The sequence below is a fragment of the Taudactylus pleione genome, unplaced genomic scaffold (genome assembly GCF_031769625.1).
Source record: "Taudactylus pleione unplaced genomic scaffold, aTauple2 ptg000114l, whole genome shotgun sequence".
NCBI lineage: Eukaryota > Metazoa > Chordata > Amphibia > Anura > Myobatrachidae > Taudactylus > Taudactylus pleione.
This window is the reverse complement of record NW_028284516.1, coordinates 1709502-1781590: the sequence shown is the minus strand read 5'-3', so window position 1 is coordinate 1781590 and position 72089 is coordinate 1709502. Positions and strand designations below refer to the sequence as shown.

Genomic DNA, 72089 nt, shown 5'->3' with positions numbered 1-72089 from the left:
GTCAAATGCTTCAGAACTCAGTGGATGGTGCTTCACAGTGCAGATGGACAATGACCCGAAGCATACTGCAAAAGCAACCAAAGAGTTTTTTAAGGCTAAAAAGTGGAATGTTATGCAATGGCCAAGTCAATCCCCTGACCTGAATCCGATTGAGCATGCATTTCACTTGATGAAGACAAAACTGAAGGGAACAAGCAGGAACTGAAGACATTTGCAGTAGAGGCCTGGCAGAGGATCACCAGGGATGAAACCCAGCGTCTGGTGATGTCTATGCGTTCCAGACTTCAGGCTGTAATTGTTGCCTGCAAAGGATTTGCAACAAAGTATTAAAAAGTGAAAGTTAGATTTAGGATTGTTTAGTTTGTCCCATTACTTTTGGCCCCTTAAAAAGTGGGAGGCACATATAGAAACCATTGTAATTCCTACACCGTTCACCTGATTTGGATGTAATTACCCTCAAATTAAATCTTAAAGTCTGCAGTTAAAGCACATCTTGTTTGTTTAATTTCAAAGCCATTGTGGTGGTGAGTAGAGGACAAAATTTTAAAATTCTGTCAATGTCCCAATATTTATGGACCTGACTGTATATACACACACATTTTAATGAACAGAAGACCACTCTAAATCAAATCAATATTTGCTGTGACCACCCTTTCCTTCATAAGAGCATCAATTTTTCTAGGTACACGCACACAGTTTTTGAAGGAGCTCGGCAGGGAGGTTGTTCCAAACATCTTGGAGAACTAACCACAGATCTTCTGTGGATGTAGGCTTGCTCACATCCTTCTTTCTCTTTATGCAATCCCAGACAGACTCAATGATGTTGAGATCAGGGCTCTGTGAGGGCAATATCATACACAGTAGTGTGTATGTGTATATATATATATATATATATATATATATATAAAATGTATATTCCCTCCAGCACCCTGCAGCAGTAATAAGTATAGATGTGTAAAGATAAATCAATAAGTGTTAATATAATGAGAAAGAGTTAAAATGACATAAATAATAGACAAACAAATGGAAAGGTGATGAAAAAATATCTGTGAATTAAGTGGTGATGCCCTGAAAAAGGACCAGCCAGAGCAACTCCGGGGGCCCCACGCCCAAACGCTCACCCCAAAATAATTGTTGCTACCTAATAGTAGCACCCACTCTGGGTCATATAATTACAAATTAATGTACTGCATAATAACAGCACATGTATTAGCCGAGAGCTGACTCACCTAGGAGGTACCCCAGAAACCTCCAACTATATGGACCAGCACATCCTCCTAATGCTGGCTCCCTTCATGCCTCACAGTACTGCAAACAAAAAGTATGGTGGTCGCTCACATCAGTTTAATGACATTGCAAAGGTGCTTGTAAAGGGTGGGGTTTACACTGAACTACAGGAAAAAAGGGATTTCCCCCCCAGCATACTGCAGCAATATCAACAAAAATACTTGAATCCTACATAATAATAGAAATTCAGAGGTATTAGTTACATACATTTGCAAATATATGAATAAGCGCCGAGCCAACGTCAATGCTCCTCTATACCGGCGTACCTAACATTATGGGGTTCACGTCCGAGGTGCAGGGAACCCCAAAAGAATCCAGCCAAGGACCATCCCCAGGGCATCACACGAAAACAGGAAAAAAGGTGATAGTGAAGTGTAAAGTATAGATGTGTAAAGATAAATCAATAAGTGTTAATATAATGAGAAAGAGTTAAAATTACATGAAATTACATAAATAATAGACAAACAAATAGAAAGGTGATGAAAAAATATCTATGTGCATTAAGTGGTGATGCCCTTTTTCAGGGCATCACCACTTAATTCATATAGATATTTTTTCATCACCGTTCTAATTGTTTGTCTATTATTTATGTAATTTTAACTCTTTCTCATTATATTAACACTTATTGATTTATCTTTACACATCTATACTTTACACTTCAATATCACCTTTTTTTTACTTTTTCATGTGATGCCCTGGGGATGGTTCTTGGCTGGATTCTTTTGGGGTTCCCTGCGCCTCGGACGTGAAGCCCATAATGTTAGGTACGCTGGTATAGAGGAGCCTTGACGTTGGCTCGGCGCTTAGTCATATATTTGCAAATGTATGTAACCAATACTTCTGAATTTCTATTACTAAGTAGGATTCAAGTATTTTTGTTGATATTGCAGCTGTGTGCTGGAGGGAAAATCCCTTTTTTTCTGTAGTTCAGTGTAAACCCCGCCCTTTACAAGCGCCTGTGCAATGTCATTAAGCTGATGCGAGTGACCACCATACTTTTTGTTTGCATATATATTCCGTGGAGGAAATATCCTGGACCAGGTTTATACGAACTTTAAACTTGGATATGAGACTGTCGTTTGTGCCCATATAGGGAAATCTGATCATGCGTCAGTTTTTTGGTCTGTATGTATGTTCCTATTGTAAGGCGTGCTAGACCGGCTAGAAAAAGTGTTCATGTGTGGCCTGATATGGCTATTGAGCACCTGAGGGATAATTTAGAATGGACGAACTGGGATCTTTTTTTAGAGGAATCTACGGTAAATGGTTCAGTTGATCTGGATCTACTGACCCCTATAGTTATAGGCTACATAAGTTGCTGTGTGGCGAGTGTAACGATTAAAAAGAGTTTTAAGGTGTTTGCAAATGAAAAACCTTGGTTAAACGGAGAAGTCTGTTCCCTTTTAAGGGCACGAGATAGGTATTTTAGGGCTGGGGATAAGGTTGGGTATTGTGCCGCTAGGACAGATCAACGTAGGGGTACTAACCGGGCTAAAGTGGCCTATGCGGCTAAAATAGAAGAAAATATTAACCTGAGTGGTGACCCCAGGAGCTTGTGGCAATGTCTGCAGAGGCTCACTGACTATAAAGCTAAGGCATTAGAGATTGGGAGTGGGGATAGTTATTTAGCAGAGGATTTAAATGAGTTTTATTCTCGAATTGACGGTTGTAGTAACGTTGATGTTCCAGTATTGGATCAAAGGGTAGGGGAGTCGCCCTTGGTGTTGCATGAGCCGGCTGTTCGTCAATGTCTGCATGCTGTAGACCCCAGGAAGGCGGCGGGTCCGGATGGCATCCTGGGTAAAGTCCTGGGGAATGTTCAGCGCTCGCTCTGAATGAGGGTGGCATAAACATCGACCCGGTTGCGAGCGCTCAGCGCTTGCGGCCGGGTCTGAATGAGGACCACTGTGTGCTGTCAAACTGAATGACAGCCAAGTAGCAGACTCTGAGCCAGAGTCTGGGTACTGAGAGACTGGCCATGGCTTGCGGCTCTGTGCTGAAGCTGCTGAACACCTGGCATAACATCTGGCTGTCAAAAGTTTTGCCAGGTGTTAAGCAGCTTCAGCACAGAGCCGCACGTCACAAACTCTGCCTCCTCTCTCCCTTCTCCTAGGCACCAGGAGCAGCTTAGGCAGAGCATGTAGCACAGCGACAGCATCGCTCTGCCCCTCGGTTCCTCCTGCTCGTCTCAGCTCGGCTCCTCTTGCAGCATGTTGGGTGGCCAATCAGCAGCCTCCCACTACCGGATGCTGATTGGCTGTCTGAGAAGCCAATGCTAAAGTGATGCCTCCGCCTGCTCTGAAAGAATAAAAAAAAAAATTCAGTGCTTTAAAGAAGTGCCGGTATGTCATACCATTGCATACCGGCACACTTCGAGCACTGCTTATGCTGATATGCATCTTAAAATACTCCATAGAGCATATTACACACCTAAACTAAAGCACCTTATGGGTGCCGCTCCTGGTACAAACATATTTCATTGTTTATGGCTTATGGTACTGCCCTAGATTGGAATCCTTTTGGGACAAACTCCAACACTATATCACTGAATCTATTTATCATAACTAAAGAATGGGCCTTTTGGAATATTTACACAGACTCTGCCTGGCAGAGACTACTCACAAAATTAGTGACAACAATAGAGAAATAACAATACTCTCCCACTGAATATTCCCTGGGTCCCCCCAAATAAAGTTTTATTGTTCCCCAGGTTCTATTTTCTCTTTATAATGTATTGGACTGTGACCGTGGTGAATAAGAAAGGCCTGGCAGAAAACTTCTTTAATACCTATATCCACACCATCAAAGATTCTCTGCAGAATGGTTTCCACCTGACTCCTCGTATAACTCAGATGTATACAGTATATCATTTTATCCTACACTTTGTCACTTCTCTTTGTAGCTGAACATTCTCAGCGGTCTTCCTTCCCCTCCCTCCTACTTTCCGGGGCAAAGGGTCCCATTTTTCGCACCCTCTTTTCAGCTTGATTGGATGCGGTAATAAACCAGTTCCTGAACATAATGTAAGAGATATTTTTTATGTATGTTATCTTTCCTGATTGTATGATTATTACTGTTATTACACTGTATATACAACTGCTGATAATTTTTTCTTAACCTCTGACCTACTTTTGACTATTAATTTGTGTTGTTCTCTCTTATGTCCTTTTCTCTTTTTATCCCTCTTACTCGCATACCTTGGAAATATTTTTCAAATGTGCTCTATGTGTATGAGTATCTTTCAATAAAATACTTACCAAAAGATGAAACTATTACTTGTTACTAAAATGTTGATCTCCTGCAAATTCACCACTGACATTGCCTGGTGCAGGCAGGCAGCGGCCCCATTTGTCTTCAGTGGAGCTTGCAATGCTCGGCCCTATCAGTCGTGTATCTGACAGCTGTCACTGGGTGAATGAATGAATAACCTCTTCCAGATTACGGACTGCGGACTTCACATAAAACCATTACACCTATCCTTCACTCCCTCTGCTCCTCTTCCCTCCCAAACGGGAGTTTGGAGTATAGTCTGAAGTGACCCACTTCATTGAGCAACACAAAGGACGGTGCTGGGGCGGAGTGGGGTCAGCCTGGCCGGCTGTGGAGGCAGCAGTCTGAAGGGACCTGGCATAAACCGAGTACGGGATGCCGGCCAGGGCTGCCATCAGTAATTATGGGGCCCAGTACTGACAAAATAGGTAGGCCCCCCCCCTCCGCCCCGAAGGTATGCGAGAGAGGTGGGTGGAGCTGTGAATAATGTGAGTGGAGCTATTTTGGGGGTGGGGCATCAATTGGTGCATAAACCAGTTGAACAATTCTCAAAGTTTGGGCTGTGGGGGCAGTTGTTAGGGAAGGCTGGTTGGACTAGGGGGGGCAAAGGGTAGGGGAATCCAGCTGGAGTGGGCGAGGGGCAGGCAGGCTGGCCTTGGGCAAGGAAGACAGGTAGGGCTGGTTGTACTGGGGGGGGGTGCAGATTGAAGGCTGGCTGAACTGGGGCAGGCCAGGGAAGACAGGCTGGCTGGACTGGGGGGGTGCAGGGAAGGCTGGCTGGACTGGGGCAGGGAAGATAGGCTGGCAGGATTAGGACAAGGCGCAGGGAAGGCAAGTTTGCTGTACTAGAAGGTTTGCTGGACTGGGGGGGTTACAGGCAGGAGAAGGCTGGCTGGACTAGCGGCAGGGCGCAGGGAAGGCTGGCTGGACTAGGGGCAGGGCGCAGGGAAGGCTGGCTGGACTGGGGCAGGGCACATGGAAAGCAGACTTGATGTACTAGAAGGCTTGCTGGACTGGTGGGTTGAGGGCAGGAGAAGGCTGGCTGGTGGGGGCGCATGAAAGGCTAGCTGGACTAGAGAGGGGGGCACAGGGCAGGGTCAGCATACCTGTTTTATCTTAAAAACACATGCCCTAGCATTTTCTGAGAGGGAGCACGGATGGCAGGGAGAAGGAGCATCGGCGCAACATGGCAGCGGCATTTGAAATATGGAGCTGGCTGTGAGCCAATCACAGCTCACGGAATGGCAGCCGCTCCTGATTGTCTGCCATTCCCGTGAGCTGTGATTGGCTCGCGGCCGGCTCCATATTTCTAATGCTGCTGCGCCGCTGCTCCTTCTCCCTGCCAGTGCCTGCTGTGTATTCATCGCCGCTGCCACCCAGGCCCCCCTCTCTGTCAGGGCCCGGGACTGAACTCCCGGCTGATGGCGGCCCTAATGCCAGCACTCAGGATCCCGACTGGGTTAGGATACCAACATCTGCAGATAAGTATCCTAACCGTACTCCTAAACTTAACCATTCCCTTAGAAGGCTAATCCTATCCCGTCACCACCCCCAAATGCTGACGTCCCATCCCTCCATCTGCGATGGCTTTGTATTTGCGTAAGTGATCGCAGGTACAATTGCAATGCTAACTCACGCGCGCTGTGGTGCATGTGCATTATAAACCATCTGCCAATCTGCGTATGCTGTCGCAGTTGCATTCCGTAATTAATGAGGCCCAGTGTCTCCATAAAACGTCAGATGGTAGCAGAAAGGTATGGCTGGGAGGTATGTAAAAGCTTCAGCATGAGTTCTATGTGTTTTAACCAACCACAATTTGTCTTTGAATGCTATAGTATTGTGTATTGTCAATTTCATTCAAGTATATTGATGTATTGCTCAGTGCATTACTGCTTTTGGTGTAACCCACGTTGCCACACTCTTGTAATGGCCTCCTTGTGTGTGCTTGCGAAAAGGGACATGGCCATGCCCTGTTGAATGGCATTTGGGGGCGTGACTGCATGTCTCACTAGACACAGTGTGGCTGATGCACTCACCTGTGACCGCTGCTTGGTGATACCAAAATAGCAGAGCAGCACCCCCCTAGTGATGCCACTGCTATTACTGTACATTTGTGGGTAACACTGTGTCTAATGATGAACCATTCACAGTGGATATGTATTGTTACTGAATGCAGTAGCTACGTAATTTATCCGGTCCTCTAACTCTGATAGCTGTAAGATATTAAACCATATGGTACTGTGCTTTTCTCTAGCAGAGGACTGGGCAAGTTGACAAAGTTCATTTGTCTTCGGATGGCTATGTACTGTATTAGCAGGGGCGCCGAGAGGGAGTGGGGCAGGTACTAAATACCTGGGCCTGCTTGAGTCCCGGGTCCGACACCACCCCTTCCCTCTTCCCTGTCAGCAGTCCAGCAGTGTGGGAGCAGGGAGACTCTCCTCTACCTGTGGGTGGAGCGATCACACTGATCACCCCCCTCCCCTGGATTTGCACTGTGCTGAAGGGCTCACAGCACCCCTCTCCCTGCAAATAGTATTTTTTTTCCCCTTAGGGGACGTGGACACACTCCCATGATTACCCAGCCCTGTGGGCAGCTCTTGACATCCCTGTGTATTAGCACAGTATACTTTAATAGTTCCATCCACCCAGACACTGTGAGTTGGGTTTTGCACATTTTCCATAGAGGTGGTATGTGAATGGTTGTGGATGTGACGTTAAAGATCCTTTTATAGGAGTCTTACTTGCCTCTATACCGTGTGTTGGGGTACACCTAGCACCACACTCTTAAGGAGGAGTTTGAAGAAAACCTTTTGTGTATTACATCACAGATATAAAGAGTGAGTGTGGTACGCCCTCCTGATTGACGTGCCAGCTAGAGCAAAAAAACCTTTATATTTATATATAACCACTGTGACCTAGTGTGAGCAGGGTACACTTGTTCAGGCATATATATATACACACACACGTATATGGGAGATACGCACAGCATATGTACAACAGACACCATACATACACATAGCATACTTACATACCTCCCAACATTTAGGAATCTTGGGGACGGACAGGTCGCACGACAGAAAAGGGGGCGGGTTTCTGTAAAAGGAGGTGTAGCTTATGGAAAACAGGGTGGAGCCTCACTGCTTTCCCTGCACTCCCCTGGCATGCTATTAACCCCTGGGATGCTGGAACAGATCCATAGTGCAGCAGCCCGCTGTTCCTGGTGATCTAGTGTACAGCGCAGGATCAGTACCTGGCTCCACACGCAGCCTATCTCAGGGAGCCCCCTGCCTGAGACAATGACTGTGAATCGGCGGGTGCCCACCGCTTACCTGAATCCGGCCACAGTCAAGGATAGTCCGGGATCACCACTAGCTGGCACCCCAGACACCCACCAGCACCCCCAGATCAGTACTGAAGGAGTGGCAGCAGACGTCTTGAAGACTGTCTATGCTGGCCAGCTCATCTTGTGCAGCAAAGCTGCCTTGAAATAACTTCAGGGGCTGTCCACAGCCCCCCTCTGAAAAATGGTGATCAGACTCCGAGCCGGGCACCTACAAAACTGAGATGCCTTGGCTAGGGGGCGGGCTATAGAAGAGGGACCCCAGTGCATCCTGGGAGGCTGAAATTTAACTGAGGTGCCCGATGTCTGCCGCCATCGCCATCCTGTGGATACTCTATGGGGTCCATCGCCATCCTGTGGATACCCTATGGACCCTGAAGTAGAAAATTCTTTTACTTGTGATTCTGTGAGACCTGAAAAACATGCAGTTTGGGGTCCTGAGGACCGAGTTTGAGAACCTGTGCCCTAAAGGTGCGTACACACTACACGATATGCTCCCTGAGCGATATCGTGTAGTGTGTCCCCGGCAGGCTGTGCTCAATGTCGTTCATGTCATTGAGCACAGCCACTGAACGATATCATTAACGATATCGTTCAGCGCCGGGCTCTCTCCCCCATTCCCTGACATGCAGCAACCTGACGAGATCGTCAGGTTGTGCTGCATGTTCAGGCGATGGACAATGTCGGAAACGACCAGCGGGAATGCGCATCGCTGGTCGTTTCCGACATAAGAGTGCACGATTACTGAGCGATTGCACGTTTACGATGTCGTAGTCGTGCAGTAATAACTCCTGTGTGTACCCATTAGAGATACCTAGACCAGCTCCAACATGATATATCTTCCCATGTTTGGAAAAAGAAAGCCCACAATACTACCCACACACTTCCTATGCAGAGCGGAAGTCTAACTCTGCTCCACCTACTATATTACCATGAAACTTGTTTTCTGACCCAAAATAGAGCGTAGTTGTTGACATCGGGCTGTAAACCTTGGGTCGATTTAGAATCATCTTCCCTCTCACAGACTTGGTGTAGGCCACCTATAGCGCATATGCTCAAGTGTTTCCCAAACTCAGGGCCTGATTCAGAGCCGCTCCGAGCGATGTTCGCACATCTGCGCATGCGAATGGCTTGTAATGCGCATGCGCCAGTCAGTGCGGCCGGAAATCGTGTGCTCGCAAAATAGCGAATGCCTGCTAATTTGATTGACAGGATGAGGCGTTTGTGGGTGGTAACAGGGGATGGTGCTTGAAAACGGGGAGTTGAGATCCGAACGCAGGCGTGCCAAACGGTCAAAACGGGCGTTTTAAGGGTGTGCATAATTAACAAAGCAGCGTCATCGACGTCAGTTGGTTGTCTTTTAGCCTGAACTGCTCGCATGATTGCAGTAGGAAAATGCTACCACAAGAATAGCGAGCAGTTCATACACCTTTCGATGTACTCGATTAATCTAATAAATAGCTATTTTGTAAAGACGCCCGTTGGCCGCTCGCATCATGCGAGCGGCCAACGGGCGTCTTTACAAAATAGCGAGCGCATGTTTCGAACGCTTGCTCAGACATAAAGACAACAGACTGCAAAGAGCGAGCGCACAATTTAAATAGCCAGCCCCTTTTTCTGAACGAGCGTCCGGCTCTGAATCAGGCCCTCAGTCCTCAGGGAGCACTAACAAAGCATGTTTTCAAAGTCTTCTCTCAAGTGAAATAGTTAGCTCCACCTATGGATGTTTTAAAATGTGTCAGTCAGTAATGAAACACCTGTGCACCAACTAGGAAAAATATAAATCATACACTGTTAGTGCCCCGAGGCATGAGTTAGGTTAACTAAGGCATGAGTTAGGTTAACTAAGGACTTCATGACTGACCACTGTCCTAGACCACTAAGGTGTCATGGGTAGAGTAGAGCAGTGTTTCTCTATCTGTTGAAAACCCTAAGACACGCCCACACATTCACCTTACACCCTTTGGAAAATATTTGTGAAGTTTACTCTCTACACCAAGCACAATTTTTAAAATATCATAAAGTCCATCAGTGCTATACAGAATAGACTAGGATGCATGTTACTGTTAAGGTGCCCACACATAGCGAAACTCTCCCCGGCAGCTCTGCACACATTTGGTGTCCAATCTTCATACGATCTCTCCTGCATCCAGACTTTTTACAGTGCATCGAATCATAATTATTAGATCTGCCCTACTGCACGGCAGTACAGACGTTGCGATGTGCAACCAGCGGGGACGCGCATCGCATTGTGAGTGGGGACTCACGATTTACTCAAGATTTGGCCATATTTTACACGATTTATCCTTCCAATGTGTCAGAATTGGCCAGATCGGGTAAAATAACACTATGTGTGTGGGCAGCTTTAGGATATTACAGACTCAGATTATGATGATGTTTCAGCTACCCAAGGCCTCTGGTAGGGGTGTTATTAACTTATTGGTAATCATTGCTCCTTTTCCTGGCCATGTTTCCCGAACATGACAGATAAATCCTAGGTCATATCTTTTGCAGCACATGATGCTCTAGCTCAGAGGCTCCCAAACAGCTCAGGTTTTAGAGATAGCCATGGTTGAGCAAAGGTGTTAAATCAACTTGACAGACGTACTAATTAATACACCTTTTACACCGAAGCTAAAATCCGGGATTTTGAAGGGTTTACCCGGGCAGCTCCCTGGTGTAAAAGGGGAGAGGGTTGGGTCGAGTGACCCGGCAATCCAACCCAGGTAACTAGCAGGGTTTAACACGGGCTTAGCCCGTGAAACCCTGCTGTGAGAACAGCGCACTGTGTGTCACGATGACCTGGAGTGCTCTGCTAGCCGGCCGATTGGTCCGGCTTCAGTGGCGCTTGGAGATGACGTCATCTCCAAGCGACCACTTTCACTCCAGAAAAGCCGGGTCTATGCAGACTGGGGAACATCCCGAGTCGGCGCCGGCAAAGTTCCAGGTCTGATCCGGATAGGAACTTTGTTCCAACTCCGGGTCAGACCCAGAATTTAGGTGGAAAAGGGGTATAAGTCACCTGTGCACAGCCATGGAGATGTCTAAAACCTGAACTGTGGGGGAGCCTTGAGGACCGCATTTGGGAACCTCTGCTAGCTCAAAAAGGCTGATGCACTTCCGCTTCAAAACGGAAACTTCTGGGGTTCCATATTCCTCCTCTCTTGTGAAAGTAGAGAGCTGGCAAGACAGCGAGGGCTATTCTATCATCCATGACAGGGCATTTGCTCCTATGCTATTTAACCTCAACGACAGCCCGAGGATTGAGTTTTGGAATATTTTGTATATACTATAGCTCTAGTAATATCTTTGTTTTGTGCTATCCTTGTTTTTTTTGTTCTTTTACCCTTTTCTTCTGTCCATAACCCATAAATGTTAATTTCTTTTTATATTTATGAAAAAAGGAAGAAAATTATTTTTAATTTTGAAAGTCAGCATTTGGTATTGAACATTTAGTAAACACCTCAGAAGTACTTTATGTGAGATAGGACTGTTGGCGTGGTGAAAGGATGACAGACTGGTGTTTGCAATATGCATGGTAGATGTAACTTTGAATTTTTCTTGTATTCAATAAAATGTGTACTATAAACATATTTACTGATTTTTCATTAGGGGAAAAAAAAGCTGCATACCTGAATTGTGACGGTTGTTTTGAAGCATTTGCATGTGCAGTAAGTAATCTCTCTGGAGTTAATTTGTTTGCTAATAATGTACTTACCCACACACAAGCATGCTGCTTTATTATTGCTCCTCCATATTTGATTGTAGGCTTTTCTGTGTGCTCATTGTGTACCACACAGAGTAATATTCTAGGATTTTTAAAAGTCCACAACATTCCTTGGTGTGTTAAACTTCAATACCGCACTACAGATTTCTGTAATGCTTTACATACATTATTGTTATAGAATTTTTTTTTTATTTAAAAAAAAAAAATGATGTAATGTAAGACAAAGCCTATGAAACTGGTGTTTGCTGCAATATTAGTTCATTTAGAACAGGCCACAGTCTACAATGATCTCAGACAAGTGATTAACAAGGCTTATTATTACAATTTCCAATAGATGGCTGTGTACCAAATACCAAGGTAAGGCTAATCAAGCTAAGAAGCTACAAATACATTGTACCCCACTGTCTATGCTCTCCAGTGACCCCTAGTGGATGAAGGAGAAATAAACCATTAAAAGTTGCAGCAAGATAAAATCTCAATAATTATCAATTTGACGTTAAAGAAAAGTGGCAGGTTAATTTTGCACAATAAACCTTTATTATTGCTGGTGATTTCTGTAGAAACAATCCAAGTAGATCATTTTAGAGGCTTTATCTTTTAACGTTCCTTATTTGCAGAAAATTGATAGCCAGAATATTGGTTCATCTCACAAAATGGATGCCTTCATCATGTGTAGTTGACAGATCCACTTTAAAGGGGTTTTCTTCCAAAAGCTAAAAATGATCTACACAGTAAAATAATAGTACGTGCGTGCGTGCGTGTGTGTGTCCCCCCGCTACCACTGGTCTCACAGACGATGGTGTCTATCATGGGCCTACTAGCACCAGTGTTCTCTATGTACCTCAATGTGAGCAACACTGATGGGACCTTTCTGCACCACAAATAAATTTTATATATATATACATGCATGCTCCCACACATGGAGAGGGACAAGACAGATCTTAGCAGCAGACCAATGTTAAACTCGGACAGAGTATTGAACTGAACTGTGTGTGGAAAGTGGTATTTAGCTGTTAGCAGTGGAATGGAGAAATCAATTTTGAGATTAAACCAGATTTTTCATACCTTGTGTTTAAAAATAAAAAGTGTGTCGCTATTATAATGAGATATGGTAAGAACTTAACCTTTGTTATCTCTATTTCTACGAAGTCCATAGGGTTCCACAGGATACCTTGGGGTATAGGTGATGACGTCAGGCATCGGGCACCATAGAGTTAAGTTTGCAGCCTCCCAGGATGCACCAGGGTCCCCCTCCTATACCCCGTCCCCGAGCCAAGGCATCTCAGTTACGTACCAAGCCATAGGCCGGAGGAGAAGGAAGAGAGGCAAGATCTGGACACACACAAGAATCACATTCTCACCAGAGGGAGACGGAAAAAAAATGGTGACCAGAGTAAAACCCATCTGCAGCACAGGTGCGACAGGGCGGGAGTCCTGTGGAACCCTATGGACTTCGTAGAAATAGAGATAACAAAGGTAAGTTCTTACCATATCTCATTTTCTACATCAGGGTCCATGGGGTATCCACATGATACCTTGGGGATGTCCCAAAGCAGTATCCTTTAAGGGTGGGGACGCTCCTGTGCTGAAAGGAGAATCCGCTGCCTGAAGGAAGCATCCTGAGAGGCAAAGGTGTGAAACGTGTAATACCTCACAAAGTTATGGACAGAGGACCACGTGGCAGCCTTGCAGATCTGGGCTGCCGAGGCACCACGTCGAATTGCCCACGAAGGACCCACAGACCTAGTGGAATGAGCTCTCACAGAGGATGGAACCGGAAGGCCTTCATGAAGATAAGCTTCTGAAATTGCCATACGAATCGAACCTGCTAAAGTTTGCTTTGAAGCAGGCCAACCTTTTTTACGGAAGCCATAGAGGACAAACAAGGCGTCCGACTTCCTAAACGAAGAAGTGCGGTCAGCATAAATCCTTAAGGGCCGCACAACGTCCAAAGTGGCCTCACCCACTGAAAGATCAGGTGAGTTAAAAGCCGACAACGATTTCCTCGTTTATGTGGAAACTTGAAACAACTTTCGGAAGGAATCCAGGACGAGTGCGCAGCACCGCCCTGTTCCTATGAAAAATCAGAAAAGGGGGTCTACAGGAGAGAGCCCCTAAGTCAGAAACTCGTCTGGCAGAAGCAATGGCCAGAAGGAATAGTTTTATCCGTAAGCCATTTAAGGTCCACTGAGCCCAGTGGTTCAAACAGTGGTCCCTGGAGAGCTCTCAGGACCACAGCCAAATCCCAAGGAGCCACCGGTGGAACAAAAGGTGGCTGAATGCGAAGAACACCTTGCATCAGGGAGCGCAGCAATCCTACGATGGAACTAGACTGACAGGGCAGACACCTGCACTTTCAGAGAAGCAAGGCAAAGCCCATGGTCTAGCCCCGCCTGTAGGAAAGCCAACACTCCAGACAGACGGAACTCCCGAGGGGCATAACCTCTCGGTCGACACCACTGGAAGAATGTATGCCACACACGATTGTATATCCTTGCAGAGGATGGCTTCCGAGCTCTTAGCATGGTTTGCACCACAGAGCTGGAAAACCCCCTGGACCTTAACATGGCCGTCTCAACAGCCACGGCGTCAAAGACAGCCGAGCCAGGTCCGGGTGAAGACAAGGGCCCTGTGATAGCAGGTCCGGACGTAGCGGCAACCGCAGAGGAATGTCCACGGACAGACTCTAAAGGTCCGAGAACCAGTGCCGCCTGGGCCACTCGGGAGCTATCAACAGGAGTGTACCCCCTTCCTGTTTGAATTTCCGGATTACCCGCGGAAGGGAAAACGGAGGAAAGAGATAAGCAAACTGGAACGTCCACTGGACGGACAGAGCATCCACCAGAGACGCCTTTTCGTCTCTTGTTCGAGACCCGTACACCGGCAACTTGTTGTTGTGCCGGGACGCCATGAGGTCCATCTCTGGAAGACCCCACCTGTCCACCAGAAGTTGAAAGACATCCTGGTGCAAGGACCATTCTCCAGGATGTACGTCCTGCCGACTGAGAAAATCAACCTCACAGTTGAGGACTCCCGGGATGAATACTGCCGATATGGCTGGGAGATGGCGCTCCGCCCAGACCAGGATGCGGGACACCTCTGCGAGTGCCGCCCGACTTCGGGTTCCTCCTTGTCGGTTTATGTAGGCCACGGTGGTGGCGTTGTCAGACTGGATCTGCATGGGGTGACCGTGGAGAACCAGATGTGCCTGCAGGAGAGCATTGAAAACCGCACGGAGTTCCAAGATGTTTATTGGAAGCTCCTTTTCTGCCTGAGTCCACCTGCCCTGGAACAAGATTGAACCCGTGACAGCTTCCCAGTCCCGAAGACTGGCGTCCGTTGTTAACAGGACCCAGTTTGCCATCCAAAATGGGCGACCCCTGTTGAGGTGGGTCGTCTGCAACCACCAGGCTAGAGCCAGGCGAACCTTCGGAGTGAGCACCACCGTCTGGGACTTTAGACTCTGAGGCAGTCCATTCCATTTGGACAGGATCAATTGCTGCAGAGGTCTGGAGTGAAACTGGGCATACTCCACCATGTCGAATACCGACACCATGGAGCCCAGCAACCTCATCGCCGAGTGCAGAGACACTCAGCGACACTGTAGACAACTGCGCACCCTCAACTGCAAAGCAGAGATCTTTTCCGCCGTCACAAAGATCCTCTGCTGCCTGGAGTCCAACAAGGTTCCGAGGTGTAGAATCCTCCGAGACGGGATCAGGGTTGACTTTTGCCAGTTGATCAACCAGCTGTGACGTTGCAGCACTGCAATCGTCATGTCCAAATGGCGTAGAAGGAGCTCTGGAGATCCTGCCACCAACAGGTCGTCCAGATACGGTAACATGCGGACTCCCTGCATCCGCAGGTGAGCCGCCATGACCTAGGTGAACACCCGTGGTGCTGTCGCCAGGCCAAAAGGTAGCACCCGGAACTGGAAGTGATCGTTGCGGATTGCAAACCTGAGGAACTGCTGATGGCGCCAAAGAATAGGGACATGCAGGTAAGCGTCCTGGATGTCCAATGACACCATGTAATCCCCAGGTTCCAGCGCCAGAATGATGGACCGTAGGGTCTCCATCCGAAACCGAGGCACCCTCAAGGACTTGTTGAGGGTCTTGAGGTTGAGTATAGGACGGTACGACCCATTGGGTTTCTGCACCAAAAATAGATTGGAATAGAAACCCTGGCCCCTCTGGGAGAATGGAACAGGCACTATAACTCCAGCCTGGAGCATAGTGTGCAAAACCTTCCGCAGTTCCAAGGCTTTGTTCTGGTCTAATGGAAGGCCTGTGGTGAAGAACCAGGATGGGGGCCTGTGCCGAAAGGAGAGGGCATACCCGTGAGAAACCACCTCGTGAACCCAATTGTCTGTCGTGGTTATCAACCAACACTGGGCGAACTGGAGCAGGCGGCCTCCCACTCTGGGATCCCCCAAAGGGAGGCCCGGACCATCAGGCCGCAGGTTTGTCATCTGACTTAGGGGCCGGACGTGTGGTACTCCAGGCCTGTTTCCTGGGCTTGGCCGATTTCTTGGGCCCAGCCTGATGGGGAAAAGACTGTGCTTTAGGCCTACCCTGGGCCCTGCAAGGCAGACGTGCCAGAACTTGAAGGGACCGCAGCAGACGGGAGACATGCAGATTTGGCTGCTGCCAATGTAGCTACAATTTTGTCCAGATCCAGACCAAATAGGACTTCTCCATTAAAAGGCAAAGCTTCTAAGCCCTTTTTGGAATCAGCGTCCGCCTTCCAAGATCGCTACCATAAGGTGCGACGAGCAGCAACAGCTGCAGCAGAAATCCTAGATGTGAGGATACTGATATCCAAGGCCGCTTCATTGATGTAAGTGGCCGAATCCTGGAGATTTCCTACCAACTCGGCCTGTTCAGTCAAACAGTCGGAATCCAAAGACGCCTCCAAACTATCAGCCCAGCGCTCCATAGCTCTGGCTACCCAACATACGGCCATAGCCGGTCTGGATGCCCCTCCCGCAAGGGAATAAATGGACTTAAGGCAGATCTCCACCTTGCGGTCCGTAGCATCCTTCAAGGAGGACATGGAGGGCATGGGCAAGGTGGCACTTCGGACTAGGCGTGTCACATGAGAATCCACCTGTGGAGGGGATTCCCACTTTGAAAAATAATTGTCCGCAAACGGATAAGCCACGGCTAAGCGCCTCTGAGGCTGATACCGTTTACCAGGGTGTTTCCACACCTCCTCTAAATGGTCTACTAACTGACCCGAAAAAGGAAACACTGTGGCGTCACCCTTAATATCCTTGAAAAAGGCATATTTGGCCTTGGACACCGGAGGATCGTCATCCTCAATAACTAAAGCCATGCGGACTGCCTGAATAAGGCCAGGAATATAAACCTTGGACTTAGCGTCCGACTCTTTAGTACGGAGAGGTTCTTGGTCAGATAGATCCAGAATCTCCCCATCATTGGACGTCACGTCGTCATCCTCATAAGGAGCAGACAGACGCCACAGGCCGTAACAGACTCCCCTTGTAACACGTCCGACAAATGCTGTACCGAATTTGTCAGTGAATTAACCCACGAAGGCTCCTGTGAAACCTGGGGAGGGGAAATAGGGAGACTGTGGGGTACCATCAGTTGTCTCGGGAACCCCTGCATGGGTGACGACACCACTGACTGCTGGGACAATCCTATCTGGGATAATGCAGGTGGCAGAGCTAACTGGCCCACTAGGGTTGTAAGCGCCTTAGCAAAACAAGCCCAGGGATGTTCCTGTACCGGAGCCGTGACAGTAATTGGCCGCGCCAATAAATAACACTGTCGACATAGCCCCTCCGCTATTGGTACATTGCACTTAGTACACATAAGCTGGAGAGGAAATTCACTCTCAGACATGATTGTAAGTATGTGACCCCTCTCACTGATACTCGTTAGTATAGTGGGAGCACCACCCTGCAATCACCGCACCGCAAGGGCTTTAGCAGAAGAAGAGCAGGGACAGTAAAATGGCTGACAGTAGAAAGTGAAAGTACAGGCAGCAGACGCTAGCAGGTCACATACAATGCAGAAGAAATCAATCCCTGCACTATCAGCACTGTTTTTCAACTACAGAGAGTCTGGTAGGACACAGCGCTGCATACACAGACCTGTAGTCAACGGAGAGGTATGCCGGGGGACCCAGACCGCGATGCCACCGATCAGCAGCGTTCACCATACAAAGATGGCCACCGAGTAGCAGAGAGGAGTTTTGAATGAATGATTGTTTAATTGTATTGTACTACAGGGTTGTTTAAAAATATTTTTAAACAGTAATGTATTTATTATTTTACAGCTATATAAATGGTGTTTTCATCATCAAATAAAGGCAGAGCTATTGTTTAAAATTAATTGTGAGATCAAATGGATAACATGTAGATGTGTAATTATTTGTTCTCAACAATTGGTGAAATAACCTATTTGTTTTTATTTTGTTTTCACTCACCAAATCCATCATTAAGATTACTTACCAACAGAACCAAAATGCCTCCAGTTGAGAGACCTCTAACAATGCCAGAAAAACTTCATCACATGACCATTTTACAAAGCATCATGTTACACAAGATAAAAAAAACTTGCTGTACTCTTAACAACAACAAAAAAAAAAAAAAATTCTATGCAGGATTGTAGCTTTAACTTGCAAGGTTGTCCTTCTGTTCAAGGTAGAGTCTACAGACTTTTATTACATTATTTCAATCAGGAGACATACAGTAGTGCTTTGCTTTCCTTTATGTAATTCTTATATCTGCTCTTCTGTCTCATTGACTACTGCATATAATTAACCCTTATTATATATTTAGAGTTCCCGCTAGGCCAGTGGTTCCCAAACTTTTTTGAATCACGGCACCCTAGAGTGTCAGCACTGTTTTCACAGCACCCTTAAGCCAAAAGTTTCTTATTGAGAAATTCAGAAAACAATTTAGTAAATTGTCCTTACCGGTTATCCTTATGTTCAGTTATGTGGTGGTGGACAGGTTTGGAACCACTGTGCTAGGCTGATTTAGTGGGGCGCCGCACCCTGCCTCATTTCAAAAGGGCAAAATGCACCCTGCCCTTATGGAGGTGCCTCGCTAAAACAACCAGCCGGGTGCCTTCCGGCGGAAAAGGGGGTCCAGTGAAAAGATGCCGTCTATTTACAGTGAGGGGAGAGCCCAGCACATCAGTAAGTCATTAAAGACACGTCCCCTTCTCTGGCGCGCGCGAGAGTGCCCTTTATGCGCCCTGCCCAACACCGGACCTAGAACGATCATTAAATATTTATGCAGAATTTTTTTGTAGCTCAAAACTCAGTAAGACATTCCTTACTGGGATACAAAATACAAAAACGCCATTAAGTTTTTTTTTTTTTTAATTTGAAAAAAAATATGATTATTTTGGAATGGTTTTCAATCGAACACTCCTTTTATATAACCAATTATTTTACATCCTGCAACCAAGATGGTACAAAATGTAGATATTCTGAAGCTGGAAAGCACTGCTCTAGGGGGCCACAGGTGACATACTGTCCAGATACACTAACTTATCATATTAATAAATGTATTGTCCATCTTAACAGATTCTGAACATTGTATTCCTGTACAGGAGTTTTATTATCTCAATTTTAAACGAGTAAAGCTCTTTTGTGTAAAAAAAAATGTAAAAAAAATAATAGTGATTACTTAAAGTGGAGAACAGCCTATACAGAGTGACCATTTTACCAAGAACCATTGTCTCCTGTTAAGTTGTTTTGTGGTAGCCAGAGAAGTCTGAATATGTCAGTGCAGGTGCATAGAGATCGGTGCGGAGATACTAGCCCATGTTTACTCCACCGTATCCCAATGTAGTTCGAATTATCTGGTGATTAAACTCTTCTCCAAAGAGCTTCTTCCATCTCATCCCATAAATGATTGAATGGATTAATCTCTGGTCACTAGAGGCCATTGGCTTGAACTAGTTACTTTCATGTTCTTGGAATCAAATATAGGACTTTCCGAACCTTGTGAAAAAGAGCATTAAATTCACTAAACAATTCTTTTTGCCAGTCCAGTATAGATGGTGGCATTCAAACATGCTCTACTCATGTCAAGGAAATTGAAGTATGCCCCAAGCACCACACCATCGTCCTAAGTGATTGCACTTCAAGAACCATCCTGCATTGTTGGGACCTGATACAGTATTTCCATACAGCCTTTGATATATACCCATTGACATGAAACAGCACAAACCAGGATTCATCAGATCAGACAATGATGTTCCAAGCACACAGATTATGTTCCATCGTGTAACATCTTGCTTTAAGTTGGGGTGCCTGCCACCACATCTAGCTGCATGTAATTATATGACTCTATTGCATCATACTCAGCTGCTAGTGACCACCTCAGTCATTTTCTTTCCTCATCGTTCTGTTAGCTGGACATTACTGGTGTGCTGGCATATTCTTGATACAGCCATGACAATGTTGATTTCTCTTATACACTCATTAGCCAGTTTGGTCATCGGTACCTTCAAATTCACTAAGTTCTTTTGCCTTGGTGATGGATCACTCTGAAGTGCGCGCACACAATTTCTACTTGTTTTAGCTATGGTTGTGTGCACTTAAGATGTCTCATTGCTTTAGCAGACAAATACATGGGAAGGGCATATGTACTCAACAACCTCGCTTTACTGTAACACCAAAAGTACCATCCATTATTGGTTTCTCAATGAATCCAAAAATGTCCTCTTCACACCATAAATAACAATTTCCTTAGGCAAATGAGACAAAGGGTAATTCATGACGTGAGTAGAAATATTCTTAAATCGGGGTCTGGGACAATTTTTGATGTCAAGCAGCTAGAAATTAAATAAAATTTTAAATATCTAAAATCTCTTTTTGTGATTTATAGTAAAAGGAAAAAAAAAAAGAGCATATTCATACCCCCATCTAAAAGGCTGTTATGAGAGAAGGTGAAAAAAAATAAAATAAAAACACCACGTTCACACATTCTTTAGAACTTACCATAATGAGATCAGATTGTACCAGTTAAACAGTATCAACTTTCCAACTGCCAAGAAAAGGTTACTAAATATCCAAAATGATAGGCAATGAAACCAATAAAGGACCTAAACGTGAAGACAATGTAGCTATAATCTGCCATATTAGATACAACATTTCCTTGCCATGTGTAACCAGGGTTGCTCCAAATTGTAATGGACAGTTTCAGCCTCTGTACCTTTAGAAAACCTCTGCCTTCAGCATTTAATTAGATTTGCTCCTGTGTCTTCCATAGACACCCATCCTTTGTTTTTCCTCTCACAATGTACTACAACCGTTCTCCAGCACTCCAGGTGACCAGAACGCCTGTTTTTACAGCCATTCAACTGTCCATCAGTTTAAAAATTTAATCACAGAACACAACACACAAAGTTGATAAAATAAATCAACTTCATGTTTTTCACCAGTGAGCCTATCAAACCGAAGGCCAACTAATGCAAGATTTGCCAAGAATTATTTAATACAAACATGAAAACCTACAGCAACACAATAGCCACTGAAAAACAAATAGTTAGGACTTCACTATTCAAAAATAGCAATTTTATTTGGGTGGGGGTGGGGCAGGGACTGAAGTGTTAGGAAAATATATTGTCTCATAGTACACATTCCTTACACAGTTTCAGACTTGTACATTAAGTTGCACTAATGTGCTGCTACTACAGCGAGAGAAATACAACAAAAAAATAAAATTGTAGTGTCCTAAAAGTCAATAACAAATCTGCAGTACACAAGTCTATAACATGATCTAGGAACAAAGTATCCAAACATAATCATGTTAACCATTTCCTATGCAAACAGATGTTACATATACCCTAAATAAGTGGATCCCAGTCATCTTGGAACACCACAAAGTTTAAAAAGACCTCGCCTGACTTCAGAGGAGACTTCACAGGAAGAACCATGGCTAGAAGCATATTACAAATAGGCATTGCTTAGAATATCCAAAAACCAGATAAATCATTGGAAAATGCCACAATTCAAAATATTTCGTAGTCCTCCAAGTCCAGTGCTACAAGAAAAAAAAATAAAAATAAAAGGGATCCAGTCAAGATTTTAGGAAGAGTCTGAGGAATTCAGATACCAAAGTATAATCACACAAAACAAAACTACCAGCCAAGCCAGTATCGCAGAATAAAACATGGCTATGTTGGAAGGATAGATGTAGGCCACAAGTTGTGTGAAATTTCTTGCATACGAGTTATAAGATTATATATTTATCTGTTTTTGCCTAAGTAAATCTCAAGACGTATATATGGATATATGAAAACATTTTAATCCAAACATGAACTGTACACACCTAAAGGACAATGTACATCACTATATTTATAAGTATTACTGAATGCAAAATAAGGAATGTGTTGAGTGACAAATCAATTGCTAGTTACTCCCAAGTCCAACTGTGAAAATCTTGTAAAAACTCCGTATTTGGGAGATCAATTGTAAAATAAAAATTGCCGTGTATAACTAAAACATGCAGCACAGTGGTACGAAGGAGTTAGGACATCAAATATATTTGCTTCTAGAGTCTTGATAAGTTCAAAATAATTTTCCGCGATCCAATGGGCCTTTCATTAAGCTCGTTAACGGCAGCCATTGCCTCATTGTAATTCTCGAGGCAAACTGTGGCAAGTCCTGTGGCCATTCCTTTTTTGTTAAATTTGAAATTAATGGATTTTGGAATTATATTATAACCATAGAAAAAATCTAAAATTTCTTCAACAGTAGCAGTGTATGGCAGATTCTTCATGTGTATCATAGCGCCAGGTGATCCGCTTTTAAAGTTTTGATGAACTGGTAAAGAACGTTGGTATTCAACAGCTTCCTTTAGCATATCAAACCTGCCAAAAGAATCATCTGGACCAAACTCCATTGGGTAGGGATCCCTTACTCTTTCTGGGGAGTGTCTAAAATCACCACGACCATATGCAAAGTCACCTGGTCCAACTAAAGACCTTTCAAGCGCTTCACGTCGGCTAGGTTCGACAATTTCATCTCTATATACTTGCGAATGTGACAGAATACTTTCAACTGGATCATCAATGAAAGCACCAAACTCTTTCATTTGTTCATCAGAAATAACTCTCACAAAAACTTCAGTTCCCAAGAACTGTTGTCGATTCAAGCTTTCGGCAAGCATAGCCTGGTGTTCAGATGGGAACCTCACCAATGCTTCTCCTAGTCCAACTCCTTTGTTGTCAAATAGCAAAAATATATCATCTTCATGCACAGCAAATCCAGCAAGAAACTTCTGAACTTCAGCTTTACTAACATCAAAGGGAAAGTTCCTTAAATATAGACATCTTTTTAGGCTAGACTGACCCCTCCTTGGATAATCCTCAACGGACCTATCCCGTTTTGGTGGAGTTTGTCTTTCATAAGACTCTATTAACTCCAACATTGCTTTACGAGGAATTGGAAATATGAAAACTGGCCGACCAGTTAAGTTGCTTTTGTGTAACGCAAGGCATTTCTCATATTGCCTCTCGCTTTTTAACATCACAAAGCCTTCTCTTGTTCGATTATCATGCTTATCAAGCAGGAACTTTATCTGTGTGTCTGTCATGTCAGGAATGCCCAAACAATTCTTAATATCGTATTTCGCCACTCCGTAAGATAAGTTTTTCAGGTGTATATAAAAAGTTTGGTTTTGTGGCGATCTTGACCTTGTTCTTTGTCTCCTGGGTTGTTTGAGGGGTTGGCCACCACCAGCAACCCAAAGCTCCTCAGTTGCCTTCTTTAGAGATATAAACCTATGGCCTATGTATTCGTTGTTACGTTCCAGTGCTGCAGCAGCATCCTTAGCAGTTCCAAATTTTACATAGCCATTTCCATTCCTATAACCATTGGGACGCAATAGGAAAATTATGTCAACCACTTCTAGGCCGTCGAAAAATTTGATGACGTCGTCTTCTGTTGCAGTGTAGGGAAGTCCAAACATAAACACATAGACATCAGCAGGGTCTTCGAAAGTACTTGAGTCTTCCTGGTCATGTTTTGACCCAGAATTCTCTAAACCAGCTTCATAATTATTTTTTTCAAACTTACTTTGGTTCATTCCTTTCTTCACAACCGACACTAGTTTATTTATATCTCCTGAAGGTGGTATTGCTGGATGCTTTGGATTCTTGTTATTTTTACGCCTCATTTCCAGAGTATTCTGCATTTCTGACTTGCTGCTCAGTAAAAGCTGGACTTGCGAGGTCATAATAAGCCCGCCAGATCGACTCATGGCACGCCTGGCATCTTCATCTGTTGCAAATATAATGAAGGCCTCACCAAGTTTTCCACCAATAATATGCACACCTCCATCAGGAATATGCAGTCCAGAGAAGAAATGCCGAATATCACCAGATCCAGCAACAGCAGGAAGCCCCTGTAAACGGATCACTACTGCCATTCTTAGGCTCTGATAGAAATTTCACCTGAAAACAGAGTACACAATAGCGATGAATTAAAAAAAAAATAAAAAAAAATACTAATATCTAAACCAGGAGGTGATTAAAATTAACATTTTGGTTGAGGCTCTATAGAAAATGGAATTCTTACTAATAAAGCAAATATTTAAAAAAACATCTCAGAAAATGATACAAGCAGCGTTCTCACTAGGCTGTTTTAGCGGGGCTCTGCGCCCTGCCCTCCGTCTGGAGGGCAAAAAGCACCCTGCCCTCACCGCACAGCGCCCTGCTAAGACAGCCTGCGGGTGCAGTCTTCACCCACGGGGCGCAGTATCCTGCAGGTGGGGAAATGTGCGGTGGCCCAGTCACCGCCTGTGATTAGACGATGGGCGCATGCGCCTAGCATCTATTCTGTCAGCAGCGCTTGGGGGCTGCCCGGCGTGTCCGTAAGTGTGGGTACGCCCCCCCCCCAAGAATGACGAAAAGGGGACGTCTTATAGACACGCCCCCTTTTCACCCTTTTTGGGTGCGCGCGCGGAAGTGCCCTCTCTAGCTCCGGTGCCCTGTCTGGAGCGAGAGTGAACACTATACAAGCATAAGACAAGTGCTTACAAATCCAAACTTTGATTCCGAAATATACTGTACTACCCCAACTAATTAAGCAAATGTAGTGTAAAGAGTTGTGTTACTAATGCTGGACATAAACCATCAGATAAAACATCTGTCAGACCAACATACACTGTTCAATTATCAGCCCGATCGGATGATTATCGGCCATCAGGACGATAATTGGACAGCAGGCCCAGCATAAACAAAACAACTTTATACATAGAAGCATGTATTCAACAGACATTATTTCTTCTTTATTGAGACAAATCAGCACCAGTTTTAACTTCATGTCCTGCTGATAGATCTTACCTCTTTAATTCTTGAAGATCTTTAACAACTTAACTGTAAAAAGAAAACAAAATAAATTACGCTTCGTTAATACGCTTTACGTAGGTGCCCCAGTCTATTATTCACAGATTTTTTTTCTTTACATAAAAAGTATAAAACTACACAATAAAAGCACAAACCATTGGAGATAATTTTAGCATTCCCACAAGGCCATTTTAGCAGGACAAAGAACAGCACCCTGCCTAAATTATAAACTGCATAAATGGGCCCTGTCCTTATGGATGCCCCCCCCCCCCTTAGCACGACCGTGGAGCCCCACCTCTCTGGACTTCTTCCCTCCTCGCTCTGTCTGTTCCGAGCTGCTGTACTCCCCGTCCGCACTGTAGTCCACCTGCGCCTGGATGCTTTTTCGGCACGTGCCCGGCACTTACGGACAACCCAGGTTGCCCCCAAGTGCTTCTTCATGAATAGATACCAGACGCATGCGCACAGCATCCATTCACCGGTGGTGACCGCTGCACCGCTATTTTGTCCACCCGCGGGTGGGGACAGAACCCGCAGGCTGTTTTAGCGAGCCGCCGCTAAGAGGGGCGGGGCGCATTCTACCCTTTAGAAATCAGGCAGGGCGCAGCACCACGCTAAAATAGCCTAGCGGGAACGCTAGGCATCCATATTTGAAGGTAAGCAGTCTGCTTTTTTTTAAATTTATGTATCCCACTAGTAGCTTTTGACTGGTGATTATTTGTGATTTGATTTGTCTGTTTAATCATTAGTGGGGGTGTCCTAGAAGTCCCAACATTTTTACCTTAAAATAGGGATTTTCCTCAACTTTTCATCTGCTTAGGGGGTCAAACAAAAAAATGCATCAACTCCTATGGAGAGTTAGGCCGTATTCAATTTGAAGCGAAAAATGTCCGGATCGCCGATACTTTTTCGCCGATTACGTCATTTTCGCCTGTTTTGAGTTTCCTCTGTATTCAATTTGGAAGACTTTCGCCTAGGTGGAAAGTCAATGCAATGTAGTAGGCGAAAAAGTTTCGCCTATGAATAGCAGGCGGAAAAATATGAGATATGGTAAGAACTTACCCTTGTTATCTCTATTTCTACGAAGTCCATAGGGTTCCACAGGATACCTTGGGGGTATAGGTGTGACATCAGTCGCAGGGCACCAAAGAGTTAAGCTTTCAGCCTCCCAGGATGCACTAGGTCCCCCTCCTATACCCCGCCCCCGAGCCAAGGCACCTCAGTTAGTTACCAAGCCATAGGCCGGAGGAGGAGAAGGAAGAGAGAGAACAAAGATCTGGACACATACAAGAATCACATTCTCACCAGAGGGAGACGGAAAACCGGTGACCAGAGCAAAGCCCATCTGCAGCACAGGTGCGACAGGGCGGGAGTCCTGTGGAACCCTATGGACTTCGTAGAAATAGAGATAACAAGGGTAAGTTCTTACCATATCTCATATTTTCTACTTCAGGGTCCATAGGGTATCCACAGGATACCTTGGGGATGTCCCAAAGCAGTATCCTTTAAGGGTGGGGACGCTCCTGTGCAGAAAGGAGAATCCGCCGCCCGAAGGAAGCATCCTGAGAGGCGAAGGTGTCAAACCTGTAATACCTCACGAAGGTATGGACAGAAGACCACGTAGCAGCCTTGCAGATCTGAACTGCCGAGGCACCACGTCGAGCTGCCCACGAAGGACCCACAGACCTAGTGGAATGAGCCTTCAGAGAAGGAGGGACCGGTAGGCCTTCATGAAGATAAGCTTCAGAAATAGCCATACGGATCCAGGCTGCCAAAGTTTGCTTTGAAGCAGGCCAACCCTTTTTACGGAAGCCAAAGAGGACAAACAAAGCGTCCGACTTCCTAAACGAAGAAGTGCGGTCAACATAAGTCCTTAAGGCCCGCACAACATCCAAAGAGGCCTCACCCACGGAAAGACCCGGTGAGTTAAAGGCCGGAACAACTATTTCCTCGTTAATATGAAACTGGGAAACAACTTTGGGAAGAGACTCGGGCCGAGTGCGGAGCACTGCCCTGTTCCCATAAAAAACCAAGAAAGGGGGTCTACAAGAAAGAGCCCCTAACTCAGAAACACGTCTGGCCGAAGCAATGGCCAGAAGGAAAACAGTCTTAGCTGTTAGCCATTTAAGATCCACTGAGCCCAGTGGTTCAAACGGCGGTCCTTGGAGAGCCCTCAGGACCACAGCCAAATCCCAAGGCGCCACAGGTGGAACAAAGGGCGGCTGAATGCGGAGAACACCCTGCATAAAGGTGCGCACATCCGGGATTGTAGCAATCCTACGGTGAAACCAGACAGATAGGGCCGAAACCTGTACCTTCAAAGAAGCAAGGCGAAGCCCATGATCTAGTCCCGCTTGCAGGAAGGCGAGAATCCGAGACAGACGAAACTCCCGCGGTGCATAACCTCTCGGTCGACACCACTGGAAGAACGTATGCCACACGCGATGGTATATCCTCGCGGAAGACTGTTTCCGAGCTCGTAACATGGTCCGCACCACAGAGCTGGAAAACCCCCGGGACCTCAGCATGGCCGTCTCAACAGCCACGCCGTCAAAGACAGCCGAGTCAGGTCCGGGTGAAGGCAAGGACCCTGAGACAGAAGGTCCGGTCGTAGCGGCAACCGCAGAGGAATGTCCACGGACAGACCCTGAAGGTCTGAGAACCAGTGCCGTCTGGGCCACGCGGGAGCTATCAACAGGAGCGTCCCTCCTTCCTGTTTGAATTTCCGGATTACCCGTGGAAGAAGGGAGACCGGAGGGAACAGGTATGCGAACCGGAACGTCCACCGGACGGACAGAGCATCCACCAGAGACGCCCCTTCGTCTCTTGTGCGAGACCCGTACACCGGCAACTTGTTGTTGTGCCGGGACGCCATGAGGTCGATTTCTGGAAGACCCCACCTGTCCACCAGTAGTTGAAAAACGTCCGGGTGCAGGGACCATTCCCCCGGATGAACGTCCTGGCGACTTAGAAAGTCCGCCTCCCAATTGAGCACTCCCGGGATGAAGACCGCTGATATGGCCGGAAGATTGCGCTCCGCCCAAACCAGGATCCGAGAGACCTCTACGAGAGCCGCCCGACTGCGAGTTCCTCCTTGCCTGTTTATGTAGGCCACGGTGGTAGCGTTGTCCGACTGGACCTGCACCGGGCGACCCTGGAGAAACCGCTGTGCCTGCTGGAGAGCATTGAAGACCGCACGGAGTTCCAAGATATTTATTGGAAGCTCCGCTTCTGTCGGCGTCCACCTGCCCTGGAACAAGTGTGGACCCGAAACTGCTCCCCAGCCCCGAAGACTGGCGTCCGTTGTCAACAGGACCCAATTTGGAACCCAGAACGGACGTCCCTTGTTGAGGTGGGTCGTCTGTAACCACCACGTAAGGGACAGGCGAACCTCCTGGGTGAGCACAATCGTCTGGGACTTCAGAGACTGAGTCAGCCCGTTCCACTTGGACAGGATCAGGTGCTGCAGAGGTCTGGAGTGAAACTGGGCGTATTCCACCATGTCGAACACCGACACCATGGAGCCCAGTAACCTCATCGCCGAGTGTAAGGACACCCGGCGGCTGTGCAGACAACTGCGCACCCTTGACTGTAAAGCAGAGATCTTGTCCTCCGTCACGAAGATCCTTTGCTGTCCCGAGTCCAATAAGGCTCCAAGATGCAGAATCCTCCGAGACGGGATTAGAGTGGACTTCTGCCAGTTGATTAGCCAGCCGTGCCGTTGCAGCAGTGCAATGGTCAGGTCCAAGTGGCGTAACAGGAGCTCTGGAGATCCTGCCACCAATAACAGGTCGTCCAAATACGGCAACATGCGGACTCCCTGCAGCCGCAGAGAAGCCGCCATGACCGCCATCACCTTGGTGAAAACACGTGGTGCTGTTGCCAGGCCAAAAGGTAACGCCCGAAACTGGAAGTGGTCGCTGCTGATTGCAAACCTGAGGAACTGTTGATGGCGCCAAAGAATAGGGACATGCAGGTAAGCGTCCTGTATGTCCAATGACACCAAGTAGTCCCCAGGTTCCAGCGCCAGAATGATGGACCGTAGGGTCTCCATCCGAAACTTCGGGACCCGCAAAGACTTGTTGAGTGCTTTGAGGTTGAGAATCGGACGATATGACCCATTGGGTTTCTGTACCAAAAATAGATTTGAATAGAAACCCTGGCCCCTCTGGGAGAATGGAACCGCCACTATAACTCCAGCCTGGAGCATAGTGTGCAATACCTTCCGCAGCTCCGTAGCCTTGTTCCGGTCTGATGGGAGACCCGTGGTGAAGAAGCGAGCCGGGGGTCCGTGCCTGAAGGAGAGGGCGTATCCGTGGGAAACCACCTCCAGAACCCAAGTGTCTGTCGTAGTGGTCGACCAACACTGGGCGAACTGTAGCAGGCGGCCTCCCACCCTGGGATCCCCCAAAGGGAGGCCCGGACCGTCAGGCCGCAGGCTTGTCATCTGGCTTGGGGGCCGGACGTCTGGTACTCCATGCCTGCTTCCGGGGCTTGACTGATTTCTTAGGGCCAGCCTGTCGAGGAAACGACTGTGGTTTGGGCCTGCCCTGGGCCCTAGATGACCGAAAGGACGATGGTCCCGAACCAGAAGGAGCAGTGGCCGACGGGAGACAGGCAGATTTGGCTGCCGCCAGCGTGGCCACAATCTTATCCAGATCCGGACCGAAGAGAACTTCTCCGGTAAACGGCAACGCTTCCAGACCTTTCTTGGAATCTGCGTCCGCCTTCCAGGATCGCAGCCACAAGGTGCGACGAGCAGCTACCGCTGCTGAAGAAATTCTAGACACCAGAGTACTAATGTCTAGAGCCGCCTCGTTGATGTAGGTGGCCGAATCACGGAGATTGCCAATCAACTCCGCCTGATCGGCCGGACAGTCGGATTCAAAAGAAGCCTCTAATGAATCCGCCCAGCGCTCCATCGCTCTGGCAACCCAGCAAATGGCCATAGCCGGCCGTGCTGCCCCCCCTGCAAGGGAATAAGCGGACTTCAGGCAGATTTCTACCTTGCGGTCCATAGCATCCTTAAGGGAGGACATGGATGGCATCGGCAATGTGGCACTACGGACAAGACGGGTCACGTGAGAATCCACCTGTGGAGGGGATTCCCACTTAGCAAAATAATTATCCGCGAACGGATAAGCCACCGCCAGGCGTCTCTGCGGCTGGTATCTTTTGCCAGGTTGTTTCCACGCCTCCTCTAAATGGTCCACCAACTGACCCGAAAGAGGAAAGACTGTGGCATCGCCCTTCACATCTTTGAAAAAGGCATACTTAGATTTAGCCGCTGGGGGAACTTCGTCCTCAATCACCAAGGCTGTGCGGACCGCCCGAATAAGTCCAGGAATATATACTTTGGACTTAGCATCAGCGTCCTTAGTATGGAGAGGTTCCTGATCGTAAGGATCTAGAATCTCCCCATCATCAGACGTCCCTTCGTCATCCTCATAAGGAGCGGACAGAGACGCCACCGGCCTTTTATGAGACCGCATCACAGACTCCCCTTGCAACACATCCGACAAGTGCTGTACAGAACTCGTCAGGGAGTTAACCCACGCTGGCTCCTGAGAACCCGGGAGCGGGGAAATAGGGAGACTGTGGGGTACCACCAATTGTCGTGGGAACCCCTGCATGGGTGACGACACCACAGACTGCTGGGACAAACCCATCGGAGTAAACGCGGGCTGCGGAGCTAACTGGCCCACTAAAGCTGTTAACGCCTGAGCGAAACAAGCCCAGGGCGGCTCCTGTACCGGTGCTGTAACCGTAATAGGCCGCGCCATGGACAAACACTGCCGGCAAAGGCCCTCCGCGCTACCCTCCCCCTCCGCTAACGGTACTTTGCACGTGGTACACTGTAGCCGGAGGGGAAAATCACTTTCAGACATGATGGCACCACGTATGTGACCTCTCTCACCAATTAAGTATTAAATAGGCGAGAGACCACCCTGCAGCACCGCACCGCAAGGGCTTTAGCAGAAAGAACAGGGACAGTAATAAAGCTGACAGTTTAGAGAAGAAAAGATTACAGGCAGCAGCGCTAGCACAGTCACATACAATGCAGAAAAATAACAATTCCTGCACTAACAGCGCTGATCACTCAACTACACAGACACAGGGCCTGGTAGGACACAGCGCTGCATACACAGACCTGACCACAGCGGAGGAGAGGTATGCGGGGGGACCCAGACCACGATGCTTCCTTCCAGCAGCGTTCACCATGCGTTCTGGAGAAGATGGCCGCCGAGGAGCAGAGAGGAGGCTGGCCTGGGGGAGGAGCGCTGCCACAGGACCAGTCGGCAGCATGCAGAGAGGGCTGTGTGCAGCGGGGGAGGCGCCGGCTGTGAGACAGGGAAGGCGCGCTCCCCTGGCATGCATTTAACCCCTGGGACGCCGCAGCGCTACCGCTCTGCTGCGGTCCGCTGTCCCAGGGGGTAGTGGAAGCGCAGGTTGGTCGCCTGGCTCCACGCTGCAGCCAGTCCCCAGGGAGCCCCCTGCCTGGGGACTTAGGACCATGTGATCAGCGGGGACCCACCGCGGGACCCCGCTGCTTACCTCTGTCCCCCTTGAATCCGGCCATGGTCCGGAGCATCTGGGGTCACCGCTAGCTGTGACCCCAGACGCCCACCAGCATCCCCGGATCAGTACCGGCGTTCTGGTACCGGCGGGGTGTAGGGAAGACAGCATGGACGTCAGGACTGACTGTCCATGCTGTTCATCCAGTTGTGCAGCCACAGCTGCATGAAGAATAAGCTTCAGGGGCTCTTCTAGCCCCCACTCCAACAGGTGCACCCGACTCCGGCCGGGCACCAAACTAAACTGAGGTGCCTTGGCTCGGGGGCGGGGTATAGGAGGGGGACCTAGTGCATCCTGGGAGGCTGAAAGCTTAACTCTTTGGTGCCCTGCGACTGACGTCACACCTATACCCCCAAGGTATCCTGTGGATACCCTATGGACCCTGAAGTAGAAAAAGTGCAGAATTGCGGTTTTGGGGTACAACATTGCAGGAACCCTCGTGCAGCCTTAAGACAGTCCCCTAAAGGTAAATTGCATCAAAAAAAAGTTGAAAAATATTCTGGACACCCCCCAAAAATGTTTAATTTTGGGGGTAAAAAAAAAAATAAAAAAAATAGGGGAGCAAAGGGCCAAACTATCTAAATTAATTCAGTTCGGGTCCCCATGTATGCGGCAGGTGTTTTCTTCATTGCGCCATTTTCGCCTACTATCAAATTGGAAAACAGGCAAAAAGTCCAGACTTTTCGCCTCAAATTGAATACGGGCCTTAATGTGCGTTAACTTACATGGCTAATTGAATAGCTAAAAATGTGTACACGGATGCGTTAAGTCACATTTACCCATATTAACCCACTTAAACAGGTTACTCTCTGCCAATTGAATTACCCCCCCCCCTTAATCAATCAACTTGGGGGAAATTCAACTTTGAGCGATGGCTGAGAGTTGCTGGCAACTCACAACTACTGAGACAGCAGATTTTTTTCTTGCAGCCCATAGACATTTAACATGGAATAGAACCGAATTTCCATGCTTAATTCCAGCCCCATATCCTATATAAATATATACCATAGCGTTCCCGCTAGGTGGTTTAGCGGGGCGCGAGGGCAAAAAGCGCCCTGCCCTCACAGCCTACGGATGCTGTCTTTACCCGCGGGTCGCAGTGTCCCGCGGGTGGAGAAATGTGCGAGGTCACTGCCGGAGAATAGACGCCGGGCATATGCGCCCGGCATCTATTCTCCCTGTCTGCAGCACTTTGGGGCTGCCCAGCACGTCTGTAAGTGCCGGGCACGCCAAGAGTGACGAAAAGGGTATGCGCCTTATAGACACGCCCCCTTTTCAATGGCCACGCGTACAAAGTTGCCCTCTCTGGCTCCGGCACCCTGCCTGCTGCCGGAGTGAACACTATACCATTATCAATCTTGTTAAAACTATTAAAATTACTTGCAAATCAATGATTAAAAGTATAGATATAGACAAAAAACATGCAATCAGTCTGGATGGGCAATGAATATTTTTTTTTTTTTTTTTTAAGGTCGATGTTTGATCTTTTTGCTATATTTTTACTACCAATGTTATTATCCAAAGATATGAAGGTGCTCTAACCGATCCCCACCCCCTAAGGCAAGGGTGGCCAACCCACGGCTCTTCTGTTTCTAAAAATGCGTCTCCTGCGATTGTCATACCAAAGATGTGCGCACAAAAATGGGGAGTGGCCTTGTGACAGCCAGTCGGCTCTAGCTAGGCTTCAGGTATTTTTTGGCTCTTTGCCTCTGACTGGTTGGCCACCCCTGCCCTAAGGCATCAGCAGCTATGTGTTGATGGCAACAACAATAAGCTGTTAAATATCCCATCCCTAGGAGTTGGCACAAATTGAACCATCCAAGACGCATACCTTTACCTAAATTGTAAGTTACTACTATAGCCTTCAATAACAAATGTAGTCATTTTTAAAAGTGACTTATTCTTAGGGCTCGATTCAATTGATCGTGAAGTAAATAGCGCCGGGAGGGAGCTCCCGGAACTATTCAATTCTGCGCGCTGTTAGGTCGGGGAATGCCCGTTCTCCCGCCCCTCGCACCTTAAACAGGGTGTTTGGTCGCGAGAACGGGCCTTCTCCGACTAAACGTCCCGGCACGATGCTGTTTTCCCGGCGCTAAGGGTAGAAAGCAGCATCTCGCCTGTATTTTTGTCGGATTTCTGCGAGCACCCCTTGAGGGGTGCGAGAAGAGATCCTTACCAGTGCGCTGAATTAAATGGAGCCGGGAGCTCACTCCCGGCACTATTTACTTCGCGATCAATAGAATCGAGCCCTTAGTGTTCATTCATTAGAACAGGGTTGTACAAGCATTCACATGAATGGGAAAATACTTTTTTAACCTATGTGCTTTCTGATGCATGCTACTAAAAGAAAAAAGTAATGTAATACACTGGAGATGATGTAATACGTGCAGGATAGTTCGGTTACTTGAACAAACTGTGGGAACGTGTCATTTTACTGCATTAAATAACTGAATATTTCTAGTTAATGCAACTTTCTAAAGCAGAATGTGTTAGGTTTAGGGACCCCCAGGGGGCCTTGGGGTCAGGCACGCGCGCATACATGAAAAACACTGCCTAGTTCTGCATGGATTTAGATCTCCTCTTAACACTGAGGGGCAGTTTTAATGCAACGCAAGCTGCAGTTGGCGGCTCGTGTTGCATTTATCTGCTAGTTACAGTACGCAGATTCTGCTCACACCTCCATAGGCTGCAAGTAGAATCTGCATTCTGCAGTAGATGCCAGTACTTCTCGGTTTAAAAGAATCAGCCTCTGAGAGGTCAATTCTATAAAGGAGTTAATTATGGACATTGCTCAGTTGGAACATCCGCAATCGCACACTATATCAGCCCCTAAAATCAAGCATTTTAGAGGTCAATCCAATTAGGTGCGAGACACTCACACTCAAGTAAGGCTTGCCACCCACTTGTATGACCTGCAATAGTGCCGATGGATGGGACGATTTCCCTTCGTCCCGCTCCAAAAGGAGATTGCTGGTACACACTTAAAAGATTTTATGAGTTACGGAACGATCGCTGTTCCGTATTTCATTATGATGTACAGGGTCGAATGCAATACTGTGACTGCCCGTGCTGCACGGCCAATCACGCGACATTGCATATGACCCGCAGGAGCAAGCCGTCTGGTACACACACTGCACAATTTGTCCAAATCAGGCCAATATATCGTGCAAGTGTTTATCCACCACTCTTAAGGCTCCCATACACGGTGCACCAATGCGACGCAACGGCCGATCCTATAACCGACATATCAGGCGGTCCCCACAGAGCGATCGGGTGACCGCCCGCCCAATATGCCAGCAACCCCCACAGCGCTGCATGGGATCGTGCATCGCATCCCCAGATCAACTGACCATCCAGAAAGATCTGGGAAGAGCGATGTACGTCCCACGGGAGCGCGCACTGGCCAATATCATCCGCGCACACGGAACGATGTAGCAGCGTTATCGATGTATCAGCGATATCGTTCCGATCCATCTAATCAGCTGCTATATTGCAGTGTACGGGGGCCTTTAGTTCGGCTGTATGCCCCTCTAGGGCTGCAAACCGAAACATGTGATAGTGGTCCGTGAGGGGGGGGGGGGGGATTTTTGGCGAATTGTTTTGTCGTTGCCGGCATTGCCACGCCATTCCAACGGCAATTAGCCCCCTTTGCACCTAATTGGAGGGTGCAAAGGAAAATATACCATTTAGCAGCTACTGTAGGTGCAGCTGATGTGCGCACTGCATCACCAGCATCGCCCCCTTAGCAGAATTGATCCTCGATTGTGATGGCTGCTGGATAGCAAACGGCAGCCCTCCACTCCCCAAGGAACGGCGGGAACACACCGCGACACCACCACTCCCTGCGCCTCGGCAGCGCCACCCGGTGCATCCCCAGCACAAACTCACCCCGTCCCTGAGTCACACACCGAGACAGGACAACAGCCAGCAACCGCCTCGCACTCCTCCGACCAGGAAACTCCCGCCGTCCTAAAATGGCGCCCACTACCTCTCTGCGCTGCGTGCACACTGCTGAGTCACGTTTAGAAAAACGCCCTAGAAGCTAGGCCGGCGTGACGTCACGGGCTGGCCGGAAGTGTCGCCGCTTACCCGTCCGCCATTTTCTTGGTTTTTACCATTCACCTGCTGATCGTTATTATTGATCTGGGCGTTCATTGATACGGCTGTAAGGGGAGGTACAGCGTCGATGACATGCTCTCCGTCATGGAGTAACGGTCGCCGCACGGGTGGTTTGCTAAGAACAAGGTAATAATAGCTCCCACCTCTGAGCGCGCATGCGCACTGCTCCTGCCTGAGAAAGGAGTCACGCAGGACTCAGGAGGAGGAGGAGTCAGTGTCGGGCGCCATTTTACTTCGTGATTGTGTGACTGAGCAGTGTGTGTGTCGCCGCAGCAGCCATCCCATCCTGACTGAGGCGGCCGGAGACTGTCGGCATTACGATGTATACTCGTCCGCTCCCCGGTAATTATAAAGAGGGTTAATTATTTAGGGGGTCAGTTCTTCCTGTTGCCTCAGTCATGAGGAGCTTTTGTATAGAGAGATCCTGTGTAGAGGCCTCTGAGTTGGCGGGACAGTGTGGGGGTGTTATTATATGAAGGGTGTTAGGGGAGATTGTACCCTATTTATTCCGTACACTGCTGTGATTTGTTTTGTGGGGGGGGAGGGGTCTCTTATGCATCATATGACACATGCTCTGCTGCATTACCTATAGAGATGTGTGTATGGGCGCAAATGCATCATTTATAATAGAGAATACTTCGCTGGTTGGACCATGGAGACATTGGTTGGTAGCAACACAGGAAACCATTATAGCATTTATGGCCAGGTTTTGAGGTACTAAAGCACATTTTGGGAGGGCCTAGTGATGCTGTTGCTATTCTGGCCTCTTAGTAAAGGAACTCATTTGGGGCAGCTGCAGATGTGTCCGGGCACAGTGGTGGAGCTCTAGTTACTTGGTACTGCACCACCTGGAGTCGATCTGTAAACAGTGTTGCCAACTCTCAAATGAAATATAAGCAACCAATAAGTAAAAAACAAGCCCAAACCAATCATAAAAAGCCCAATTTATGGGCTGTCTTTGTCCTAACTCTCTACCTGCCTAACTTCCTTTATTCCACTCTTCACTAACATAAATATTTGTGTGTACACAGCCTTATCTGCCTATATTGCTTTTCTCCCTCTACACCAGCCTCCACATTTTTACCTCCTCCCTCTCTTCATACCTCATACCCTTGCCGGTCTTCAGCTGGGTACACTTGCTGATATGTGTACCAATCGATGTGATGCCCGACCATGTAATTGGGTGGTCGATACATACTTCACGATGCAGTGACCAAGAGCCCGATATGCCAGGCACCAGCTCCATCCACTATGCCAGCGTCGGCATCTGGGTCGTTTCGTCGGCCTGCATGTAGGGTCAATGGAACGACCCCGATGGACGGCCTGCAAGAGTGCGCAGGGTCGTGCATAGTGGGTACACATCGGCCGATGAGGACGATATGTTGGCCCGATCAGCAGGATTGGGCGACATATGGTCTAGTGTGTACCCACCTTTCCTTTACCTGACTCTACATCTCCCCATTTCTCTCACCTCTCCTTTATCACCTCCATTCCTGTCACCTGTCTAATTCCATTATCCCCTCTCTTTAACAGCCTCAGTCATTTTAACTCGCCCAGATGTACCTGCCTCATTTCCATCATCTATTTTACCTCTCCCTCTTGCCTGCCCCCTCTAGCTTCACCCTGTCCACTGGCTACTGCCCTCTATTCCCCAAACACAACCTTCCTCTCCTCCCTCAGTCACTACCAGTGTAAAAACACACACACACTTACCTCCAGGGGCGCCTCGGCAATGCACACACAAAAAAAGCCCCAAAACAAGCAACCAACAAAAAAAACAAGCAACTTAGGAAAAAAAAAATTCAGCTTTTTATAAGCGGACTTCGCAACTATGGCTCAAAACCCATGGTTGAGTTCAGCTAGACCAAGGGCAGGTGACATGTATTGTTCTTCAGCTGCTGTGGAACTGCACATCACAGCATGCTGTGCCACGGTTTTTGCTGCACCATAACAGAAAACCTGTGACAGGGCATGCTGGGAACTGTAGTTCTACAGCAGCTGGGGAAGGGACAGGCTAGGATAGAAGGCAAGGCACCTATGCCAGAACATTGCTGGGATGTGTAATTAACAACAGCTGGAGGGCTGCTTATTGCCCACCCTTGCTATAGATGATGAAACCCCCCCTCCCCTCCAAGGGGTGATTCAATTGTTTGTGGGCGCCCATGCCTTTTCGTGCATGTTGCACCCAAATAGACCTGCTTTAGCCACGTAAAACGTCTAAAGTCCTTGTTACCGAATCCAAACAGCAGTTTGGACGCCCAAAACCAGAACATTTCTTCTAGCTGCCTCTGGAGGGTGTGAGTAGTAGTTTATCCACCCGCGGCATTCGCTCCTGAACTGAACTTCAATTTGCCCCCTGAGCTTCCAGGAGCAGAACGTTTTGTGCCTGATGAAAGGTATCATGTTGTATGTTGGGCATACTCTGTCCGATAAATGTCTGTCAGACCGACAGACGTTGGGCGGTATTCAATTGTTTTATTGCGCCCGATCTCCCGTATAAAGTGACAGGAGATTGCGGGTTGATATTCAACTGATTCCGATTATTATACCCAAAGAGCTTGGAAACGGTTAAAGCCGACCAAAGTGCTAGGCGCTATTGCGAAAAGTGCCATTTGGGCACCCAAACGTGTCGCTTTTTGCACATTTCAGCTCAACATCCCCGGGGGGGGGCAAGCTGTAATGCCGGTGCTGGCAACTGTTCGCGCCCAACAGGAGCAACAATTGAGTAGCTCCGTCGGGTGCGAACGGAGGACAACTGCCGGCGTCAACAATTCAATAACCGCCCATTTTATCTGATAGCCAGAGAATCAGCAGTTGTCGTGGCCATACACTCTGTGCTATATGGCCCACGATATCTGCTTCCTTACCCTAGGAAGACGTAGTTCACTGTTCCTCCCCTGTGAAGGGACAGGAGAAATGTCGGCTGCGCGCACACTACCAGATGCGGCCGATTTATGATCGGATCAGTTTGGCATCTTTGAGGATTTTCATGTCTGACTGTCCGATCATCGCTTATCGGTCGCAGACATCCACTATGCTATTATCGTCCCACATGGAAGATGATCAGCAGATCTGGCCCATAATTGCTTAAAGTATTGCTCAACGACAGGGCTCGAAGAAAATATTTCAAAGCATCTCTTCACTGTCACTTAACAGTTACATGATACTGTAGTGTTTCTGCTAGGTTGTTTTAGCGGGGCTTCTCGCTCTGCACTATTTTAAAACTGCAAAATGCACTCTGCTAAAACATCCTGCCCCCTGCCTTTCCCACCGGGTGGAGGACAGAACCCGTAGGCTGTTTCAGCGGGGCGCCACGCTGGAGGGCAGGGTGCTTCCTGCCCTTCAGAAATAGGGCAGGGCGCGGTGCCCTGCCCTATTTCCCCGCTGAAACAGCCCAGCGGGAATGCTAGATATATCTAGCGTTCCTGCTAGGGTGTTTCAGTGGGGCACCGCGACCTGCCCTATTTCTGAAGGGCAGAAAGCACCCTGCCCTCCAGCGTGGCGCCCCGCTGAAACAGCCTACAGGTTCTGTCCTCCACCCGCGGGCCGCAGTTTCCCGTGGGTGGTCAAAACTGCCGTGTAGCGGTCACCGCCGGTAAATGGATGCCGGGTGCATGCACCTGGCAACCATTCAGTGACCGTAGCGCTTGGGGGCTGCCCGGCATGTCCGCAAGTGCCGGGCACGCCCCCAGGAGTGATGAAAAGGGGACGCGTCATAAAGCCACGCCCCCTTTTCGGCCCTATCTCTATGCCCGGCGCCCTGCCTGCTGCCGGACCTAGAGTGAACACTATATATCTATATATAGTTTGATTATAGATGTGTCCTCATACATTATTGTTGCAGTCGTGCCAAACAGCTCCTCTCGGCGCATTAGGTCCCATGCGATTCTGCTTGTGTTGAGCTTCTTTTATGCGTCTTTTTGCAATGCGACGTGACTAAAGGTACGTACACACTAGACTATATTTTACACGATTCGCCCAATTTCAACGCATCTGAACAACAAATCGTGTAAAATATGTCCAAATCGTGAGTGTCCACTCACGATGCCGATGCGCATACCTGCTGGTTGTACATCGCATCTTCAGTTCTTGCCTACTGCAGGCAAGATTTGCCAATCTCATACACGATTTTGTGCAAAAGATAGATTTTGTGCACGATAGATCTTAAGTCAAATTGGATACTCTTTAGCACCATAACGTGTCCTGGAGTGCTGGGGAGAGTCACAATATCGCATAGTGAGCACATCGTCTAGTGTGTATGCACCTTAAGACTGTACTGCTTAATTTGAATCTGTATGTGAAGTGCTACTATGTAGCGGCCACTCCTTTTTTTTTTTTCCATGTGAAATTCTGTTGCGATTCATTTACAGACCTTGTGCGTCTAATGTGGCCCATACACGGTGTGATTTTTTAAATTTTTTGCACGATGTGGACGATTTAGATCAATCGTGCACATCGTGTGGTGATTCTGTGTGTTTACGATGCGCGTCCCTGCCGTCGTATAGCTGGATCGTAGGTCTTACTGCAAAACCGTAAGATTGCGATCTACTGTGTATAATGTGATCGTAACGATCAATCGTACACAATTTGACCACATCGTATGGAGAATTTCAAGGGAAATCATACAACACATCTTACAACAGAAAATCGCACTGTGTATGGCCGGTTTTAGACACATTTTCGGGTGAAAAAGACACTGAACTCCAGCAAAGTGGCACGGGACCTGTCAGCACACTCCCATATGACTTATTGTGGCTAGATGTATGAAGACTCATCTGTATACCTTTCAGCAATAAAGTTTAAAACCACTGACAGGAGAAGTGGAACTGTGATTATCTCGTTACAATGGCACCTTTCAAGGGGTGTTCACTTGCTGCCTAATATATTCCAATATTAGGCAGCAAGGGAACACTCAGTTTTTGAAAGTTGATGTTTAGAGGCAGGAAAAATTGGCAAGCATAAGGATCTGAGCGACTCTGACCAGGGACAAATTTGATGCTTCGTTGATTGGGTCAGAGCATCTCCAAAATGTCAAGTCTTGTGGCATGTTCCTGGGATGCAGTGGCCCTTATGGTCCTATCCACAGAAGAGTTACTGTAGCACAAATTGCTGAAAACAATTAGTGCTAATCATGATGGAAAGGTGTCAGAACAAACAGTGCATATTTCTGTCTGTCAATGGGCACGAATCTATTCTATGCGATGTGAATAGCACCGGGAGTGAGCTCCTGGGGAGCTATTCAATACACCGCGCTGCCAAGTCCGACTAGGATTTCTTCTCACATCCCCCCGGGGATGAGAGCAGAAATCCGACAAAAGGCCTGGCGCGAGGCTGTTTTCTGCCCTTAGCGCCGGGAAAACAGCATCGCGCCTGGAAGTTAGGTTGGGGAATGCCCGTTATCGCGCCTTAAACAGGGTGTTTAGTCGCGAGAACGGGCATTCTCCGCTAAAAACACAGCGCACAATTGAATAGCTCCGGGAGCTATCTCCCGGCGCTATTCACATCGCATAGAATAGAATCGTGCCCAATGATTCCTGTCGCTTTGAAGCAGACCATATGTGCCTAATCTGCTCTGCCACAGTGGATGGTGTTAAGTATTGTATGCAATCTAAATAGAAATGGCAGTTAATTAAAGTACTTACTGTTTACACAATTTCAACAAACCTGTGTCTAGTAACATTACTTTGCACCTTGGGATTACATTTTTTTTTTTTCAAAAGTGGGTCCAGTGGCTGGTCAGTGTTCTCCCCAGGGCCTTTTTGATTGCGCACAGCTTTTGTTTGTTTTTTTGCACCGCACTCCAGTGCTCTGCCAACTTTCAAAGTATGCTTGAGCTGGCCAGCAGAGGGTGCTGTGAGCAACAGAAATTCTCATTGCACAGAGCCATTACCAGCCTACCCTGCACTGGAGGCAAGCTTTGAAGGCTCAGAGTCCCCCTCTACTAAACGTAGCCTACCAAACTGTAAGTGAGATGCTGTATAAGGTGCTGCTGCTTACTTCCTGTAATGGGGTCAGTCCGCCCCTCTCATCTGCTACTTTATAATGCTGCCCGGCTTTTAAAAAATGTCTGGGGCGAACACTGCTGGTACAATACTCTCTAGATACATAGATGCTGTATTAAATTAATTTTGTTGAACAGTACTGGTGCAGTGTGTTTGTTCCAAGCTATTGAAGTGTGATCTCATAGTGGGGAATTCAGTTCAAAACAATAGGCGCATTGTGCTATTCCTGACGTGGAAATGCTGGGCACATCATCACTCCTTTTACCTCACACCACCATTGAATGATCGTAGTGTTCACTCCAGGTGCAGGGTGCTGATTTGTGAGGCGGGCTTATTTTAATTGTAATGAACCTAATTGTTGATGTGATGTATTCATGCAGCTAATGTAGCTTTATATGTGCTAGAAAATAAAAATGTCCCCACTGATCAGCACTTATGTGAACAGTAATTGTTGCTGTGCCGTAATTATCTGTGATGTGCGCAGCCACCGCACATCGCGGATAATTGAATCAGCCCATAGCAATTAATTTTGATATTGCTTTCTGTATGAACCAGCAGTTTTCCCGTTATCTAAATATTATTCTGTTGGATTTATCATTGGCATGTATGTAAAGCCATTTATCCAGTGACCATATTGTCATTTGTGTGCTAGTAATTGACCATCGGATGTGATAGAGGACCTGTGCTCGAATAGTATCACAAACAAAAGTGAGGCCTGCATAGCATCTTTGCGCTTTACACAGAAAATAACAGCATACAAGGAGCAGATGAGGCCTACATCCCCTGACACTGGGAGCAGCTAATGGATCGCTGCTATATGAATACATTGTAATTTCAGGCTGCAATGGGGATCCCTTCTTACACTGAATGGTTGTGTGACGCTTTTTGTTTTTCCGGCTGAGGGGGCGATTTAATTTGTTTCTTTTTTAGCTGCTCTAATTAATGGGCGCCCAATGTAGCAATGAAATTGTTTTGGGTGGCCATTAATTATCTCGCTTGTCGACCCCAATTAGACCAGGGTCAGCCACATAAAACAGCTAAATCCATCTAAAGTCCTGGTTTGGGCACCCAACTTAGGCGGGTGTGGGCAAAAATGCCGCCATCTGTCTCGCTCAAACTGGACAAAAATTTAATTACTCCGTCAGGCGACCATTAGTTGGAGCCACCGGCGAAAACAATTGAATTGCCCCCTGAGAATGTACTATACATTTTGAGATGATCTCATCGTATCAGACGTGTATATAGTCATCTGTGTTAATGATTAGTACAGCGGTTCTAAATCACTTGCCGTGATTCAATAGCTTTTGAGTACCAGCATTTTTTTTATTTTATTTTTTTCACAGTATTTTTAGGCCAAAAGTTTCTAATTGAGAAATTCAGCAAAAATTATTACATTGCATAAACTGTTTTTACCTGTCACCTGTTCATTTTATGTGGTGGTGGACAGTTCGGCACTTCTGTTTGTACACATATTTTATAAGAGGCAAAATCCATGCTGGGTGGCTGTCAATCACATTGAGATAAAATAATCTGATTTGGTCCTAGACCACCAACCAATGGCGCCCCTGTAAATTCCCTATGGTACCCAGTTAGGGAACTATTGGTAGTGTTTCAGCAGGGCCCCGCATCCTGCCCGATTTTAAAAAGACAAAGTGCTCCCTACCCTTATGGCAGCACCCTACTGAAACAGCCTGCCCTTAGCTGTCCCCACTCGTGGCCCGCAGTGTCCCCACGGCCAGTGAGTAAATGCCATGCGCACGGCATCTATGCACCATGAGTAGAGAACTTTGGGTGAGCCCAGCATCTCTGTAAGTGCTGAGCATGCCCCCTAGAGTGACAAACAAGGGGTGTTACATGAAGCCATGCCCCCTCCCAGAGTGACCACACCCCTGTTTCGGGCACACAGAAGTGCCCATTCATCCGGACGGCGACCTGCCCGCTGTTCACTCTAGAGTAAATACTAAACTGAACTAGTATATTAAGTGCATTGCCCACTGCCATGAACACATTTAATTGCAACACCCAAAAAAATATTGATAAAGATATAACACTTTTTGGGGGAGATTCAAATGGCATTGTGGGGATGTAGCCCACAGGTTAAGGACCAGGCGCGCTGCAGTCATTTGAATAGATTTGGACACTTAAACTGGAACCAACTTCTCCATGATGCTTATTGAATCACCCACTTGGGGGGGGGGGGGGGTGGTGGAATTAAATTAGAGCTAATTTCTCGCACTGAACAGGAAAATGCTTTAAATACAATTTTCCCCCGTGCAGTAAACCAGGGGTTAATGTGCGCTAACCCAATGATTCTGCCTAAACTGCAGAATAAATATTTTTTTATTTCCTGTGCGTTAATTCCAACGGGTGCCTTTTTTCGTGGACTTCTCAGGAGCTGCGAGGAAAAGTCCACCTCTAGTTTAATGCAGGGGGAAGGGGGGGAGTTAATGCGACTTTTGCATTCAACCTCACTGGTTGAATTTCCTGCAACGTAATGATTCCCCTCTTTGAATGAGATCTTGTTTTGTTCTATGTTCAGCTGATTTGGTATGCAGTAGCAAAGTAAACTTTATGGTGCATGCACACGATTGAATGGTTGAATAATTTTTACCAGCGATTTGAACGATTTCAGACAGTATTAAAATGAATGGAATCGTCCAAATCTGACTGCAAACACATCAGATGTCAGATATCGTTATCTGACAATCGGGAACGCGCATCGTTCATCGTTGCAGGCTCACATGTCAGATTTTCTTTCAGATATGAACGATTGAACAATTTTTTAAAATCGTTATCGTTCAAATCTGACAGAAAATCTGACCGTGTGTATGCACCATTAGCCATGGAGTGAGTTTGTTCTGTTTTTATGTTGACATTAATAAAAGTTAATTATATGCAAAGTGGTCAGAATTGAGTAACTGTTCTTTGTGTTTTATAAGCAGAAAATTACAACTTGTTGTGCACTTTTTTTTTTCCCTTTCTTTTTTTTCCCTCAGGTATGATTGTTCCCTACCCAAGAATGTCAACAATCATCAGGTTGCATGGGCTTCCTGCTATTGCAGATTCTGTTGACATTCGGCAGTTCTTTTATGGATTGAATATTCCCAAGGGAGGTGTGTATATTACTGGTGGAAAATTTGGTGAGGCTTTTATTTTATTTGCAACCATCGAAGATGCTCGGTGTGCATTATGCCTGTCCGGTCATCCTCTAAAGAATTCACAAATTCGTCTAACACCCAGCAGTGAATCTGAAATGCAGCGTGCATTGGAGTTATTCCGACAAGCTGTGAATGAGTCTATGGCCATAAATGCCAGAGGTCCTGTACCAAGTGATGGTGGGAAGGCTTCGTACATATACATACATGGGATGCCCTTAAAAACCACAGCAGTGGAAATCCGAGACTTTTTTAAGGGGCTCACCGTAGTTGACATATTATTCTTGAAATTTGGAAATGGAATCAGAAATGGAAATGGCATTGTTAAATTTGCAAGATGTACAGATGCTAGAGATGGACTCAAATTTAACAACGAGTGCATATGCAATTCACCAGTAACACTCAAACTTTCAGATGAGAAAGAGTGGATCAAGAATGGCGGTGGCTTAAGTGCACGGGGAAGGGAGCTGTCTCCATTGCATTCAACTAGCTACAGAAGAAGATGGTCCCCGTCAAGGTCTAGATCTCGATCAAGAAATAGGAGGAAAAGACCTAGGTCACCATATATTCGTGAATTTTATGTGCATCTTATTAACTTGAGTTACCGAGCTGAAAAAAAGGATATAAAAAAGTTATTTTATGATCTTGACATGATCGATTCCCGAATTACATTCCTACTTGACAAAGACGGTAGAAGGACAAGAGAAGCTTTCACGATGTTCACTACACAAAAAGATTATAAAAGGGCGCTTAGCTTGAACAATGAAACCTTTAAAGGCAATATCATAAACGTATTACCCATTTCCAAAAGGGATATGTTGCAGTCAATTGAGCGCATGAAATCTAGAGTGGCAAAAGATCACCCAGATGTTCGGAAAGCCGCAAAGCTAAGCTCCCGAGAAAAGAGGTGCATCTTTATGCGAAATTTCCCATCTGAGGTTACAAAAGCTGATGTTCAGAATTTTTTTACTGGCTTTACTGTGAAAGAAGATGACATTTCCCTATTGGTTGACGGTAAAGGATCTGGCCTTGGAGAAGTGCTGGTAAAATTTGCTGATGAAAAAGAAGCACACAAGGCCGAAAAACTAAACCACAAAAAGTTTCTAGAGACCGAAATCCTTTTGAGTTGCATCTCCGAGGAACAAATGAAAGCTTTTCATACTACGAGTAATTCTACTGGCAAAAATCTTGATGATATGAACCTCGTTACCCAAGCAGATGATATGTCTGCACCCAAACCAGGTTCCAGTGTGACAGCATCATCGTTGGACTCTAGTGGAGTACCACCAGCGCTGGATTCCACGGAGGTAGGCATGCGTTTTGACGTCGATGACAATATTCCTTTTCTCTCTTTTACCACGGAAGTTGCAGCACCGGACAGCCTAAAGGCTGTGAGCGCCGCACCCTTAGAGTCTGTACAGGCTGCGCCTCTTTTGGGATCCACAAGCCCTTTGAAGCAGAATGATTCCAAGGATGAATGCCCAGCTGATTCCGAATTGTTGAGTTTAGATGGTGAAAATGGATGCAATGAAGAGTCAAATTTGGATGCTACAAGCAATAAAATGACATTACTGTTTGTTAGGAACCTGGCCTGCACAGTTACTGTTGCTGAAATTTTAGACTTCTTCCATGGTTACAAAGTGAGCTCTGTAAATCTGAAAAATATTGAAAGAGGCATCGCAACTGTGCGCATGTCAAACTATACAGAAGCAGTGTCCGCCATAAATTTACTTAACAAGAAAGAGCTTGGCCAAAAGCAGGTGTTTCTCAGCTTAATTTAGTTGCTGGTTAAGATTTCTTGGTAAGTTCCTTTTTTTTTTGTGTGTGTGTTTTTGCTTTTTTTTTTTTTTAATTTTCTTTCAGAAAATAACCGTTCTCTTGTCATCTATTGTGGAAATGGTTTTTTGTTCGGTAAAGAATCCTTGAAGTTTCACTTTGTTAAAGACATTTAAGAGTAAAGGCAAAAGACAAGCAATTATTATTTTTCTTGCTCATAAATTACAGATTAATCTTTCAAATGCAGATCGTTTAGAAGATCTTGCTGTATACAGAACAGGCAGTATCTGTTGAAAATCAGTTGTTGTTTTTTTAAGTTAGTTTCAACAATTCTTTACTTTAAAAAATGCATTATTTTTTTTGTTCACGAATGGATAATATTTTCATCAGTGGAATCTGATAAATTCAAGTCAAATATATATATAGATTAGTTGTTCTCTATACAATGTATTTGTATAGCAATATAGTGAGGTCATCCACCCCAGATTGTATAATCCAGCTCTGGATAGTTGATCCATTATAAAAATGATCTTGTACTATAATTATATGTGAAATTTCCCAGGCCAAATGAGAATTTGAAAATGTATCCAATCTTGTTAGCTTGAAGAGTACGAGCTTTTGCCCTTGTTGCTTAGTATTCATTCGGTAATGCCGGGTACGCACTGGAGCGATGTCGGCACAATATGTCGTTTCATGCCGAATTGGAACAACATATCTGCCACATCGCTCAGTGTGTACGGCCAATATGCGCGCTTTGCAACATTCGTCCGGTCGGCCGTGCTGCACGGACAATCTCGCAAGCAGCCTCGTTGCAGGTAATGATGGATGTAACAAGGTGTCATTCCATCCTTCATTACCTCGTTCCGATGTGAACCCATGATCTGATATGTCTGCCCGTCGGACTGACATATCAGCTTGGGTACACATCGCTCAGTGTGTACCCTGCTTAACCTCAGACAGACTTCTGCTGTGCATAGTAAATTCTAACATCTGCACCATGTTATAGCTGCAATGTGTTCTGACAACTGTTTATTTGTTAATGTCACTAGTTTAAAGTACTATTTGTCTAAAATGCTTTATGTAAAATAGTTGCTGAGAATTACCAATATAACTCATCAGAAGTAAACGTATTTGAGAATATTTTTTTTTATTATTGCCAAGATTTTTTTTTCTTCTCTTCTGTGTGCTATGAGACTTCTTTCACTAACTATAGGCGTCCAAGGATAGGATCCACACATGATTCCCAGAATTTCGGTAGAAAGCCATCTGTATCTGCCCTTTTGAACATATAGACTCTAGGTGAATAACAAATGGGTTACCTATAGGACGCTCCAACAACACACTGCAGCTAATAATGCAGACAGATGGTCATCCATAACCTATGCAACAAATAAACAACAACAAACAATTGATGTAATAACCACTGGGCACTTTTAAAAACAATTCTGGCTAAAACAATTTTTTTATGTTTAAATGAATCTTAACAATTTTAAATATTATTTGAATGTCAATAGAAATCCTGTAAACCAATTTTTGTATTTTAATAAACCTTTGCACTTGCAAGGCAACTAAAAGCTGTTCAAGAGCAATCTCATAGGATGTATAAAATATAGGGGGGAATTAAATTCAGTGCACTGTAGATGGCGCCGGCAGGGAGCTCCCAGAGCTATTCAATTCAGCGTTCTGTTTAGTCCGACAGTTAGAAGTTAAGTCAAGAGAATGCCGTTTTTTGCGAATTAACTTGGGTGTTTAGTTCCGGGAACCCTCATTCTCCGACTAAAGTGCTGGCCGTGAGGCTAAGCCGGAAAACTGCCCCGCAGACAGCACTTTAGTTGGATTTCTCCGCGCACCCTCAGGAGGGTGCAAGAAGAAATTGTAAGTCGAACTAAGCAGTGCACTGAATTGAATAGCATCAGGAGCTCCCTCTCTGCGCTATCAACAGTGCACTGAATTGAATTCCCCACGTGATTCTATACTCCAGACTCCTGTTATATAGAGTGTGAACAAAATAAAATAAAGCCCTTTTTCTTCCAGAAAGCAGATGATATGTCTATCAATATAACTGTTATTTCAATAAGGATATGAAGAATCCAGCTATTTAACATTTATATTGTGTAAACACGCCGGGGTAAATGTAATAGGCTGCTGCATAATTTTGATGATTTGAAGTGGCAATAATTTTAGAGTGCAAACTATGCTGATTATTTCTGTCCAGTGAATAACACTAGTACACTCGCTCAATTGTGGATACTCAAATTTTCCGGCCACACTTTTGATTAATTTGATTTGATTAATGTGTAAAGAGGGGAGAGGACAAATTGCAACAAGATCAGTCCTTGGGGGAGGGGTGGGGATTTAATTGTTTGCGGAAAGTGGCTAAACCCGTGTAAAGTACTGTGTAGCTGTTTGGATGACTTTGCAGATTTCTGCTTTACTCCTTGGGACGGTGTGAGCAGAAATTTGGGCGCTCGTGGCCCTGGCTACCGATTGTAGCAACAATTGAATAGCTACATCGGGCGCCCATTACTGAAGGGAGCTTGTGTATTATCACTTAAGTTTTGGAGGATTTTTAAGAATTTCCTTTATTAAAGTAACAATACAAGGGGATTGGCCTTGTTCATATTTTTTAAGTTAGAATATTATTACCAGTTATTTATATAGCGCACACATATTCCGCAGCGCATTACAGAGAGAATATTTGGCCATTCACATCAGTCCCTGCCACAGTGAAGCTTACACTCTATATTCCCTACCACATGCTCACACACATACACAATGGGGTTAATTTTTGTTTGGAGCCAATTAACCTACCAGTATATTTTTGGTGTGTGGGAGGAAACCGGAGCACCAGGAGGAAACCCACGCAAGCACAGGGAGAATATACAAACGCCACACAGTTAGGGCCGTAGTGGAAAAGGAACCCATGACCTTAGTGCTGTGAGGCAGTAATGCTAACCATTACACCGTATATACTATATCTGCTTTCTAGAAGAAACGCATTTTTATGTTTTTTTGTTAACCTTTTACAACATCAATATCCAACAGGAGTATCTAGCATAAAATCATAAGATTTTTGTATGATACAATATATGATAGTGTTTCCGCTAGGCTTTTTTAGCTGGGTGCCTCTCCCTGCCCAATTTTTTAAAAGGGCAAAATGCTCCCTGCCCTTTAAGCGTCGCCCCACTAAAACAGCCTGCACTGAGCCTTCCCCACCCGGGGGTGGTAAAAGTTGAGGTGAACGATCACCATCGGGTGAATAGGCACCATGTACACGGCATCTATTCACCGCGAGGGGAGTGCTTGGGGGAATCCCAGCACCCTCCTTAAGTGCAGGGCACTCCCCCAAGTGTGACAAATTGAAGGCATGTCACAAGGCCACACCCCCAGCCGGCCATGCCTCCTTTTCAGGAGCGCGCGCAGAGGCTCGCTGTCGGCACCTCCAACGCCTTGCCCTGCCCGTCTAGTGGGAACGCTAATGTGAGATTGATTTTGACTGGCTTTCAGCTTCTTTGCTAAGATAAATATTTATTCCAATATAGTTCTTATGATATTCATATAATATTTAAAATTGTTATATTAAATTAAAACCGTTTCACCTGGAATGATTTTCAAACTCAGAATTCAGTTGTTTGCGTCTGGTGTCTAACTAATGGGCGTCTATTGGAGGCACGAGAAAAAATGCGTGGAAAGTCCATAGTTTGGGTGCCCAAACAAGGGATTTTAGACGGGTTTACCCATTTTACGCGGCTAAACCAGTTGCTTTTTGCCACGATAAATACTATTGAGCGTCTGATCGGAGCAACAATTGAATTGCTTCAATAGACGCCCATTGGTTAGACCCTAGAATTCCCCCTAGTATTGGTTACGTCCGTTTTTGTTTATATGACTAGTAACATGGGCCCATCATATGCCAGGTCACTCCCTGTTCCACTATGGCTACCCTCAGCGCAACAGTTACGTCACTATTTCTTTCCTGGTCTGTACCATCTCCGTCACTGCAGTTGGAGTCTTTGTGGGGTTGGGGAGGGTGGGCGGGGGGTGCATATGATGCTGGAGGTAGGACATATCACCAGTGGTAACATATAGATACTCCAGATATTGCAGCCATTTTGAATATAAATTGTTGCTGGTGGAAGTTGTTTGTGCAGCTGATGTGAAAGCCACATGACCGCTTCCATCTGCAGCAGACTACATTCAAATTACCAATTTGTGATCCACCGAGGATTACCAATTTGTGATCCACCGAGGATTGTGTCCTTAGTTCTATATGGCTCTGTTAGCTGGCTGGCTGGGTTTATTTAACTCCAATAATTTGATGAATTTTTTTCTTTGACCAGCCCGAAACTAGTATTTTCGTGTTGGGATGGAGACTGGGGGAGAGAAATTTACTAAAGTGTGGTTTTACAAAATTGAATTTTTTCACATGGCAACAAATCAAATTAAGCTCATTTATCAATACATTCTAGAACTTGATTGCTTAATCTGCTTGTTATGGACAGCATCTACGCTTCTGTAAATCCACATTGTACTACCTTTACCCTTTAGGGGGCGATTCAATTCAGCGCAGTTTTAATAGCGGCGGGAAGGAGGTTCCGGAGCTGTTCATTTCAATGCGCTGTTAGGCCAACTAAAGGATTTCTACTTGCACCCTCCTGAGAGTCCGAGCAGAAATCCAGCTAAAGTGCCGGCCGTGAGGCTGTTTTCCGGCTTACCGCAGCACTAACAGCCTCGCGGCCGGCACTTTAGTCGCAGAATGCCAGTTCTCACATCTAAACAGGCGGCTTTAGCGCTCTAAGTGGCATTCTCCAACTTAAGTCGGAGTTAAGGTGCTAAATTCAATAGTTGTGTTTGCCAAGAAGGGTGTCTGCAGTAATCACTGCATGTGGTGCACCTACAAAGTGCTGACGTCCATGATATCTCGTTGATCTATTTGCTGTCAGTGTCCAATCACTTTTGTCTACACAGTATAGTACTTAAATGAGACCAATAATATATTCAGAACCATTTACACATAATCATACAAATTTAATCTTGTGGTGAATATTTGTATTCTTGGACTTCTGAAATATATAAAACACGTACAGCACAGTTTTTTTTCCCGTGTATACTTGTTAGTTGAAATTGGGAAGGAGAAAGCTTTCCAGGTATAAGAATACAGCCGGTTTAATAGTGTAGATTAATAGAAATCAAAAATACACAAAAAGAAACCTTTCCCTTCAGAGTTCTAGGCAGTTGTTCGCAGCCAGATACATTTCTAGAGTAGTGTGTGTTGTGTGAGACCCATTGCAAATCACCTTACATTGCAACCACTCTGAATACAATTTCATACTGTTCTGTGCGCTTTGCCGCGCCTTCAGTTTACGAATACCACACTATCAAGCAAGTTAATTGGTGGCGATTCATTTATTTGAGAGTATAAACTCCAGTCTAAAGTGATTAGGGAGCTAATTCTATTAGGTTGGCTACGCTCTCGCACCCTAATGCACAGGATTAGTCACGTTACGCTGCTCCTCTCTTGCTAAGTTCCGGGCGTGCTGCAGTTAAGGCACACCCGTCACTTTATGCGGGATCTAATTCTCTCAAACAAATGAATCTCCCCCATAGAGTCCAAGCTTGGAAAGTCAGAGCCCTGTTGCCTCTTGCTCAGAGGTTATTTTATTTACATTAGTTCATGTTTCGGGGTGGTGTGTATTTATACTGGACATACTGCCTACTCCCAACGTTAAGCACATGCCCACTACAATAAATATAGCGGATTACTGAACTAAAATAATAAAATAGGTGCATTTCAGGATTTGTTGATGCTAAGAGGCCCCTAGATCAAGGAGAATTATTCCTCTAATATTGGACCCATGTTCTTCATTAAAGACTTTCAAAAGGTTGAACGATACAAAGATTTGCCCAGAAATGAAATTACATTTTCACTTCAGAGTTTTGCAAACCCTTTGTACCTGTTGGGATGATGTTTGGCTAATAGGTAACGAAAACATGTATGATTAAAAACATCTTTGAGACAACATGACTGCAGGTGGAGACTTTGGAAGGCGTGATTGTTATGGAGAACTACGCAGGAGTTCCCTGGATCATCTGAACGAGATTTCTGAAGCAACTATGTGGAGGAAGGTGATGCTGGCATTGAGCTGCGGTGGACAGACATCAGCAGAGGGAATCTACCACAGGATCACCTTGTAAGTATTAATCTGTGCAAGGAATATCCTTTACCTCATACAATCCATGGAAGTCCTTGGTGAGAATTCAATTAGAAGCAAGGGGATGCAGCTCCCGGGATGAGTTCCCAGAGCTATATAGTTGGAAACCCACTTAAGTCGGCAGATGCAGTTTACCGTGACTAATGCCCGGTGCTTAGACACGGTAAACCACATTTTTCAACTTAAGTGCCCGGTGTGATGCTGCTATTGCACGCGGTAATACCGCAATTAGCCCAGAGGCACTAAGCGTGGAATCGGCTAGTATCAGGATAACAGTGCGGGCATTTGAATAGCTCCGGACACACATCCCAGGAGAAACATTCCCTTATTTCTAATTGAATTCCCCCCATTGATTGGTATTAATCCATTTACACTTTTAATCTTCAGGGTCATGCATTTTTATCATTCTAGTTGCATTCTATAATAAGATCTAGTACAGAGCTGGACAATTTTCTCTAGAAGTATGTAAGAAAGATGTGTGAGCTTACCAAACTTTTTACCTGTGGTTATCTTTTTAATGGGGTGCATGTTTGTATTTTCTTTAATATTCATACTAACATTGCTAGGGGGTATTCAGTATATGTTTGAACATGTGCACTCTCTCAATTATAATGATTTGCAAATCATATCAGGGAAACAGACTGCATGATGTCCATAGTGGAAAGGTGAAAAAATAGCGCAATCTCTATATTGATATAAATTATAAAACTCTCACAACATGTGATAAGTATAATAATAATACACAATGGCAGATGAGGTATAAATATAAAAATGTATATATTTAATCACATATATATTAAAACGATAGGTCTAAATAGAGGAGACCATTATAGGTATAAGTGATGAATAACATGCATATACAAAAAACTCCACTATAGTAAATGAATATGGAATGAGTGATAAGTCCAAGTGAAAAAAATGCACATGTTCAAATGAACGGATTGATAAAGCATGCATGTTATTCATCACTTATACCTATGATGGTCTCCTCTATTTAGACCTATCGTTTTAATAAATATGTGATTAAATATATACATTTTTATATTTATACCTCATCTGCCATTGTTTATTATTATTATACTTATTATCACATTTTGTGAGAGTTTTATAATTTATATCAACATAGAGATTGCGCTATTTTTTCACCTTTCCACTGCACGCACATCAGATGACCTCTGATTTTTTTAGATAGCTGCATTTTACTTATTTATACACCACTTCATTACATTTTGGATTTTGCACATTTCCAAGAGACAGCGCAGTTTCCCCCCTTTCTTTCCTTTCCATGATGTCCATAGTGCATTGATGGAGCACTTTAGATAGCTTCCATAGTCTTCCAGGGCTACGACTGACTCTCTTGACTCCCTTAAGTATGTGCAGGGCCGGATTGTATTAGATGCTGTCCTCCACCGTGAACATCCTCCTATACATTTTTTATTGTACTTTTAATAACTTTACTGTTGTCTACTGAAATTAATGTTAACAAACATCTGGGAAAGTGTTATGTCAGATGAGTATTAGTTAGTGGCATATAATATGTTTTCAATTAGAAAATCTTGCTTAACCTCTCCAAATGACCGTAAAGGTTACTACTAGAAGTTGTCTGACTGCTAAGTTAGTTTGTAGTGAACAGCTAAGGGGATGTGATTGCACACTACTAATAATCTTTTCAGACTTGCTTAATAGAGGTCAGAATACCTTTACACTAGGGATGTGCAGGCTCGGATAGGTTCGAGTTTGCACGTGGAGTTCGGATTTTCCCTCCAAAAAAACGGAACTCAGAAAGAGGCAAAACGTCATCTTACATGGACGAACATCATCATTCCTGGACTTGTCCAGGAATGATGATGTTCGTCCATGTAAGATGACGTTTTGCCTCTTTCTGAGTTCCGTTTTTTTGGAGGGAAAATCCGAACTCCACGTGCAAACTCGAACCTATCCGAGCCTGCACATCCCTACTTTACACCACAAGTTGTTAGGTTAGAAACCATTAAAGATATTTCTCCTTCATCCATTAGGGGACAGTGGAGGATACACAATGGGGTATAGATGGGTGTTGAGAGGAGACATGCCATATATGGGGGTGTAGTTGTTACTGTACTTTGTGTTGTAACATTTTCATCTTCAGAGTGCTTATGCAGCTGCTTCTTGCTCTTATAGAATATTCTTTGGAACCATAGTGGATGTATGCAGTTTATGGCGCCTTAAATGCCAATGCAATAAGCACTTCTGCATTTGGGAAGGGATGTCATCTGAGAGGCCCTTAGACATCTAACAGTGGGCAGTGCACAGCAGTGTGGGCCAGAACTGTAATGGGTTTCTCCTGCTTTGTCAGGACTATAAGATCCATGTAACTGATAGTGTCAACAGCTCTACTGGTTTCAGTTTACATGGTCTCTTTTCATGCTGCACTCAGATTTAAAGTACACACATTTGATATCTCTAACTCTGGAGAACAATCTGATTTATATATTTTTTGCTTGTTAAATTATTAGTACTGAGCTATATTTTCCTTTCCCCAAGTTATTTTGTTAATTTTATTCTAATGCTATATATATATATATATATATATATATATATATATTTTATTTTTTTTTTTCATATAGAACTAGCTTACTTTGCAGCACTTTCCTATAATTGCTAATAACCAAAGTAATCAAAGAAGAATGGTCTTTAGCAGACACAGATGAGAGGGCCCTACTTACACTATAGCATACACAGGGGTTATGTATTAGATGCCAATTTGCTCCGTGCAATCAGCACCTATTACATAACCCCAACAGAATCTGTGCAATAACCCCTTACAATTGATATTTATTACAGTAGCTGACTGTAACTGGCTTGAAGTTTAAAGCAAAGGGGGTGAATAATACTTTGCAAATCATTTTATGAACTAGTCATGCCCACTGTTAAAAACATGTGGGTTCCCCTGTAATCGGTACTTCGGCAGCCCATTGTCAGTAGCTTTAGTGATTATCTAGTTTGAAAATAGTTTTTGCACCTTCCTAGGTTCTTTTAATATATCGCCACTTTTAATATACGGAGGTCAGGTATGCATTACTGAGTATTAAATCCCAGCATGCCTCACTGGGATTTGAAATTGTGTTACAATGCTTGCTTCTGGGGTAATCCTGTATGCAGCGGTGTGCCAAGGCTGTTCCTGAACTAGCTCACTACAGACCCATAGGGAAGCCTTTTACTATAAAAGAACAAGACCAAGGCTGGGTGTTGTATTTAAGAAAATGATAATTAGGGAATGTTTTAAAATAGTTGGTCCTTAAGTAAATTAACAATTCTCTTTAAGGGGTCTATTTACTAAGCAGTGTTAGGAGACAGAGTGAAAAGTGATAAGGTGTCAGCCAATCAGCTCCTAACTGCCATCTCACAGGCTGTGTTTGAATAATGACGGGAGCTGATTGGCTGGTACCTTATCACTTTTCACTCTATCTCCTAACACTGCTTAGTAAATAGACTCCTAAAAGACATTCACAATCTCCCTTTTACCTCAGAATGTCAAACCCGACAAGGTCCTCGTTTTCCACACTTGGCATTCTGTACAATTCCTCGTAGACATTATTTCATCCCATTCAAATGAATTGGGAGACATATTAGGGGAAGCAACAACTTTTTTCAGGTACCATAAAAAATAAATGACCTAGATGAAGCCTTAAGTGAAAGTGTAATGCCACCATTTCTATTTTGCACATGTTTACTTAAATATCAGCATATTATTGATATTGGTCTAATTCACCTTTTAAAATTCCACTTTTGGATGACTTCCCTCTTTCTCACTGTCTGAGGGGGGTTTTGTCCAAAACTGGAGGAGACGCCTTTCAAGAATGGAGCTATATAAAACTTGATGTGTAAGGGGGAGTGGCTTTAGGGGAATCTCTTAGATTTGAAGAGCGAAGGAGGATATGTTCCCAATCCATGGAGTCGGAGCACACATTGGGTTTCCATTCGCCTGGAGTGCGAGGACTGGTCTGCGAGGTGATCTGTGATCCGGAACGTCATTGATCCTACGTGTGTAATCTGTCCAGCTTCAAACGCGAACATGGAACAGCCCAGCAGCTTTATTAAAATATATTCATTATTAAATTTTTTTTTTTTTTTTTTGTCAGTGTCTCACTTTTTCGTTATTAATAATAAAATGTATTTCCATGAAATTTAAAAATGTTGCCTGACTTACTGCAAAATCAGAAAATAAGACTCAAAGCAAGTGACCATTTCAAGCTGAATATTTGCATGAATTTTAACAGGTTAATTGTTAATAAAAGCAAACACTAGTCGTAATTAATTCAAGTTGACAGACGTGTACACCCCTTCCTTTAGGTAAAAACTTTCTGCTATCTCAGCCAGTTTAATCCAGCAAAAAAAGTTCTTTCTCTCATTAAATAATTTCCTGTTTTCAGCTTCTCTTTGTCAACATAGATTTTAGCTAAACAAACATCCTGGGCCTAATACTGTTTTTTTTGCTGCTTTTCTAAATCTATCTCCATTATGCTTGTTATGCTGTCCATATAAATGACATTTATTATAAAGCTCTGTCAATTTTAAAAGTTACCAAAAATCTCCCACCCAATTTTTTTTTTTCTACAGAACATTTAGAGGTTGATCATTATTCATGATCTTAAATAATTGCATCATATAGAGAATTGGAGGCACATTTCTTTTTAATGAGTTTACTGTTTATCGTTTTGAATTTTTTTTTTTTTTTAAAGGCTAGCCTGTTGCATTTTTATTTCCATTAGTTGCCTGTCTGTGTTTTGTCTTTTTAATTTTGGTGCTTATTTTTAAATGTGACTCAAACACCTGCCGCCATTTTGAAGTAATGATTAAAAAAAAAGTTCACCACTATAGATGATAGTGGAGTTTTAAAGGTCTGATCAAATGAAACTTTAAAAATGTAAGTTTGTCTTACATTTAATAATATGAAGAGATGCTACTTAAAGTTACTAAACCCCACACTCCTGGTGAGGGTTTTACTCTTTGGGGGCGATTCAGTTGTTGGCATCGGCGGCTATCTCTGCTGGGCACCTGACGGAGCAATTAATTTGTTTTATCTGTTCGGATGCAAATTGGCACCAGCATTTTTGCTCCCCACCTCCTGAGGTGGCAATCAGAAATCTGCAAAAAGATCGTGTTTTGGGGCGCCCTACCCAGGACTATAGATGGGTTAGACGTCTTATGCGGTTGATCCTGGACTACTTGGGCGGGATAAGTGCGATAATTGAGTGTCCAAAAACAATTGAATTGCGACATTGGGCTCACATTAATTAGCACGCCTTACTGCAGGGTGATATGTCTGGTGATCAGACAACAGCTGCTAAGGGCCCACATTGTTTGAAAGAAGACTCCCCTCTTTGAAATGTGGGTGCCCCCCACATGTACAGATACAATTATGGGGGTGTTATGGTACATTCTGCTCACTTTATATGGAAAACGTATGTCTCCTGTGGCACAGTGTTATGTCTGGTGATCGCCAGACAAGGTCTACTAGGTGGCCACTTTATTTTAAAGAGGGTACTCTTTCATAAGTAAGTGCCCATTGTCTGCTGGAAGCCAGGCTGGGGGAAATTTACCTATATACCTGAACTCCTTTTGTTTCTCACATTGTTTATTAGAAGGGACTTTTTTTCCTCTCAAATAAGGATGCCCCATCTCTAGTATGGGGGATATGCAGAGTGTTTGTGTGTTGTACATTCCTGTATACTTTACCCTCCTGGTATTCAGCACCTGTGGGGAGCAGGTATTTTTTTTTTTTTTTTTAATCTATAAATGCACCACAAGGTAGCTGCTTGAAGAGGTCTTCTGAAAGTGCAGGGGTCTGTGGCAATGCTGGAAATGGCGACTGCTGCTACTGATTGGATGATGACAGTGGCTATCCATTCTAGCAGCAAATCGTGTTCCAGCTCTTACAGAATTCCTCCCCAGAATATTGCTCTGCTTCATCCCTTATCCAATTCATGTGTGTTAGGGCTATATGACACACACAGTGGGTCAAGTGTATGAGTCATGTAAGAGGTTTATAATAGTCTAAGGGATTATTTAAGTTTCATAAATCTCCACTGTGGGAATCAATACTACTTTTGTTTCTGAACAATTCTCCTTACCACAACACTTGGTCTATATATTCGCTATGATTCCCGTCCTTTGTTAAAAACCGTTCTTGCTTAGTGAGGCTAATTCTGAGCTCTGTGACTGTTTGTTCCCTTGCAATGGGACGTGGTGGAAACCAGTGTCCCCTCAACCCACCCCTGCTACAGCAGCACTGTGCATTCACATCCAGAACAATTTGTTACTGCTTCTATGTGACAGACGCTAGTAAAATCTAGCACACATCAGTAAGATTTTGAGAAGTGACTTTTACAGCTTATATAAAATATAGTGTGTTTTATTCTGGCATTTCTTCACATAACGGTAACTCTATATGACACACACTGGGTGTCATGTTTTTAGAGTTATATATTAGTCGGAGGGTTTATTTAAATTTCATAAATCTCACTTATGGGAATCCATACTACTTTTGTTTCTGAACCAATCTCCATACCACAACCTTGATCTATATATTCCCTACTATTCCCATCCTCTGGTGAAGACCGTTTTTGCCTAGTGAGGCTAATTCTGAGCTTTGCGACTGTTAATCCCTTGCAAAGGACTGACCGTGGTGAAAACAAAGGTCCCCAACCCCCCTCCCCCCCGCTCTAGCCTTTGTCACTAGCAGCACTGTGCATTCACATCCAGAACAATTTGTTACTGCATCTATGTGACACAAGCTAGTAAAATCTAGCACACTTCAGCAATGCTTGAGAAGTAAAGTAACTTTTCCAGTGTGTGTGTATATATGTATATAAGAAATGCCCCATGTAAAGGAGATATATATATATCTCCTTTACATGGGGCATTTCTTATAACCGTAACACTTTTGGACAACCCTCTATCCTGCAGGATACTGCTGTCATGACAGATTGATTCTTTTCTCCAGACTTTTTCTATTTAACCATTGTTATTCCTGAGCTCTACTCCTTGGTAAGCCACTTGGATCTGTCCCACTTTCATAGTCCACATCTTGTTACCATCAGCAACTCCAGCCCCTCGCTATGTGGACTGCCACCCACATGCCTCCATCAATATATTAAAAAGGTACAATCTGGGGAGAAAGTAAATCTGTGGAAAGTGCCGTTGGGCATCGCTGTGATGCCCAGCTGTGCACATATCTGCCATTTACGGGAGTTATGACATCACAAGGTTTCCCTTGCACCTCTGGGGTGCCAGGGATAACTTGCAATGCCAGCAGGACACAATGTCCTGTTCTGTCAATGTTGGGAATTACATTTTTCCCCGTTTTTTTTGATCTGTTATACAAATGAAGGCTTTAATAAACTAGAGATGTTTAAGAGGACTAGACTGAGACTGAGTCTTCCAACCATATGAGCTGGGGTAGGTACCTGCATCAGATAGTGGGGGTGCATGGGCACTAAAGGCAGGTTATCTAATAGCATTCAATCATTTAACACTTTTAGATAATTTCTCTTAGTATAACCTGCCCTGCACAAGTAAGAGCGTCCACCAGTCCCTTGTAGCCAGAAGCTGGATCAAAGAGTACTGGTATGGGTAACTGGGAATGTTTAGGGAAAGAATTAAAAGCACAACTTTGTTCACACCTTTTCCCGTTATAGACATTAATCTTATGTCCCTTGCATTACCACTCCTAAGTAGCCATGCATGCAGCTACCCTTTATGTCTGACTGGTCACTCATAGAGGAATTGGTATGAAATACAGATGGAGGAGATGACAGCTGTCGGTACACTGACAGTGGCATCCCGATGGTTCGAATCCCAACAAGGGAATGGTGAGTACTGTTCCCCTGTCCTATTGACCCCCAAACCCTCCTTTTTTTTTTTGTACCCTCATAAAAACCTTCCCTCCCCCACACCCTAACCCTCCGGGTAAGTGTCTAAACCTATCCCTCCCCCCTTAGTGCCTGAACCTAACCCTCCCAGACGGCTGATACTTACATTGCCCCAGCCTCCTTACGATCGGGATTCCAGTGTCTGCATCCCTAGTCACTGGCACCGGTGTTCTCTCGATGATCGGTATTCCGGCAACCCCTCATACAGCAGTCATGGCACCATTACTGTTGAGGGTGAATGGAGTTCCAGTAGTTCCCTCCCATTATCTGCAAGGTTTAATTAATTTGCTCATTCATGTTCAGGAAACCTGTTTATGGAGTTGACTGCTCATGACCCTGGGTGAATTTGGTTCGCCTTTTAAAAGTCTTTAAACAAATTCAGTCCGATCACACCTTGAGCTATTAGATGCAGCCTGTATTTCTATTACAAGATTCTTCACATTAGGCATGAGAAAAAAAAAATGCAGCTCTTCTGATGAATTGGTAACTTTCTCAAAATAAACGTCATTATGACCTGCACATATACTCTCTGTATTTCCCCTTTCTCAAAGCATGTCCGGTTGTGATCTCTGTAGAAACATTTGGGCCCCAGGACATGCCTTCCTCGGGAGAATGGACTGTGCTTCTATCCATAGCCAGTTCCCGCTGATTTCCTAATTGGTAATTTATTTAAATAGTTAAGACTTGACCAGATCACTGACTTTGTGCTTCCAGGCTTTGCACAGTTTACCTGTTTTCATGATTCCATGTACTTTGACCTGGTTTGGGATTTTGATCGGACGTCCACCCCTGAATGTGTATTTTGCTGTTTGACCATGGACTTTGCATAGTCTGGTGCAGTTACATAGAAACATAGAATTTGACAGCAGATAAGAACCACTTGGCCCATCTAGTCTGCCCCTTTTCATGTATCCTTTAGGCAACTTCAACCCTATTTGCTCCTTGCGTCTCTCTTAAGGATATTCTTATGCTTATCCCAAGCATGTTTAAATTGTTCCACCGGTTTAGCTTAAACCACCCCTGATGGGAGGCTGTTCCGCTTATCCACTACTTTCTGTGAGGTAAATTCTCCTCAAATTTCCTCTGAGCCTACCTCCCTCCAGTTTCAGTGCATATCCTCGTGTTCTTATGCATCTCTTCCTTGGAAGAATGCTTAACCCTTCATGTATTTGAAAGTTTCTATCATGTCCCCCCTTTCCCTTCTCTGCTCCAAACTATACATATTAAGATCTTTTAGTCTTTCTGGGTAAGTTTTGTGCTGTAGACCTTGCACCATTTTAGTTGCCTTTCTTTGTACAGTCTCTAATGTATTAACCACTTAACTGACGAATTCTCTCTCCAAAAACCGCTCCGAATTTTTTTTTATTTTTTTATGATTGAATTAGGTCAGGAACAGCTTTTTAAAACTTATCCCACACGATTTTCTAAAAAAAAAAAAAAAAAGGACAGCGCTACCTACCCTGCCCTGTCGGCTGCTGCTAACTGCCGGAGGAGGGAGAGAAGGACAGCGCTGTCTTCTCTACCCTGTCCTCTCGGCAGCCGCCGTGGGGGGGCGGGTTCGCCGGCGCTGGGCTGGTCGATCACTGCAGTGATCGGCCCACGGGGAGGGGCAAAGTGTGCAGAGGGACCAGGAGGTCCCTCTGTGATTGGCGGCTACTAGAAAATGATTTTCCAGCAACCGCCTATAGAACTTTTCTGACTGGTCGTATCAGATACGACCATGTCAGGGAAAGCCCAGTCTGGTATGGTCGTATCTGATACGACCATGCCAGGCAAGTGGTTAATATCCCTCTGGAGATGTGGCCTCCAGAACTGAACACAGTATTCTAGATGAGGCCGTACCAAGGACCTATACAGTGGCATTATTACTTTTATTCCTGCTACTGATTCCTTTCCCTATGCAACCAAGCATCTGACTTGCCTTCCTCAATGCTTTGGTGCATTGCTTGCCTGCCTGCCTTTTAAGTCATTTGAAATGGTGACTCCTAAATCCCTTTCCTCCTCTGTATTTTCCATTATAGTGTCCTCGATACTATATTTAGCCTTTAGGTTATTGTGATTTAGCATTTTTTGGCATGAAACTGTAGTTGCCATGTTCTTGCCCATTCCTCTAGTCTACCCAGATCCTCTTTTGTTTTACCCCTCCTGGTGTGTCTACCCTGTTGCATACTTTTGTATCATCTACAAAAAGGCATACTTTCCTTTTAATATTTGCAATATCACCAACATAGATATTAAAATGCACTGGCCCAAGTACAGATTCCTGGGGTAGTCCACTGGTAACCTTTCCCTCCCGTGACTACACACCATTTACTACAACTCTGTTTCCTATCCTGCAACCAAGATCTTACCCATTCAACAGTCAACCAAACTCTCTGCATACTGTGATCAATTCACCGGACTTCAATTCCAGTTTTCGTGGGTCTGCAGCTGATTTATAGTATCTGGTTTCCTGCTCCTGGGTTTGTGTCACATTCTGATCAGCTGTTGCTTTGTTCTAAGGACCTCTGCCATGTCCTTCTCACTTACCTGGTATGTGTTTATTCATCAATAAAAAGCTATATTGCACATTTCCTCTTCCTGAGGTCATGACAAAATGATAGCGCCCTTGATGCATGTCTTCCCCACAATTTTTTTTTTTTTTTTATATATATATGTGGATTTCGTTTTGTTTTTTTCCTTCAAATTGTTCCTTGAGTTTAGGATGGATGCTTTTCATTTTTCCAAGGTTGGATTTTAGGCTAGTATGTGCAACCTGCCATGAGTCTCTCTATTATATGAACCTATTTAATTTCCTACTACAAAATGATCATACATAATAATTTATAAGGGGTATGAGAAAAAATTATGGAAATTGAAGGGTTACAAGCACTTAAAGGCTAAGAACCACTGGGCTAAGGAAACTGAATATGAGGTGCACACAAACATTATACTGAACTGTTAGACAACGTGAGTTATCTGATTGGTTGATGTAGTATGCAGCATGTTTTGTTATAACCACCCATTTACTGCTGGTGGCAATTATCGCCTAAAGCGTTTAAAAGAAATATTACTTCTGAATTAGATGGCAATCCCATTTCTACTATACTGGTCGATAATATTTTACAACAACAAGCATTTTGTATTTCTGAGGATTTGATTACACAGGTACTGATCCCAGTCAGTATATTTGTGTAAAATGGTTTGGCGATTCCTATTATATCTTGCTATAGATTGTAAGCGTGCGAGCAGGGACCCTTTGCCTGTTTAATGCTACAGTCATTATTGTATCTATTATGGTGGTTTTTTTCCTAATTGTAATATGCAGTGTAAAATTGCTGATACTATACAAATGTTAATGTATTTGTCTTCATAAAAAAATATATTCTATTTCTGACTAGTTCATACATAGCTTTAAATCTGGCTTGGGCAGCCTGTGATTTTCCAGCGTTCCTTGAACTAAAAGTCCCATCATGGACATTTAGGCGGTAATTTAACACGAGCTAATTGATCAGGCTGCACTTAATGGGGAAGAGATCCCCAATAAATAGGCTGTTAACTGGTGAAAAGACCCCGTTAACGCATAGGATCTGTGAAAAGTTCACAGACCTATGTGTTGACGCCCAGTAACACATTAAATTAATGGGTCTAATTGAATTCCCCCCTTCGTCCTGTATCAATTGAGAGCCACAGGCTGCATAACCTTACCTTACTGCACAACTCGTTACACAGATCATACCTTTATCAATGGATGCACCTCCAGACCTACAATCTGTTGTATATAGACATGCTGTATTCACATCTGTCACTCACCTTGGTTCTCTTCTGTTGCAGGCTCTGAAAATGTTGCTAGGATTCCCCTAGTCAGCTGGCTGTCTATGGTAAGTTTATTGTGTGGCTGTTGTGAGGTCAACAGTCACAGTACCAAAGAACACATTGCATACAAAGATAACAAAATAGGTATTTGATTCACTTGGATAGTAATTCAGAGAAAATTATCACAATAAATAAAATTAAGAAATTCTTCATAGTATCTGTATTAATAAAATAAAATTCCATACACGGCATTTGAATAACTGCTAGCACCATAGCACAATTTTGATTAATCAGATCCAAATGACCGAAATAATCAAAATTTCTTGCCAAGCAGTGTCAGAGTCACTGTTGCTAGTCTATTTTATAGTGTCAATACTCATTATAGGGCAGGGCTCGACAAATTTTTGTAAAAACTTGGAGCCAGCTTAAAAGTTTAGGAGCAGACCATCGTCCATGACCAAAAAATATGAAAAGTTATAGCACAGGGGGAAGGGAGGGGGACTGTACTGTATGTGCACAGGGGGCAGGGAGGGGGGACTGTATATGCATAGGGGGACAGGTTGGGGGTGGGACTGTAAATGCACAGTGGGACAGGTTGGGGGGGGGACTGTATATGCACAAGGGGACAGGTGGGACTGTATGTACAGGGAGCAGGAAGGGAGGACTATATGCACAGAAGGGCAGGGAGGGGGGGACTGTATATGCACAGGGGGACAGGTAGGAGGGACTGTATTTGTGCAGGGAGGGAGGTTTGTATATGCACAGAAGGGCAGGGAGGGAGGGTCTGTATATGCACAGGAGGGCAGGAAGGGAGGACTGTATATGCACAGGGGAGAAGGGAGGGAGGTCTGTATATACACAGGGGACAGGAAGGGAGGACTGTACGTACACAGGGGGACAGTAAAGAGGCACAGTGCATGTACAGTAGGTGATAGACCCGAGAAATATAGGTCACCTTTTTCCTCCTCCTGTGGCTGCTCCCAGTCACTCTCCCGCGGCTCCGCTCCATCCTCCGGCTCCTTGTAGTCCTAGCCGAAGTCTATGCACTGCGGCCTCTGTTGTTCTAATGGTCTGCTGTGTCTCCCCTGCCGGCAGACGGCAGGGTCCATTAGCTGCAGGGGTACTAGGCTCAACTGGTCTGGCAGGCATCGAACACCATGTGGGCGGCAGCAGCAACTCGGCAAGTGACGTCACAATGAGGGGGTGGAGCTGATCCTATTTCTCTGCCAGGCAGGCTCCATTGTGACTGTAATGACTGACAGTGCCGTTGATCGAGGCCCCGAGATGCCGCCTCCTTCTTAATGCCTGCAGTGACTGACCGGCCAGCATACTATGAGTCACTCAGACTCATTATTAATACTGCTAATGTCACCGGCTGCAGGCCATTTTACTGCCGCAGGCAGTGCTGAAAACTTGTAAGCACTTCGAGCACTGTTCCACAGTCATTCTCCACCTCCACACAGATAGTGATGCACCTCCCTGCAGGAAGAGAGGAGCCACCGTGATTAATTGTGGGGGGCATCTTTTCCTCATTGTGACAGGCCTGCAGAATCCTGCCCCCTCCAGTAACCACCAATAGGAGTGCTTTGTAACTTTTTTTTTTTTTTCTTTAATTCGCTTTATTTTTCACAATACCTGGCTTTTGTAAAATCTGGTCGCCAGGAGTAAAATATTAGTCGCCATGGCGACCTGGCCCCAGGGATTTGTCGAGCCCTGTTATAGGGTACATAAAGACAGTAAAGTAAGTTTGCGTGAGTGTCTGGGAAGCCACATGTTCCTCCGATGTTACACAATACCATTTTTACCAATTCTCCACTGGGCATATGGTCCTAATGACATCTGTGGATAGTGTTTAATTCCTCTTTAGCTGAGTAATAGACATTGCAGCTCTGAAGATTCAGTTAATGGACGACAAAAAAAAAAAATAGAAGGTTTCCATTGCAGGCAGTGGACTGCCAAACTGGACGAAAGTGATATGATCAGATCAGTCATCCTTCACCATGTTATGAAGTGTAAGTAGTGTCAGTTGAAATAACCTGAATGCTTGTTTCTGATTAATGAAGGGTTCTGGTGTTTCCATTGTGTGGGGTATGGTGTGGGTGCCCTCATTCTTTTAGAAGGTGAGATCACTTACTGGTGCTGAGATTCTTTTCTGACTCCAATTTTGCAGCTGTTTTTCTCCTGAAGGCAGAGATATTCCAAGAGGACAAGGGATGTAGTTATCGGGATGCCGGCGCCGGAATCCCGACTGTAAGCAGTAGGGTTAGGCACTAGGGTTGGAGGGTTAGGTGTAGGGTTAGGATACTTACCGACAGGTGTCTGTATCCTAACCCTGCCGGGATGCTGGTGTTGGGATTCTGACTACTTGGGATCTCGAGTGACGGCATCCCGTACCCAACCCGAGGACAATTCCCCCATATTCGGATAATGCCTGGTCACTAATTGGTCTGATGAGAAGAACACTGATGCTATCCAGGTGTTATAGCCTTCTGGGTCAGCAGATCTTGGTAGATTCCATGCCCAACACCATATTAAGTGACTTTACATTGGTGTTTACAATTTAGTTGTCCACCTTTCTTAAGGCACATATCCACTAACTACACGATTAAAATGAACGATAACGACATCGTAATTGTTCATTAATCGTGCAGTAATTATGTCGGCAACGACCAGCTATGTGCGCTTCGGCTGATCATTGACGGCATCTGTCATCCTGAACATGCAGGCCAACCTGACAAGATCGTCAGGTTGTGCATGTTCGGGGATGAGGGAGGTTGCCTGCACTGAGTGACTTATCGTTCAGTGTGGGCACATTATCCACTGCAAAGAATGATGAACGATTACGATGTTGTAATCGTACAGTCGTTCTACACTCGTGTAGTGGATATGCACCTGTAAACTTTTTTTATTTTTTTGGTTTTGAACATTTGTAATAAGGTGAATTCTACTTAATATTATATAACTTTATTTAATCTATTCCCACTCCTCACTTTGGGCCTGATTTGGAGTTGGATGTATATTGAATTAATTAACACTCAAAAAAGTCACATGGAAAAATAGCATGCTGTATATGCCCGGTTTACATAAGGCACATCACATACGCTTACACACATGGTTTTAACAAACACTAAACATTTTTATGTATTCTACTGCTCTATATTGTAGGTATATAGTGGCAAAAAAAAATGAAAATCATCCATTAACAAAAATGCGCCTACAAAGAGTTTCTTTAAAACAAAAAAAAACCTTTGTGTAACTATTGCAAGGCAAGCACCACCAGTGCAGCTATTACACACGTTGTTCTTTTAGGTATTTATTATTATCATTTATTTATATGGCGCCACAAGTGTTTTGCAGCGTCTTACATAGTGCATAAATAAGTAACCAGCGACTTGCAATACAAAACAGGACACGGGCATTAATAATAAACATGGCTATATTCGTTACCTTTACACCCACATAAGCAGCCAAGTGTTAGTTGCCCTAGTTGGGAGTAAGAAATACAATAGGGAGAAGCACAAGAGGTAGAGGGCCCTGCTCAAAAGAGCTTACATTCTACAAGGGACAGGCAGACAAATAGGAGTGACACAGAAAACTTGAAAATTAGCCTCTGGCGCTGAATGGAGCCGATAAGCAATTATCTCGCTGCAGCTGTTCAATATGGTAGCAAACCAAAAAGGAGAAAGCAAATGAACTAAATCAATAAACAGCGCTGATGAGATACAAAATATTCTGGAGAAATGCCCAGATATACAAAGTAAATCACATTTATTATCCGAATCATTAAATTCTGACACAATACAACACTGAAATAAATACAAGAAATACAATGAAAATATAAATGAAAATAAAACAGATAGTGTCATATATATATATATATATATATATATATATATATATATAAAAAAACATGGACCTAGCATACTCTGAGTTTAACACCAATGTGATGGCTATCAAGGTTTAAAGCTCACAGCAACTTTGCTTTTAAATGTGAAACAGTTACCAAGCACACCTGTTGCAAAGCACCTAGGAAAACAGCTGACAAGTTAGATAACTAGTCAACAGGGGGTGCATGAGAAAATGTGGTCACAAAAATTATTAATTATAAAAATGAATCATAATAAACAGCACTAATCCACGGCACTCACCATTCCTAGTTTTGGGGTGCAACATGGTATGTGACCACATTGTTTACATAGAAATCACAGGGGCTCTGCACTCACCATAATAACTAATAATAATAAACAGTGGAGTTTTGATTCATGAATTGATCAATGCATTTAAGCTTGCTCAGAATTATAACATGGACATAGCCATCACATTAGTGTTAAACTCAGGGTATTAATCATTTGTGTGATCACATTTTCTCATGCACCCCTGTTAACTAGTTATCTAACTTGTGTCAGCTGTTTTTCTAGGTGCTTTGCAACAGGTGTGCTTGGTAACTGTCTCACATTTAAAAGCAAAGTTGCTGTGAGCTTTAAACCTTGATAGCATACCCTGAGTTTAACACTAATGTGATGGCTATGTCCATGTTATAATTCTGAGCAATAGAGTAGGGACTTGCAGTGAAGTGGGGTCCCGGGACGATGGGCTGCAAGCTTAAATGCATTGATCAGTTCATGAACCAAAACCCCACTGTTTTATTATTATTAGTTATTATGGTGAGTGCAGAGCCCCTGTGAGAGATATATATATATATATATATATATATATATATATATATGCTGCAATCAATAATGTTGTCCGTTGATGAGCCGACACCCACAAGAAAAAAAAAATCACATACTGTCAATCAAGGCAGCGCTGGAAAATTTAGAAGTATGGTAAAACCGTAATTGTTCTGTGTAAAGAACTACAAAGTCAGCCAGCAGAGATACTTTGTTGTTTAAAATAAGATACAATAGTCCAACAAGTATTTGTATGAACAGTGGTTTGTAGTACTTTCAAATTAAGACTGCTAAAAAGCAGTAACCTGTTGGTAATATTGGACTTTAGATATATACCACTTGTGGATTGTTTAAGGACTTGTACAAAATGCCTGGTTCTCTCACCCTTCGTTGGCCTGATAGGGATAGCCTCGAGATGTTAAATTGCTGAAATAGCGTGATTCATAAACCTCGATCCCCGTTATCAACCCCCTGTGCAGAGAGCATACAGCAGATGGACACCGGGTGAAGTGGTTCGGCGTCCGCACCGGAATGTACCTCCGTCCTTGCCTCTCTGTAAGGAGAGAGTGTGCGGCAGATATTACCAGGTGGTATGATTCTGCACCGGAAACTACTGCACAGTCCCCAATCCCATCCGTCTTTGGTGGGAATATGCAACAATAGAGAACCCAGCTGGAGGCTCGGTGTCGGCCCCGGAGTGCACATGGCAAACTGCTTAATCCGGCTCCTTTCCACTATAAGGGAGACACGTAACCAAGGCTATGAAAAGTAGCAGCTGGTGGCGGCTAGTAATAAACAGCTTTTGACAGCGGGATAGGCACTCAAGTTGGGCTGTGGATGTCAGCAATAAAATGCAGCAGTCTTGTTCTGAATGCTAACGCGTTTCTTCCCAATAGGGATTTCTTCAGAGGGGTGTGTCAGAATTTAATGATTCAGATGATAAATGTGGTTTATTTTTGTATATATGGGCATTTCTCCACAATATTTTTTTATCTCATCAGGAGTGATAGAGATGGGGTAGGCGGGGAGGAAGGAAGATATAGCAGCAAGTTAGGATTAGAGCTGGAAGGCTTTAATGAAGTAGTGGGTCCTAAGATCTCGTTTGAATGATTTAGAGAGGTGCAGTGTCTGATGGGAGAGGGAGGGAGTTCCAAAGGTGGGGAGCAGCATGGGCAAAATCTTTGATGCGGGAGAAAGTAATCAATTGGCATGAAATGTATTGCTGGTTTACAATATGTCTCTGTCATTGATTGGGCAAATCACTTAAATATTGTGCATAATTGAAATCCCTTCCTTTTTTACACATGGCTTTTACTACAGTATAATGGTCAAAAGTTTTAGAACACCTCCACTTTTCATTGAAATGTATGCTATATTAGTGTTCACTCTAGGTCCGGCACCGGGCAGGGCGCCGGACCTAGAGAAAGGGCACCGCTGTGTGTGCCAAAGGCGCGCGCCCAAGGAAAAGGGTGGGTGTCTTTTGACACGTCCCCTTTTCGTCACTCTTGGGGGCATGCCCGGCACTTACAGATATGTCGGGCAGCCCCTAAGCTCTGCGGTCAATGTGATGCGCCCGGCATCCATTCACCGGCGGTGACCGCTACACTGCCGTTTTCCCCACCTGCGGGATACTGCGGCCCACAGGAGGGGACAAAACCCGCAGGCTGTTTCAGCAGGGCGCCGTGCTGGAGGGCAGGACGCCGCACCCTGCTGAAACAGCCTAGTGGGAACGCGAAGTATAATGCAAATCTACTCTAAAATTAAAGCATAATGTTTTTGATGCTTCCTCCTCCATCTTTGGCATTTAGCGTCAAGGGTTTACTTTACAAGCTGCTGCTTCCCAACATATATAAGCTTGAAATTTAAAAGGGCATGATGGGGTGTTTTGCAATGTAAAGCATTGTTTTTTTTTTTTTTTTTGTGTTTAAAGGAATCTCCTCGACTGTGTACAAAAACCTGACATGATCAACTAAACATTTAAAATTTTTGATTCATTAGTCAATAAGGTCATCTTCCTGTCTTCAGTAGTCCACTGGTAGTGCTTCGCTGCCAAGACAATCCTTTCAATGCTTCAGAACAGTTGCAAGATCATAACCCAATACTTGTTCCCTGAAAAATGCTTTTGTTTTTTATTATTGTTTATATTTTTTTTAACTATAACTCCAACTTAATTATTTTTCAGTTTTTGCTAACCTTAACTTTTTTCTTTTTAACCTTGAACAGTTTACCACTTACCTTTTGTACCATTTCAGGTTGTTCACTGGACTTGAATTGCCGATATTTCAATAACTGGTAAAATGGAGGTGTTCTATAACTTTTCATCGGTAGTGTTGGTTTTTATAAAACTTTAACAAAAACAAAGTCTCTCTGATATAGCAAGTACAGTTTTAAATTTTGCTAAAGCGCGCGCACAAAATAATATATACATGCTGAATGAAAAGCACCTATGTGCTTTAGAGATGACTGCAGTTAGCCAATCAAAAGCACCAGTGTATTTGCACCAGCTCTCAGGCACTAGCAATTAGTATGACTTTTATATGGTCATATGTGTGTGTCTGTGCTGGTCTGCAATTGTTCACATATACCTGAACACACCCTTATGTCCATGGCAAACGTCAGGAGGGGATGCGGTCAATATCCCGATCACGGGGATTCCGGCAGTCAGAATGCCAGTGCTGGAATCCCGACACCTGTTAGAATCCCAACGCTGGCATTCCAACCGCCGGTATCCCGAAGGGAAGTAGTGGGATTGGGGGTGGGTTAGTGTTAGGGGATAGGGTTAGGCACTAAGGGGGAAGGTTTAGGGCCTGGGGAGATTATGTTTAGGCACTGGGGGAGGGGGGGGGGTTAGGATACAGACCGATTGGTGTCAGTATCCTAACCCTGTTGGAATGCCGGCGTTGGGAT

General features: G+C 44.8%; 2 protein-coding genes across 4 annotated transcripts; one reads left to right on the top strand and one right to left on the bottom strand.

The window, feature by feature from the left end:
• Positions 1-21899: 21899 nt before the first annotated feature.
• RBM12B (RNA binding motif protein 12B) lies at positions 21900-35556 on the bottom strand. 2 transcript variants are annotated; one of them, XM_088471374.1, is made up of 3 exons: positions 35429-35556; positions 24962-24994; positions 21900-24070 (listed from the first exon to the last, which is right to left on the bottom strand). In XM_088471374.1, exon 3 carries the CDS (start codon positions 24043-24045, stop codon positions 22168-22170), a length of 1878 nt encoding a protein of 625 aa, XP_088327500.1. In that variant the 5' UTR covers positions 24046-24070; positions 24962-24994; positions 35429-35556; the 3' UTR covers positions 21900-22167. The 2 variants fall into 2 exon arrangements, with proteins under 2 accessions (XP_088327500.1, XP_088327501.1); XM_088471375.1 differs by having other exon boundaries at positions 35449-35524.
• Positions 35557-35882: 326 nt separating this feature from the next.
• On the top strand, positions 35883-64989 carry LOC148524906 (RNA-binding protein 12B-A-like). 2 transcript variants are annotated; one of them, XM_088471373.1, is made up of 3 exons: positions 35883-36001; positions 44658-46617; positions 64531-64989. In XM_088471373.1, exons 1-2 carry the CDS (start codon positions 35980-35982, stop codon positions 46595-46597), a joined length of 1962 nt encoding a protein of 653 aa, XP_088327499.1. In that variant the 5' UTR covers positions 35883-35979; the 3' UTR covers positions 46598-46617; positions 64531-64989. The 2 variants fall into 2 exon arrangements, with proteins under 2 accessions (XP_088327499.1, XP_088327497.1); XM_088471371.1 differs by lacking the exon at positions 64531-64989 and having other exon boundaries at positions 44658-47718.
• The last annotated feature ends 7100 nt before the right edge of the window (positions 64990-72089 follow it).

Bases quoted from the DNA above. Each gene is read 5' to 3' on its own strand.
- RBM12B (XM_088471374.1), bottom strand. From the start codon at position 24,045: ATGGCAGTAGTGATCCGTTTACAGGGGCTTCCTGCTGTTGCTGGATCT.
- LOC148524906 (XM_088471373.1), top strand. From the start codon at position 35,980: ATGTATACTCGTCCGCTCCCCG. The intron at 36,002-44,657 runs GTAATTATAAAG...TTTTTCCCTCAG, and splicing joins GTATACTCGTCCGCTCCCCG to GTATGATTGTTCCCTACCCA.